Source organism: Triturus cristatus, chromosome 2_2 (genome assembly GCF_964204655.1).
Source record: "Triturus cristatus chromosome 2_2, aTriCri1.1, whole genome shotgun sequence".
NCBI classification, from domain to species: domain Eukaryota; kingdom Metazoa; phylum Chordata; class Amphibia; order Caudata; family Salamandridae; genus Triturus; species Triturus cristatus.
Window position 1 is genome coordinate 912,737,564 of NC_140582.1, and position 72,089 is coordinate 912,809,652.

A 72,089-nucleotide genomic window follows, 5' to 3' on the forward strand; every position below is an offset into this window, starting at 1 on the left:
GTGGTATTAAGTCCCGTTGAATCCTGAGGGCCCCTGGGGTCCAACTAGCCCACCAGGTACCTCTAGTAGGCACCACAGAGCTGCATTGCAGGGAGGTGTAAAAAGGGGCATTGCCTCAGACCACCTCTCTGAATCGCAGCCCTGTGGTGCTTACTGGAGGTACCTAGTGGGCCCCCAGGGACCCTCAGGATTGAAGGGGAATTAATTCCCCAACTTAAAACGTGCGATGGGGTGCGTTTGCACAGTGGTGCAGGGAGGGGGCGGGCCTTCAGTGAGTTGCAGGTTCCTTTTTTGGGGGTGAAGGGGCTGCATGGCCCCCCTTCCCTGGGCCACTTTTGGCCCCTGGGACCTCATCTCCCGGGGCCTGGCAGCCTTGTTTTTCTTATTATTATTATGCAGAGGGGGACCATGTAGACTCCCTCCAAAGGCCAATTATGGCCCCGGGGACCCCATCCCCGAGGCCGGCTGTCTGTTGTTTTGTGTTTTGTTTTATTTATTTTATTATGGGGAGGGGGCCGTGTGGCCCCCCTCCCAGGCCACTTCTGGCCATGGGTACCCAATTACCCAGGGCCTGGCTGCTCCGTTGTGGACCGTGGGGGGAGCCCTAATGCCCCCACAGTCCCGTCGGCTCCTCGCCTCCTGCGGGAGCCGGCATTGCTTTTGAGCAAGGGGAGCTGTTGACATGTAGGTAAATAATATATATATGTATATGTATATATCTATACAATTAGATGATATCATCGTGTATAAGAAGTGCTAACACCCATTTTTCCAAAGTTCAAATGCAACCAGTTTCAAACAATTTGCCAGTAATGACCCCATGCCATTATGCAAAATATGCAAACAGCACTTCGAAATTTTCTAAAGTGCAAACAATGTTAAACAAACAGATGTGATCATCCTATGAGTAAAGTGCTAATAGAAGTATCGAAAAATTGGCCAAGCATTTCCCAGGTGTTGTGAAAAATATGAAAACAGTACTCCAAATGTTCTGGAGTAGAAATGCAAAAAGAAAATCATCAATTTAAAAGGCAATGTGTTTTTCATAAAGTGTCAGTACAAGAGAGTTGTTCTCCCTATTGATATGAAATGCTGATCAAACTCCAGATCTCATTTATATAGATCTTTATACTCTACACCACAACTTAAGCCACTTGTACAGCATAAGCCCACAATACTACAATGTAACTGAAAGTGCTAGTGCAAGATGTTTAAAAGAATTTGCTAAAAATAAGGTTTCTGTAAAGTACATGTGTAGAACTGATGCCCTTACTTCTTGTATAAAGTAATGATACGCATTGCTGTTTACACAATATCAACTAGCAGTTGCATGAGTGGTCCATTTCAAGGCCCAATAACCTCCTATAATCTATCGAGGTGCTAATGCAGAGTGTAAAATTGTACATGCAAAAATGTAAAATTCAAGTGCTGCCTAATCATTCCAAATCATATTTACATGATAATATCACAGCAAACTACATTTGAGGGGCAGATTACAAGTGGACATGGAGTTCAGCGTCCACATTTACACCACAGCGGTTCAGAATTATCCATCTGGGCTATGATCTTCGTAGATCCAATTCTCTGTTGTCACCTCAGGGTTTTTTTTTTGTGCAACATTTAATATGCCATAGAATTTCATGTCCTTTGTTTTGCCATTCTGTAGTTCCCAGATATGCTTACTCATGGTGTACAGGAAGTCTTTGTTTTTAATCGCACATAGATTTTACAACAAGTGAAGTTTAAATATATAACTATTTCCACCTGTGCACTCAAGGCCATACTCCACAAATGTGGTCTCACAGCTTATCCACTCCCTGTTCCCATTAATTTTTCCAGACTGGGTTACAAAATCGGTTCTGTTTTGGCCATAAGTGCAGGGTATACACTTAAGATATTTCCAAAACCCTTGTTGGTTGCTAGATAATCAGTTGGCAACTCCTTCTCCCCCAGGATTCATGTAGTTCCTTGTCAGCAAATCACCCAATGATGCTGTTTTTTGATCAATTATATTTGGGTGTTCAGGCAACAGCTCTTTAAGAGTTTCATGGATTGAGAATATTCTAATTTTGATTCAGCAGCTCTTTTGTCTCATAATTGGACATATCTGAACCCACAAAATATCTTATGATTTCAGAATATTTTGAGTTCTTTGCAGCCTTTTGCTTAACCACCAGCAGATTTTCTCATTTCTTTTCTTTGACCGTTCTTTAAGCATCATCTAAAGCCTTATCGAGGTATCCTTTTACTTTGAATCTTTGCTACATTTCCTTATCCTGTCGATCAAATTCGTCCCCCTCCCAGCAATCCCATCTGGCTCAGGGAAGTTCCCCATAAGGGACACTCTATTTCAAGGCCTGTTGATGACCAATGTTTACATGTAGACTGTTATTACTACTTTTTATTTATAACGTCAATCCAAGTAGCTGATTTCTCTTTAACTAATCTCTTAAGTGAATATCAATCCATGCAGGTTTTAATGAATAATTTTATGATTCCCTCCAGGTTCTCTCATTCACCTTTCCATATAATAAACAGATCATCCATAAAACAAACCCATTAAATAATCTGTTCTTCTTTGTTATATTGTGTTTCTTCCATATGATCTACGCCTCTCACCAACCCATCATTCGGTTCGCATAGGTCGATGTAAAGGATGACCCCATTGCGGTTCCCTGTACTTTCAGAAAATAGCAGTTGTTGAATATGAAGACATTATGATGAAGGCAGAAATCCATCATCTCCAAAAGCATATTGGAGTGTTCTAATAAGAAAATTGATTGGGACCTGAGGAAATATACACATGCCTCAATCTCATCTGAGTGCTGGATGGAAAAACCAAACTGGGGTGGCAGAGTGGGCTAAAGAACGGTGATGGATTAAACCCAGATCAGTTGACTGGGGGTGAGTGCTTGCAATGTTCAACACTCCGTCCATCATTTCCTTTGGTTTTTGCTTTGTTCGCCATAAGTTGGCAGGGTATGCTCAGACGTGAGTCCCTTGCTCACTTTTCCAAGCAAGCCTGGCTGAAGACGGCTGAAATGCCAGAAACCGGTCCTAGGAAGCTTGTTTCCGGTCCAGGGAAGACATGGCTTGGTAGTTCGGGCTGGACTGTTCCCATGAGGCAAAGGGACAGACTGATTTGCATATGGCCAAGTCTGAACTGGGGTGGCAGAGTGGGATAAAGAATGGTGATGGATTAAACCCAGGTCAGTTGACTGGAGGTGAGTGCTTGCAATGTTCAACACTCCGTCCATCATTTCCTTTGGTTTTTGCTATATATATATATATATATATATATATATACAGCTCCAAAGTCTGCCAGTGCTCCCGCACTCTCTAGCGGTTGCACAGTACACGAGGACAGTCTTGTGTTCAATATTACGCTCCAAGCAATTCACCAGCACTCGTGGGGGGTTTAAATCCTCATCTGGATCATTGGTACTCTAGAAAAAACAAACGTGTTTCAGCTGTACACCTTCCTCAGTATTGGCGGCCACCCCGTTCGCCCCTCATTCATTCGAATAACATCATCACTTTCCATTATGGGTCAGGCAAATATGGTCACGCCTTCTTGAAGTGAATAAACATTTCACAAAGAACACAAATTATTGACTGCTCCCGCTGTGTGGGCGATTTGCAGTCTTCACTCTCTCTAATACATCCTATATATAAAATACCCATATCACCTTATAACCCTACCCACCCTTAAACCCTAAAACTCCCCACTACCCTATTTCCCTACTCATTCCTAAACCCTAAAATACCCTTACCCACCGCATACTCTTGCAACTCAATATCCTTATCCACCCCTAAGCATTAAAAATACCCTAACACCCAATACTCTTACTTTACCCTACGGCCTAAAAATACCTGTACCTCCCTGTACTCCTACCAACCCCCAAAATACCCATACCAGCCTATGCCCTTACCCATTCCTAAACTCTGAAATACCCTTGACACCCCATACCCTTAACCCACACCTAAACCCTAAAAATACCCTTACACCCAATACCCATACCCACTCTGAACCCTCAAAACACCCTTACAAGCCCATACACTTGCAAACCGATAAATCCTAAAAATACCCTTACAACCCAGCACCTTTACCGCCCCTAAACCCTAACAAATACCGATACCATCAGGTATTGCTACACACCCATAAACCCTGAAATAATTCTTTGCACACTATGCCCCTACCCACTCCTAAACCTTATAACAGCCTTACTACCCAAAATCCTCACCCACACCTATCACTTAAAAATACACTTACCACCCAATACGGTTACCCACCCCTAACCACTCCTAAAACGTAAACATTTCAATTGTTATCCAATACCCTTACCCAAATGCAAATCAAACCAAAGAGTTTTTAGCCAAAATAATAACTAATACCAAGCTCTTCTCCTCAGTCAGAGCAAGTGACATCCCTAATGTGATTTAAAAACAGAACTTATCTCAAAATGATAGCACAAATTGAAACTTGGAAAATCAACTATAAAAATGAGTAGGCAATAAAGATGGAAACCCATGTGGATGTAAATGACATGGGAGATAGAGAGGGAAATGGCAGAAGAAGACCAAGAGGATAGACTAGAAGAGCTCAGGTGAAAAAAGAGAGAAAAAGATCTAGATTTGTAAAAAGAGTACCACCACATCAGCCGATGTAAATATGGAGTTCTTCGGTCTCATTTAGTCCTCTAGGGATCTTAGTTCCAAGCAAGATTATATATTTTGACTCTTTCTGCCTCAGCTGTTTCTCCCTGTTGTCGTCTCTGGTACTCCTTTCGATCCCGTAATGCCAAAAAAATACAAGTAGATTAGCATCTTGATCATGTTCCTTGGCCCAATGTCTAGCAACAGGGTAGGCAACATCCAGGTTTTTTATCGCTCTATAGTGTCGCAGTCCCCTCTTTTTTTCTCTTTTCTACAGGGCCTATAGTGTTACCTACATACCTGAGTCCACAAGGGCATAACTGGACTATTACATGTCACAAATGTTTTAATCTTACACTCTTTACCAGTGTCACTATGGTAGGTTCTTACATTCTTGCTCTTGTTTTGTGTTCCAATGTAACTATGCACCACTGTATGCCATAAAGATTTAGGTTTACGGTAAGTGATTCGTAGATATGTAGGCATCTCTTTACCTATGATAGGGCCCCTCTTGACCAGGTGCCAGTATTTGGCAATCATTTTTCTCACTGTATGGCTCTCATTGTTGAATATGGTGATAAGCCGTACCATATTCTCTGTCTTCCCCTTCCGACTCTTTGTTAGGAGCGAATCCTGTGTTGTACTCTCTGCTTTCTTTCTGGTGGTCTCTAAGATTTTTCTAGGGTAACCTCTTGCCCTGAATCTCTCAAACATCCTATCTCTCTCTTTTGCATACCTTTTCTCTGTGTTGCAATTGCATTTGGCACGGATCAATTTCCCATACAGAATGCTCCAGGGACAATGCTGTTGCCTGGAGTTTTTTTATGATACAAACTGGAAGTAATTTTGTTTCCCTTGACTACTACCTTCACATCTTGGAAATCCATCTCAGTTGCGTGTATTTTATGTGTAATAGACAGATTCAGATCATTGTTTGAGAAATACATCAAGAAATCCTCTAGCGCATATTTTGGCTCTTTCTAGATTAAAAATAGCTTGTCAATATACCTCATCCAAAAAGCAATATATTTCGTCAATGTCTCATTCTCATCAATCCACACATGATTATCCTCCACTAACCCCGCATAATTATGTGAGAAGCAACATCCGATCGCTTTCCTGGAGATTTGGCGAAACCAAATGTCATTAAATAAGAAAAAAATGCATTAAGACAAAAACAGACCATTTCAAACAACATATTTGAATGATTATATTAGTTCACTGGTTTATCCCTGTAAAAATATTTGCATGCCTTTATGATAAAATCATGATTGATACATGTGTACAGAGCACCCACATCTAGTGTTACCAGAAGGTAATGAGCCTGCCAGGGGCTGTCTTGTATCTTAGTGAGGAAGTCAGTGCTGTCTCTACAATATGAAGGTAGTGTCACTACATATGGCAAAAGGAAAAAATCAAGGAATATAGATGTCGGTTCAAGGAAACTTGAAAAAGTATACTCTGAAAAAACCATAGGTTTCAGGGACGTTATAGTTAGGTGCACATTTCACTCGTACCAAACCATATCTATTGCACACACCGTCACGCTCCAAATACTGGCGGTAATTCATGGACAAGGACCACAGGAATCGCTTGTTGTTAATTTATTTAGCAGTCGCCATTACGCGTTTCAACTCACATGGAGTCTTGATCACATGACAATGCTGCGATAGTTTTCTTGCTATTTAAAGTGACAGTGCTTACACAGTGAATAACGTGCATTGACGAAAGTCATAGACATAGAAGATATCTTGCTTGTTGTAATGTCGTCTGAGTTTTAAGCCATTGAAACAGTTGGTATTTGCTCATGTTAAACTAAAATTGAGACAATATAAATGTGGAAATATGCACATAAATATATGAATTTCAATACATAACAGACAATTGTCAAAATTTAGCAGCAATTGAACCTGTATGATATAAAATATGTTTTATAAATATTGATAGTTTATCATCAAATACATAGGTGCCGATTACGATCCTGTAAAAAAATTCCCCGTACGACTCGTATCCTGTCTTTTTACCATACGAATCGTACAAGTGCCGTACAAACTGCCAATTACAATTCGCATGGGAAAAAGTCCATACGAATCGCATTGGGAATTATTCCCCACACGTCCTCGGGTCGGAAAATGTGTCCGACACGTCCACGGACGATTTACCGTACAAATGTGAAAAGTGAAGTCCGACCGCGGAATTACGATCCATCCCGTGCGTCCGATGTTACAACCGTATGGAAAAAACACCATCCGCACCGAACTCCCATAGCAACCATGGAGACATGTGCCCGTATACGCGCCCAACACTCCCCCCAGCCCTCCTATGTACGAGTTGAATCCCCACCCGTGTATGTACACCCGTGTATGTACGAGACGTACCCCCACCCGTGAATGTATGGAGCGTACCTCCACCCCAACCGTGAATGTACGACCCGTACCCTCACCCGCGTATGCATGGAGCGTACCCCCACCCCAACCGTGTATGTACGACCTGTACCCTCACCTGCGTACATATGGAGCGCACACCCACCCCCAACCGTGTATGTACGGACCGTACCCCCACCCCAACCGTGTATGTACGACCCATACCCTCACCCGCGTATGCATGGAGTGTACCCCCACCCCAACCATGTATGTACGGACCTTACCCTCACCCGCGTACGTATGGAGCGTACCCCCACCCCAACAGTGTATGTACGGACCGTACCCCCACCCCAACCGTGTATGTATGACCCGTACCCTCACCCGCGTACGTATGGAGCGTACCCCCACCCCAACAGTGTATGTACGACCCGTACCCTCACCCGCGTATGCATGGAGCGTACCCCCACCCCAACCGTGTTTGTACGGACCGTACCCCCACCCCAACCGTGTATGTACGACCCGTACCCTCACCCGCGTACTTATGGAGCGTACCCCCACCCCAACAGTGTATGTACGACCCGTACCCTCACCCGCGTATGCATGGAGCGTACCCCCAACCTAACCATGTATGTACGGACCGTACCCCCACCCCAACCGTGTATGTACGACACGTACCCCCACCCGCGTATGCATGGAGCGTACCCCCACCCCAACCGTGTATGTACGAACCGTACCCCCACCCCAACCGTGTATGTACGACACGTACCCTCACCCGCATACGTATGGAGCGTACCCCCACCCCAACAGTGTATGTACGACCCGTACCCTCACCCACGTATGCATGGAGCGTACCCCCACCCCAACCGTGTATGTACGGACCGTACCCCCACCCTAACCGTGTATGTATGACCCGTACCCTCACTTGCGTACTTATGGAGCGTACCCCCACCCCAACAGTGTATGTACGACCCGTACCCTCACCCGCGTATGCATGGAGCGTACCCCCACCCCAACCGTGTATGTACGGACCGTACCCCCACCCCAACCATGTATGTACGACCCGTACCCTCACCCGCGTACTTATGGAGCGTACCCCCACCCCAACAGTGTATGTACGACCCGTACCCTCACCCGCGTACGTATGGAGCGTACCCCCACCCCAACATTCTAAGTACGGAGCGCACCCCAGGCCCCAACACCAGCACCTTCACACAACATCGCGCATGTACGAGTCGTACCAAGCCAGACACAAGGACAGCACTGTACAACAAAATTCCCGAAGTACACACCGTACACACGCTAAAAACGCACGTACACAACCAGGACAAAGCAAAACAACACAAGAATACACCATTCGAATGGCACAAAGCCACAAAACATGTCCAAGAAGCACAAAAACAACACATTCACTGACCTGCAACTGCCAAAATCCCAAACAGAGGCCCAAAACACACCCACTCCTTATAACACACCCACCCAAACTTCAAACACAGCCACACCCACCAATGGACCAATAAAAAGGGCCCACAGACACAAACCATGAGCCTTTGCAACAGACTCACTGCTGCCAGACCCCACAGACAACCTACAGCACCATACTAGAACCATTACTACACCTTACACTTGCACACCTTCACACACACACCTTCACAAACACCCCCTCATCACATTCACACACACACCTGCACAACCACACCCACACACCCACAACCATCCACACACCCCCCCCACCATCCACACCCACACCCCTCACCATGCCCACTAACAAGAATCCAAAGTTCACTAGGCGAGAGTTGGAGGTCCTTGTCGACGAAATCCTCAGAGTCGAGCCACACCTCTTTGGAACATTGGTCAGACAGACCTGCATGTCTGAAAAAACAGCCATGTGGCAGAGGATTGTTGATGCTGTGAATGCTGTTGCAGCCACCAGAAGGACTAGGCATGAATGCTAAGCCAGGTGGTACGATCTGCGGAGGAGGGTCCGAGCCACAATGACCGACGACCACAACCAGGCTAACGTCACTGGAGGAGGTCCGCCCGCAGACCCATACACTACCATCCCTGGGAGGAGAGGGTGATGGCCATACTGCCGGTGGTGTCAGTGGACGGATTAGAAGGACTCCGAGACCCGGGTGAGTACACAAACAACTCACCTCACATGGGGGGAACGTCATCCACAACCAAACTCACAAACAGGCACGCAACCACCCCAAGCTATCGCATGACTCAACCACACTCCATGAACACGCACATGCCACTGGCGCCACCATGCCCCATGCACCCAGCTGGACAATGCAAAGTCATAGGCCACAGAAAACACCAACACAAAACACGGTAAGCCGGATGGCGGGAGTGTGGGCCACAAAAATCACATAGTGCAACTCAGAAGCAGACAACAATGCCCCCTGCCCATATGGCCTAGGTCACAGCCAGACAAACAGTGTGTCCCCACACAGGAAAGACTTGCCAGCAAATGGCGGACGCCTTGCATTAACACATGGGGGTGACGGCACGTTTTTGCACATGACAGCAGCTAATGAACAGCCAACACTGTGAAAGAGTGGCAGCACACACCACCACAGCAGCAGCGCAGACACAGACACTACACCCAGTGGGTGCCTGGAGATCAGAAACAAACTCACATCAACAAGCCAAGGGCCATTCAAAGATCTGCAAAAAGTGTGTGCTTAGGAAGCTGGGCTGAGGTGACAGAGGGTGACACACAGAGGGAGGGAGAGGGACAGAGAGAGGGAGGGAGACACAGGGAGATGGACAGAGGGAGGAGGCTGAAACACAGAGGGAGGGAGAGGGGGACAGAGAGGGAGTGAGAAAGGGACACACAGGGAGACCAATTCAGCCTTGGGGGGTCTGGGAATGTCTGCTCGTCAGCAGGTGGACTGCGTGCATGTAGACAAGGGTGGCCAGTGCCTGAATCCCCCCTCTTCTCCATGGCAAAACACTGGGCCATGTCTCAACCTGTGCACAAGCACAACTCCAGCTACCTGCATTATCGAAGTGTGTGGAACAACTCCATGTGCCCACGTACAGTGCAACACGGAAGGCGCCAATGCATGGCTCGCCACACCTGCTCACTCCACTGCTGACTGCAGTCACAATTGACGCAGCAAGTAAGACTGTGCCACACATAGGTAAAGTCGCAAAAGCTGTGGCCAAGGGACATACCCATGCACAAGTGCACTGTGAGTGGAATGCAAGACATATCCAAATTCCCAGAGGAAATGTGCCAACTTAGAAACGAATGAAACATGGATGTTGCATGGAACAAAATTAACATTGTCTCTCTCACACACAGGTCAACGTCGTGGATCACCCCCCAACACTGGGGGGGAAGACTCACAGGACCCGGCTCGGCGGGATGACGGACCCACCGGCAGCGACGACTCTCACCACTCTGTGGACGACCCCGACCAACCTGGCCCCTCTGGTGTCCAACCACCTGCAGCACCTGCGTCAGGTACAACTGGGCCAACCACCACCCCCACTCCTGCCACATCCCAGGAGACACCCAGGATCCCTGCCCCACCACCACAATGCAGCCAGGCTGGCCAGGAGGGACACGGTGTACCGGGCACCCAGGAGGAGGCAGGCGACAACGCCAATGCCACCCCTCAGGGGTACCGGAGACCCGATGTGCCCACAAGGGCAGGCCAGGTGCAAGTGGGCAGGGGTGGTGGGAGTGGAGGACGGCGGAGGCACGAGCCTGACCTGTTGGCTGCGGAACCGGTATATTCCCATGTCAGAAACATCCTGGACACATACCGGCAGGACACCACGGGCATGGCCCAGGTTGTGTCCATCCTCGAGGAGATCAAGACCCAGCAGGCCCAGCAACATGCGGAGCAACATGCCTGTCTACTGCGACACCAAGATCAGATGGAGGACAGACAGGCTGAGCTTGTGACGGTGTTCACGGGAATTCACAGTACACTCCGTCGGATAGCCGACAACATGGCCAACCCTCCCTGTGCCACCAGGCGTAGAACATCATCACCCACAGGGAGGGATGAGGAGGAGGAGGAGACATCCGACGGAGCATCCCAAACATCGTCACGGCCTGCTTCTGAGGGTCCCCGCAGGAGGGCGGGTCGTCCACGGAAAAGACCGTGAGGGTCAGCGCAACAGCACCATCTCCCAGGACACCTGGCCTGGCACCTGGCCCACTGGACCAACAGCAGCACAGCAGCAAAAGACATTCTCTGCCACATGGACTTGCTGGTCACTGTCTGACCAATGTTGACAAAGACTGTGGCATGGACTCTGAGGATTTCAAATGGCAAGGACACCAACTCCCCTAGTGAACTTTGGATTCCACACACCCGGAAAGCCCCTCATGTCATACCCCCCCCCCATACCCCAACCAAAATAAAAAGTTACACCATAAAGAGAAGATGCCTACATTTAGCATTATTACCTTACATGTGTCTTGTAAAGTCTAACCATGCCTGAGTTCTCATTTGACTTCAACCATCCACACCCTGGGGCCTGAGTCTGGCACAGGACACACATGGGTCACATTGTATTAGGCAAGACAGACATGGAGCACCATACACACCCGTGATGGGCCCAACCAGCTGAGGGGGTGGCCGCACAACCGTGCCGACAGACATATTGAGTACAGTGACAGCCATGCGCAGAGGTCAGGGATCATGTGGAGTGTCCTGTGGGGCACCCAGGTATGTGTGGACAGGTGGCAGAACCATGGCCTGCAAGATTGAGTCAGGTGGATGCAGAGAATGGTGGCCTGGCCAACGTTGGATGCATGGGGATGGCACATGTCACAATACCCACACAGTCATGGACATCATGCACAATACACAGTCTAATCCCACACAAACAGCTTGCATCTTGCTACTCTACACATAGACACATAGCCACTATCACGGAAAACCATGCCAGACATGCCGGATGCACCGTGGCAACACACCAGCATTGACTGAGAAGAGGCACCTTTGAGGCATAGGGACACCTTTATTAGTCATGTATTCGGGATTGCAGAGGCAACTCGGAGTACACGTGAACGGGTCATGTGGAGTAACTCGACAAATATTGATCAAGGTGTTGCTAATACCAGCTAAGTACGTAGTGTGTCCATAAATGTGTGTATGCGTGAGCAAGATTCCCATCACCCACAACAAGTGGCTCGCTTCATCATTTGGGTACTTAGCTGGTATTAGCAACACCTTGATCAATATTTGTCGAGTGGTTATGTTACAGTTACTAAACTTTCCTTTGACTCTCAGTTCTCTTTTTGTATACATGTGTTGAATTGGGGATTGTGAATTGTTTGAGTCTTTAAACTACATCCCTTGGACCCCCACTCTTTTAGAGATAATTTACTATAGTTGTTTGAGCGGCCTCGGCTGCGGGTCTCCTTTCTTTCCTAAGGGTTTCGTCCAGCTAGACGCCTATACCCTTCAACACTCTTAAAGGGAAAACGCGCACCTTTCCCAAGCAATGGCGGAATTCACAGGGCTGTCTTTCGATGAAGACATGCTGCAATCGATTCTGAGTACTAACCCTAGCATTCTAGAGAGTTTGCCAACAGTCACCAGTACCACACAAGATGACTGGCAAGTTCTACTTAATCTGAAAAAAGCACATTCCCGTACTTTTATACACGGAGCCATAATGACAGAATATCTGAGGAATAACAGTGCTCCAATGGGCTTGATAGTAACTAATGCTCCTCGTCTCTTCCTCACAGACAAGGTGTTCCTCAAAGATTGGTCAATGATCGCGTGGCGGTGCACCCGCGATTGGCTAATCCTAATTATTAGCACTGCTAAGAAAGCAGCAGATCTAATACTTGTAGAGATACAGACCTTAGAAGGTCAAATCAAGGCATCCATTACGAGTGCCTTATACAAGAGGAATTTGGAAGAAACCAACAAGTCCAATAAGGAACATAAAGATACTATCCTCTTGACCAAAATCGAGAAATTCAAGAAAGACCTGGCACGTTTCTCGTTTGAAAAAGTTTATCCCTACACAAGCGAGAGCTACACACCTCCGGAATTTAATAAGAAAGGGAAAAGGTATGGCTCTAATTACTCTACGTCAGGATCAGACAGTAACTCCACTGATTCAGATGGTTCCAACACATCAATACCATCTAACAGAACCTATAATCCTCATTCCCGCCCAAATCGCAGACGAGGAACACAAAATTACTATGCACAACAGAGCTCTTGGTGGCCTCCATCCCCATGGGGTTTCCAACCCTCACCCTTTGCACAACCTATGCCTCCTTTTCCGTATCAACCATCTTCACCCTTTGCCCAGCAACCTTTTTTAGGACAGGGCCGGGGACGCAACAGAGGCAGAAGAAGAGGAATGACAACACCACAGGTACACTGGCAGTTAGACCAAACCGCACAGAACAACCGCAACAGGAGGGGGGCCGCACCAGTAGTACAGAACACGGACATGACGACTTAGTAGTCAATCTAAGTCAGAGAACACTTACCACAACAGAACTGCAAGTCCTGAACAAAGGATTATGGTTTGTACCAACAAACAGTGGGGACCCGTTCCAGTTGAGACACAAACTTGAAAAGTTCTTTAGGAAAATACGGTTACACTTTTTCTTTAAAGACAAAGATCTTGCAGCTACCAATGCATCTGATGATACGCATTGTTCCAATACTGGCTTGAAACCTCCCTCGACTTTCAATCCGCCTGCTCATCTTACACCAGACCAGGTGAAGGTGTTTGAAAAAGCTGTCATACATGACATTGACTTGCTTGACTCTAAGAGCAACAGGGCATATCAAAATCTTTCAGGTACTGAAAAACGGGCTCTGAAAGAACTACAGAATGAAGATCAGATTACCATCAAGCCCGCCGATAAAGGCGGCGCCATAGTCATTATGGATACCTCCACTTATCGGCAGGAATGCCTCAGACAACTGAGTGACACCAAGTCATACCGGCCTCTTTCAGTAGATCCCACTCCAAGATTATCTATTGAGATTCACGATCTTGTCAGTGAAGCAAGGGAATCAGGATGGATTAGTATGCAGGAATCAGAATTCCTTATTACTAAGTTTCCGGTCATGCCGTATTTTTACATTTTGCTTAAAATACATAAACCAAAAAGACCTCCTCCTGGCCGCCCTATTATATCAGGGATCGGGTCTCTTTTAGAACCACTGTCCACGTTCGTTGACTTTTTCCTACGGCCGATGGTCAGAGAAATGCCTACTTTTCTCCAAGACACCAAAGATGTCTTGCGCCTTTTGCCAGAGATTGCATTTAACACCGAGACTGACCTTCTGGTCAGCTTTGATGTGGAATCCCTTTATACCTGCATTCCACAAGAGGAGACACTTGAAGCGATCAGGATCCTTCTAGACAATAGAGATTGGGACACCACAACACCAACACACTTCATTATGGAATGCGCCAGACTGGCGATGATGGAGAACTTTTTTCAATTTGAAGAGACTTTGTTCCTTCAAATCTCCGGAACATCTATGGGGAGTATTTTCGCTCCCAGTCTGGCGAATCTTTACGTCCATCTTTTCGAACAGAATTGTGTGTTAACCAATCAGAATCCCTTTCGTGCACAGATTGCATGCTGGAAGAGATACATAGATGATATTCTAGTGGTATGGCATGGCTCGGTAGCCACCTTGCTAGATTTCCATTCTTGGCTCAATGCTCAAAATAACTTCTTGAGATTTACAGTGACTCACGACAAAGCCAGACTCCCCTTCTTAGATATCATGATCTATCCGACATCAGGAGTGCTGGGAAGCGAACTGTATAAAAAACCTCAGACAAAAAATTATTTGCTCAGTTTCCAAAGTCATCACCCCAAGTCCCTCCGACACAATCTCCCAGTAGGTCAGTTCCTACGTATCCGTAGGAACTGTTCAGATTTGGATAACTTCCAACTCCATGCTGAGGCACTCTCAAGGCAATTGAAAGTCAGTAAATACCCCACACATTTAGTGAGACAGGCCTGGAAACGGGCGTCCAACAACAACAGGGACGCTCTCTTAGAACCCCCGGTGGTCAAGGCACCACTTACAAGAATGACTTTTGTTACCACCTTTAGTACACTATCAAATAGTGTCCAGAAGTCGGTGCGGAAACATTGGCGCATCCTTAATGTGGGGAATTCAAACATCCCACTACCTTTGTTCTCTTTCAAGAGAGGAACAAATTTGCGCGACAATCTTGTACATACAAGACCGAGGGTAAAAGAGAAAGGGAAAACACCAACATTATGGGACTTACCACCAGTACAGGGCCACTATCCATGTGGCTCGTGCACAGCTTGCCCACAGACACAGCCAACCAAATCTGTTGATTTAGGTCTAGAAAAACCTTGGATTCTACGGCGACACACTAATTGTAATTCAGAAAGGGTAATTTACCAGATCACATGCCCCTGTTCACTTAGATACATAGGGATGACCACACGTAAGATAAAGGTCCGTATCAGTGAACATAAAAGCACCATCAGGTGTAAAAAACAAGCCACAAGACTAACCAGTCATTTCCTGTCCCTCAACCACAGACCAGAAGATCTGCGTTGGGTTGTTTTAGAACAACCCTTTATTCCATCCCACATCACAGACATCCATAAATTCCTCTTCATAAAGGAACAAAAATGGGTGTTCAAAATGCATAGTGACTGTGGAGGTCTGAATGACCAAATACCATGGACCTCGCTCTAAATGACGGGTCGTACATAGGATCTTGCTTCAGCACCCTGCATGTGAATTTTCGATTTCCCTTAAATATTACACACACTGAGAGCGCCACTACTGTAATCAGACGGCATGATTTATATGCGGAAAAAGCCAAACAATCCGTATGCAAACCCTATGCAGAACACGCTAAACAAACTCTTTGCAGATAGACCAAATTGAGCAACTGGCCTTGATCATACTGCACCATAGGCATCAAGTTCTGTAGGGTAAGACTAAAAAACTACAACTCCCGATGCACAACGTATTCTACGTTAATACGCCACGGCGTCATCAGCCAGGGACATATTGTAGCGCAGACCACGCACATGACAGCCGTGACGCGCGGCGAATCCTTAAATAGGATTCTCTATCACCGATGTACACCTCCCATTCTCGCTCACACACCGCGAGAGGTACCGACGGAGAGGTAAGGTGTACACGCGGAAATTAATCTTCTAATCATCCCTAACGCTACAATGTTGCATTTGAAAGTGGTCACGGTGTCTCGAGGCTTACATAGGTTACTGGTTCCGACTAGAGGTTTTTCCTGTATGCTAACGAACACCGAATCGGCAATCTTCTACTAACAGAATGCCGTATTATTATAACCCCCTCTCTTGCGGCATTCACATCAGTCACTTGCTCTCACCCACGCAGTCTAGCGGTAGCAATTGTGCACTCCATAGACTTTGGTGACTGATAAAGAATATTGTTACAGCAAACTGCACATGCGGTCATGGCACTCCGGTTGCAAAAAAATGAGATACGATTGTAAACAATCTTTTCTCGACGTTCAGTCGACCGTGACTCTTCCGCTTTGTTTTTAAGGTTGCGCGCATGTTTAAGTGTTTTACATTTCGTAAGCATTGGTGATGTAATGTTTTACGCTTACACTTTTCCCTAGAGCGGTGCCTCCTATACCTGAGCAGTTGCCAGGTGGGGTGAGGCACATACCCAGAATTATTCGGGTGAGTTACAATTCCAACATTTTTCCACTTGAGGTGATGGATGTAGAGTTGTTTAGTACACTATATGGTAATTCTGATAAAACCGACATATCCAATGTGTTTGCGGCTTTTACTGTAACACCTTACCACTCTGCTTATTTGTTTGTATTGATCACTGTTGTTGTTTCTACAGGTATTTACCTGTACCAAGAACAAGGTCCAGGTTGTATGTTTTTTTGAGTTTCTTGTATTCACTACACCGTTATTATGCAGTAGCTTTCTGGTCCTGACGAAAGCTGGGATAGAATATATCCAAGAGCTGAAACATGTAGACCAGTCTTTTCGAACACAGTTATTTGTTTAAACTGTTATAGCACTGTTTGTTTTAATTTGGTATCAAGGTAGCACCAGAATAAACACATATTTGTACCTTGGCAACCAATTTTAAATCACCACTCATCTACCACTTGCACTGCATACATCACCCCCTATCATCATCTTTGTGGCTCCCTCGACTCAGAAAGATATCAACTGACACATTTGGGACATCCACTGAACCAATATCTACATCAATCTGGTAGAAGATGGTTCCTTGGTCAAGTTCCCAGGTTCCCAAATGATGAAGCGAGCCACTTGTTGTGGGTGATGGGAATCTTGCTCACGCATACACACATTTATGGACACACTACGTACTTAGCTGGTATTAGCAACACCTTGATCAATATTTGTCGAGTGGTTATGTTACAGTTACTAAACTTTCCTTTGACTCTCAGTTCTCTTTTTGTATACATGGATATACCCTGCCCATGTGATGTGAGCAGGGAGCAGTGCTGTGTGTCTGACGTGCAGAGCCAGCCCCACACCTGTGAGCCCCCCCGTCTAGTGGCACATGTGCAGAGTGAGTGAGGTTTGTCGCTGCATTTGGCAATGGCAGGTGAATGTCCTGTGCCTGTGTGTGTCTGTGTACTCTGCTGCAGTAGCGTCAGTGGCCTGTGGCATGTGACTGCTTAGAGGTGCTGCACATTATCCTGGTGTATTTACAAAAAATAATGGGGTGACCCGGTGTCCCTCAGAACCTGGGTATACGTATTATATGAATACAATGGTTCTGTCGGGGAAGTTTCAATTGCTTTTGGGTGTTCACAGTATAAATACATTACATGTAACACATATCCATAAGTAAATATAACAAAACACACCCAAGCTAAATTTTTCAATCAGTATTATTTTTAGAAAAAAGGAAATGACAAATAAACAAGGCTACAGTTATACAATTGACAGATTTGTGAAGAAAGAGTGACATGTAGTGGTAAGTACAGACGATACACTGTAGTATGATAGAGAAATCACAAAAAGGTTATTTTAGGGGGGATACAAATTTTGATTATGTCCATATGATTGATCACATATGCTTCATCATCATGTGTAAGTTAATTTTTGAACTGAAGCGTTGTGTAGACTCATAGTATGCGTCGACGTTTCGACCCTATGTAAAGCGCAATATTTAATACGCGTCACGCCGGGTCTTCCTCGGGACAGGGGGGTAGGTGTGTAGCCCTGAGCAGAGGGTCATGAATCACTGCGCATGCGTTGGGTTTCTTAGTCCAGCAAAAAACGATTTAGACCTCAAAAGATATAAGAATCTTGGAGGTCAGGGAATAATTTCCAAGGGTTAATCTTTATGAGCCAGTCGGATGATTTACACGATCTGGTGGATGCACGTCTCTTCCAGTTCTCAGTCTGATGCATTATCCTGGTGTAGCTTGTGATGCACAGTGTGAGCCTGGATCATTGATTGTGTCGTTGCCCTCATTCCACCTGTGTACTTTCAATGGCACGTACTGCTTTTGCCCTTCCCCAGAGGATCATGTCCCTATGACAAAGGTGCAATGTGTTGGATGCATACTATACCTTGTTGTAAACAGCAAATTTGTTCTAATATGTGTCTCTGTGATATGTGCCAGGTGTATTGATGTAGTGTCACTTGTTCATCCTCACAGGTAGGCGCCTCTGCCAAGAAGCAGATATGGATGAACGCCGTCAGTGCCGTGAGGAGGACGGAGGGTCGCAAGCGGCGCCTGGCCCAGGTGAGGAAACGCTGGCAGGATATCCGGTGCTGGACGCGGAGGATCGCACGGGTCCTGCTGGGGGACTCACCTGAGACCCATAAGAACCGCGGGCACCGCCGTCTGACCCACATCCACAAGCGTGTGCTGGCGGTGGTATTTCCAGACTTGGACAGGCGCTTACAGGAGAAGCAGCAGCAGGAAGGGGGTAGGTACATGTGTGTTTGTTGGGTGTCACCAGCATTTGTAAGTGCACAGTTGCATGGATACACTGCCAGGGTTTAAATGTGCTCTGCAGATCCAGTTACCCACAGTATAGCGGTGCTCTCCTGCCTCCCTTCCCCTCCTTGCAATGTGTTCCCTGGTCTGTGTGTAGTCACTCCTTCACAAGGTTATGTAGGCTGGGACTTTCTCCACGTGAACTATGCCTGTAGCATCATGTGTGGGGGTGGTGTGTTACAGGTTTTGGGACCTTGCCTGTGCCCTGTCCAGTTCAGTACTTGTGGGTTCCATGTCAGTTGGCACTGATGCTGAGTCCAGACATGGGAGTTAGTCTCTCAAGTGTCATGCCTTACAGCACGCATGTCCTATGTTGTGGCCTGTGACATGATGTGCATGAGTGTGCGATACGCATAGTGCAGGGATGGTGGCGTGTGTTGCAGTCATTCCCATTCAGGACCATTGAGTTGTGTGGCCACTACTGTCCCCTGGGGCATATTTTCCTAGGTGTCATGTGTGTCATCACAAAAGGTGGACACTCTCAGTGTCTACAGCATAGGTTGTGCTCTGTGCCATTGTCCCCTGGCACCATGTATATTGACGTAAAATGTAGTACAAGTGTCCACTGTATAGCCTGACCTGATTTTCCTTGTTCATACTCACGGTGGCCAGTGCCTGTGTGTCTTGTTACATTCATCTGATGGTGACCATTTGTACATGATTATTTGGACAGGCGCACCTTGGGTATTTTGTGTCCAATCTTGCATTTATCCAGCCCATGTGTATTTCACCCAGACTAAGAGATGTAAGTGCTTCCTGTGTCTCAACAAATTGTCTCATGTAGGGGGTGGTTGGTGCGGGCAAAGCCTACATGTCAAAACCTGACATCTCCTTGCTAGGTCTGGCCAGTGTGTGATGTTTGTCTGCACATACACTCAAGGTGCAGTGAGCCAGTCATGGTGGGCATGTTTTCAGTATTACCTATGCAGCATGTGCCTCAAGTTCATGGATATGGTCCCTGCTCATCCCTATTTTCGGCGACGCTGTGTGGTGCAGATGCAGTGCTGGATTGTCCCCAGGGCCTGGCTCCTCTGTCAAACTCCATTTCATGTCATTTGCTATTGTGTCATGCTCTCCATAGTTTTTCTGTGGCATGGTGGGTCAATCAACTGTGTGTTGCATGCCCTACATCTGTACCTTGTTTTGTAGATGTTACTGATCTTTCTTTTCAGGCTATGCACTGTAACCTATGAAGATTGGACTCATGTGACATATGTATACAGGTGTATGATTAATTCCTGTCTGTTCACCTTGCCCACAGCATCGTCGGGGGACACGGAGGGAGACATGAGCACAGACGGAGCGGAGGGACCGAGCACCAGTGCCAGCGGTGACATCGTGCCTGGCACATCAAGTGGAACTGAGGCGGAGGAGAGTGAGGCCGAGGACCTGTCCACTGGCACAACAGAATATGAATCTGACGGGTCCGAGGATGATCTCTCCGAGTGGGCGGAGGCTGCACCAGCAGCTGACAGCGGCACAACATCTCTCCCCGCCCCCTCCATTGCCATCAGCCACCTCCCACTTGCTCGTGTCCCTTCCCAGCGTGCCCGGTCACCACATGTCTCCTTCCTGCCAGGCACCGCTCCCCCTGCCCCTGTCTCCACTGCTGCCGCCAATGCCGAGTCTGTGGACATCCAGCGGCAGTTGCAGGTTGGTCAGGCTGCGATGCTTAATGTCCTCCATGGCCACAGCCAAGTGCTGAACAACATGGAGGCATACTTGGAGGGCATTTTATAATCGCAGGCTGACCAACGCAACTTGCTGAGGTCCATTGACTCGACACTGACTGCAGCAGTGGGTCTCCTGCAGCGCTACGTCCAACCCCCTACCCCTGACCCATCCACACTTCCCACTCCCATGCCTGTCCCACGTACACCCAGACGTCAGCATGCACCCACCACAACAGACACAGGCACCACACCAGCAGGGAAGGTCAAACGCACACCTTCTGGCACGCACACACAGGGTGAAGTAGGCACACCCACTGGGTCGGGGGGCAAACGTAAGCCACGCAGCCAGAGTGGGAGTCCACATTCCACCAAATCCACTCCCTCCAAATCCCCTCCCCTCAGCTCTCCTGGCCACATATCCGGCAAAGACTCCTTCATGGCCGCTCTGTCCCTGAGCCCCACAGTGACACCACCCCGCAAGCGGTCAAGGGAGTTCCCGGTCAGGGTGGTTGAGTCCCCCCCTGTCCACACCCTCCCCCAGTGGCGCTGCGACCCATCCCTCCGCCCCCCCCCCCCCTCCTTGGGGCCTGTGGTTCCTTCGGGTGCAGGGGAGTCACTGGAGGACCTTGTTAAGGTGTGCAGCGCCATCCTGGCCTCCGCCTTTGGACCTGCCCCACCCCCTGTGGTGGAGTCCTCCATCCCTGCACCCACGACGCCTACCCTTCGCCCTCATGTCCCTGCGGTGCCTGGTCCTTCCCCCCCACATGATGCCCTCCCCGCTCTGGAAGACGAAGGAGTCTAACTGTGCAGGCAAGCTAGGGGACACGCGTCCCACTGTGTCCCCCACCTGGATTTGAACTTTGGATTGCCCTATGGGCATTGTACATTTTGAACTTTCAAGGGACAAACAGAATTTTGGATGCTGATTAAAGCCATTTATTTTTCCTTAGTACACTACTGTCTGTCTGGTATTGCTGTTGGTCGACCTGCCCCATTATTTTGGGTGGTGATTATGTGTTGGGTGTGTGGGAATTGTCGTCTTGTGCTGGTCATAGGGTGGATCCTGGTGTCTGTGTGCCATCACAAGCTGTTGGCTACATAACTTTGTTCATGTAAGCAGTTACTGCATGGTGACATTGTCCCAAGGTGTGTTCCTTCCTCTGTGTAACCTGACTTCTTCCCTGCAGGGTCTTTCCAATATGTGGTGCTGAGCTGTGTCTACATTGGCTGGGTGTGTGACGGACTCATTAGACTTGGGCCATGCATGCTGAGCGATGTCTCCACCTGCATCATTCGTGGCGTCCTTGGTGGTCACTGTACTTGTGTATGTAGACTGTTGCCATGACTTCATGTGTACATGTTTTCTTTTTGGCGCTATGCATGTGTATACTCCCAGCCTCGCACACATGTGGTACATGTACTGCAGGATCGTTGTGCACCTGACTGACATTTGTGGGCATTGGATCTGTGGGTACTCCACCCTTTTCTTTGCAGGGGCACTGCTGTGAGTGTTAGGCACCCACCCCTCCTGTGTCTGGGCACTGCTGGGAGGACTCTGCACACACCCCTCTTGTGACTGGGCACTGCTGGGAGGACTCTGCACCCACCCCTCCTGTGTCTGGGCACTGCTGGGAGGACTCTGCACACACCCCTCCTGCGTCTGGGTGACTGCTGGGAGGACTCTGCACCCACCCCTCCTGTCTCTGGGCACTGCTGGGAGTGATAGGCACCCACCCCTCCTGTGTCTGGGCACTGCTGGGAGGACTCTACACCCACCCCTCCTGTCTCTGGGCACTGCTGGGAGGACTCTGCACCCACCCCTCCTGTCTCTGGGCACTGCTGGGAGGACTCTGCACACACCCCTCCTGTCTCTGGGCACTGCTGGGAGTAATAGGCACCCACCCCTCCTGTGTCTGGGCACTGCTGGGAGGACTCTGCACACACCCCTCCTGCGTCTGGGCACTGCTGGGAGGACTCTGCACCCACCCCTCCTGTCTCTGGGCACTGCTGGGAGGACTCTGCACCCACCCCTCCTGTCTCTGGGCACTGCTGGGGGGACTCTGCACCCACCCCTCCTGCGTCTGGGCACTGCTGGGAGGACTCTGCACCCACCCCTCCTGTGTCTGGGCACTGCTGGGAGGACTCTGCACCCACCCCTCCTGCGTCTGGGCACTGCTGGGAGGACTCTGCACCCACCCCTCCTGTCTCTGGGCACTGCTGGGAGTGATAGGCACCCACCCCTCCTGTGTCTGGGCACTGCTGGGAGGACTCTACACCCACCCCTCCTGTCTCTGGGCTCTGCTGGGAGTGATAGGCACCCACCCCTCCTGTGTCTGGGCACTGCTGGGAGGACTCTGCACACACCCCTCCTGTGTCTGGGCACTGCTGGGAGGACTCTGCACCCACCCCTCCTGTCTCTGGGCACTGCTGGGAGTGATATGCACCCACCCCTCCTGTGTCTGGGCACTGCTGGGAGGACTCTACACCCACCCCTCCTGTCTCTGGGCACTGCTGGGAGGACTCTGCACCCACCCCTCCTGTCTCTGGGCACTGCTGGGAGGACTCTGCACACACCCCTCCTGTCTCTGGGCACTGCTGGGAGTGATAGGCACCCACCCCTCCTGTGTCTGGGCACTGCTGGGAGGACTCTGCACACACCCCTCCTGTGTCTGGGCACTGCTGGGGGGACTCTGCACCCACCCCTCCTGTGTCTGGGCACTGCTGGGAGGACTCTGCACCCACCCCTCCTGTCTCTGGGCACTGCTGGGAGGACTCTGCACACACCCCTCCTATTTCAGGATATGTACGCTTAGAACATACACGGGTGTGGGTTCGCTCCATGCATACGAGGTGGGGGTACGGTCCGTACATACACGGTTGGGGTGGGGGTACGCTCCATACGTACGCGGGTGAGGGTACGGGTCGTACTTACACTGTTGGGGTGGGGGGTACGCTCCATACATACGCGGGTGAGGGTACGGGTCGTACTTACACTGTTGGGGTGGGGGGTACGCTCCATACGTACGCGGGTGAGGGTACGGGTCGTACTTACACTGTTGGGGTGGGGGTACGCTCCATACGTACGCGTGTGAGGGTACGGGTCGTACATACACGGTTGGGGTGGGGGTACGGTCCGTACATCCACTGTTGGGGTGGGTGTACGCTCCATACATACGCGGGTGAGGGTATGGGTCGTACTTACACTGTTGGGGTGGGGGGTATGCTCCATACGTACGCGTGTGAGGGTACGGGTCGTACATACAAGGTTGGGGTGGGGGTACGGTCCGTACATACACTGTTGGGGTGGGGGTACGCTCAATACGTACGCGGGTGAGGGTACGGGTCGTACTTACACTGTTGGGGTGGGGGGTACGCTCCATATGTACGCGTGTGAGGGTACGGGTCGTACATACAAGGTTGGGGTGGGGGTACGGTCCGTACATACACTGTTGGGGTGGGGGTACGCTCCATACGTACGCGGGTGAGGGTACGGGTCGTACTTACACTGTTGGGGGGGTACGCTCCATACGTACGCGTGTGAGGGTACGGGTCGTACATACACGGGTGGGGTGGGGGTACGCTCCATGCATACGGGGGTGGGGGCACGGTCCGTACATATCCGTCCCCACGCTATGTAATGCTTGTGCGGGCCGTACCCAGGCCTTTGCCACGTGGGTACAGCCGTCCCGCCATTGTTGGGGTGACGTAGGTGTGGGCGTGGTACGACTCATACCCACGCTCTTAAGGCGTGGGTAAGGGACGTACCTGTATTGTTGTGTTGCCGGTTCGCGTCGTCAAGCACTTCCGTTGTGACGGACGCTGGCTTTGCTGGACACGCCCCCACCCCCTCATAGTGACCAGGGCCTGGGGGTCAGGTATGTCCAGGGCATGTGTGCTGTGTGACTTTGGTGGGGGTTTTGTGGCCTGCCCCTGGTCCTGCCCCCCCCTTTCCCCCCTCCCTTTGTTGTTCTGACCTTCTGCGGCGTCTGCGTCGTAACCTGTAGAGGAGGTCGACTGCTATGAGGGCCGGGATGACACGTAGGTTCGGGTCCATGTCTGTCCATCGCGTGCAGGTACTCCTTGTTCGCGTCGTCCTGATTTCCCGACAGTTTTTGGCTGCCGGAAAATATTGTCCGTGCGGGATGACGTCGGTGCGAATCGTAATTCCTGGTTCGTGAATGGCAGGCTGCGTGCGTCCCGACGTCACGTCGGCGCTTTCCCGGATCACATTTGTATGTTTATTTTCGTCGGTCGGGGTTTTGTACGATTCGTACGGAAATGGTATTTCCGTGCGAATCGTACTTCCATGTTTGTATATTTTTTCGACCGGGTACGCGTCGGACGGAGAATATGCTCCGTCCGACGGTTCGTACCCGGTTTTTACCGGATCGTGATCGGCACCATAGTGGTTCTTGGATGCAAGTAGGTACTTAAATGTAGAATTGCTGACCAAGTTGATGAATATCCTCTTTTTAGTTTATATTTTGTAATTTCCAATATTTGTATCACAAAAATACTTATCTACCTGTAATTAAGTATTAATAAATATTTGTGAATTAGAATCTAAACAAAAATATATATCTGAATCACAGGTACAAAGTACCTTAAATTAATGGCTAAATATATTATTATCTTAAAAACTGTCATAAAATGAAACTTCTGTGCAAATGTGTTGTGCAAAAAAAGAAACAATATTATTTTACATACGAAATTAATTAATTTTTTATGTCTACCATATTGTAGTATGTCGTCACCAATAATATGAACTAAAAGATATAATTTAAGCTTCAGACACTGGAGAATGTTAGGTGTCAGGAAACAAAATGGGGAAATAAATTTATGCTTAATCTAAAAAGACATAAGCTTATTAGTTTTGACTATTCAAATGGAAAGGTCGACAATCAGACTAAATATTGATGCAATGATATGTCTAAGGAATGTAGGACGTGGGTGTGTCATCTTATGCTTCCAAAATTAAATTCAGAAAAGTTGTTGGCAAAATTTCTCATTGATATGGACAGTATATCAATCATCATGTGATAATTTAAATAAAATCAAGTAAAAACAGTCGTTCTTACACAATCTATGGATACAATCTTGTTCATCTAATAAATAAATAAATAAATAAATAAATACATATAAAATTTTTGATATAAATATGTAAATATATAAATAGTTAAATATAAGTCTGCATGTTACTAAAGATGTAAAAATGTGAAAAACTGTATAAGAAATGAGGAAAGATAGTTCGAGTCATCAAGCGTGGCAAATGATGTCCAAGAACATTTTCTTTTTTTCCTCTGTTTTTTAACATCTAATGCTGGTATCAAAGTTTTTCCTTGGAAACAACAGTTGATAGCTGATAGCTGTCATATGCAAGTATAAAGATCTTCAGTTACATTTAGTCCATTCGGCTGTTTGGAATTCATTAATAGAATGTATTTAGTTTCTAATCTGCATAATGCCTCTTCTCTGTTGCCACCTCTACAGTTGGCTGGCACAGAATCAATGAGGTAGTATTTCAAAAAGGCATTATTGGAGTCGTGTGAATCCATGAAATGTCTAGCTACAGGGTAAGTGTTGTCCAAATTGCTAATTGCTCGCAAATGTTGTAATATGCGTTTATGTGCCTGTAGTTTGGTACTTCCAATATATTGGAGGCCACATGGACACACAAGGACATACACTACAAATTCCGTTTTGCAGGTAAGAAGTTTGAAGACTTTAAACTGCCTAGGGCTAAAGGGAGTCACAAATGTTAGAGTATTTATTGCATGCTGGCAGGCTTTGCATGTCTTGCATCTAAAAAAACATTTGTGTGTTGATAGCCAATTGCAATTTTCAATCACATCCGAGTTAGTTTTAACTAGACTGTCTCTCATCGACTTGGCCCTACTGTAAGTAATTGTTAAATTGCCAAATCTGCTCCTATGATTGGATCATCTAGTATCAAAGGCCAGTTACGTTGTAAAATCTTACGAATTTCATTGTGTTGTTTATTGAACTCTAGAATTACTCTAAAGTTGGATTGTTTGGGCCTTAGAACAGTTGATCTTTGGGTTTCACAGTCATAGATTGGATTATTGCCACATAGCAGATCAGATCTTTCAACTGTCATTGATTTGGCAATGGCGCTATCAATAGTTTTCAAAGAATAGCCTCTTGCTAAAAATCTGACCTTACTTTCAGTTTGTGCTTGTTTGAGAGTCGCAGCATCACTGTTGACTCTTTTGAGTCTAAGCATTTCCCAGTAGGGAATGCTATTGATGGCGGGGATGTGCACTAGTAGCGTGCAAAGTAGCATTGCCTGCCGTTTCTTTGTGATACAATTTTGTTTCGATCTTATTATTTTTAATGTAGACTTGCATATCTAAGAAATTGACCGACTCAGCACTGATAGTTGCTGTCAATTGTATATTTAAAGAATTGTCATTCAAAGCTTTGACGAAATCAAGTGCAGACTGCTCAGACCCTGACCAAATGACAAAAAGATCATCGATATAACGCAGCCAAACAATAATGTTATTTTGACATGCCATCTGAAATTTTGTGTGGACCACCAGCTCCTCCCACCAGCCCATGTGCAGACATACGTAGCTGGGGGAGAAGCTGGCTCCCATTGCTACGCCCCTCATCTGCTTAAAAACATAAATATATTGTTGTTTAAACAGAAAGTTACCATGTCAATAAGCATTTGACTGTGTGGGGTCAATAAATCAGATCTTTTAGATAAAAAATATCGCAGTGCATTTAAACCATCTGTATGTTGTATACTGGTGTAAAGAGAAGTTACATCAAGGGTAATCAAAAGATAACTTTCTTGCCAATCACATTCTTTCAGTTTAGTCAAAAAGTCATTGGTATCTTGTACATATGAAGGTAACGATTGGACATGGCCTTGCAAATAATAGTCTACATACTGTGAAGTATTTTCCAAAATACCATTGCGAGCAGATATAATAAGTCTTCCCGGTGGATGTTCAGCATTCCTGTGTATCTTGGAGATAAAGTATATTGGATATTCTTTTCTTAGAAAGTTGTATTCATCTCTGGTTAGTAAATTGTCAGTTTTCCAAGAGTTGAGGTGGAGGTTGAAATTTTTGTGTAATTGTTTTAATTCTGTTCCACTGCTTTTAGCATAGCATGATCGATCTGATAGTTGTGACAAAGCTTCCTTAGTGTATTCATTTTTATCCCAAATTACTGTGTTTCCACCTTTATCTGCGCTTCTGATTACAATGGAATTGTCATGTTCTAATTTAGTAATTAATTTGTAATAGTTCATAGTATGTTGGTTGACTTTGTTTTGAGAATTCTCCACTTTGTGATGTAGTTTTTTTATTTGCGTTGTGACTTGTTCATTGAAAATATCAATGGAATCCCTACCCATGATAGGGTTGAAAGTCGATTTGCCACGAAAGGGAGCTGGATAGGGGGGCTCAATGTGGGCACTGATGTTGGCTTGAGTTGTTGTTATCTGTGTAGTTGCTGTATTGCCCTCACCCCATAGATCTTCATGGTCTGTAAGTAAATGTCTGTCAGTGTCGGGCGCAGGCGTTACTGTTTGAATTGGTTGACTTGGACCTTGTGAGGTGCTGTCTAGTTTTTTTGTTCAACATAAAATATTTCTTTAATTTCAACTTCCTGATACATCGATTTACATCCATTCTCGTTTTTACATAGTTGAAATTGCTTTCAGGACAGTATGAAAGGCCCAATTTGAGAATTTGTTCCTCTGCAAGAGTGAGATTAATTTTTGCCAAGTTAACAGTAGTTTTACTGTCAGTTTCAATGAGATGACTTCTTAGCGCCTGTTCCATCGACCCGTGGCCCTTCGTCTGGTTCTGAATGCGTTGCCTCTTCGCCTTTCTCCTCTGTCTGCGTTTAGAAGTTCTGTTTCCGAAATTTGTGTTTGTGGATTTTGTGGGCGTAGGGTTGTCCTGAGGTCCATTACTAAAAAATGAAGTTCCTCGCCAGGTGTTTTTTTATTTTGTGTAATCACTTGGTTGGGATCTCTTAACTCGGAATCTGATCCACTTTCCGGGGCAGAACTGAAATCAGAATTAGAGGTTGGCAAAGTCTGTTCATCTGTTCTAGATGTGCTGGGTGTTGGTTTGTCACTTTTCTTTGTGTTATTCTTCATATTGCGCCTTGCGTCATATCTCTTGGAGAATGTAAAGATTTGGCCGAGTTCATAATCTATTTTGTCACGTTGAAATTTATATGCTTTACGGTCTTTAATTTTGTCCTCTTCCTTTTTTAGACCGACAAGCATTTCTTTGTGCAGTTTTGCGCTTTCTTCACTCAGGCCAAGTCTCTGTATTTCCTCATTGATTTTGTCAATCTGTTCAAGTAAAGCTGTTCTATCTATATCTGCATATTAATTAGTATTAGAATTAATGTTCTCGATGACTCCAAATTACAATTAGCCCAATCCTGCATCATTAGCGGTTTGGGATTTTCATAGTTTGGAGCAATGAATATTCGTAATCCTCTGGGGACACGTCCCACATCAATATATCCCTGTAACGATTTTGATTCCCACCATTTGCTTTGTTCCTGGTGCATGCATTTCTCCAGCTGTTTACATTTTTATTTAATATTGCTGGTTACATTGGTTTGACTGTTTGCGGCTTTTTCAGTTGTTGCACGGGCTGTTGGTGAATCACTGAACAGTTGACTTGCCGCTGCTTCTGGATCGCGCATTGTATCTTGCGACATGCTGTACTTTTAATTAGGCCTGGGCAAAAATTTCGTTCCGTTCGCGGAAATTGCGATAATTTTACATTTTTGCGTTCCGCGGAGAGCGCGAAAATGTCAAAAATTCCGGTTTCCGCAGCTTGGCGATAATTTGTTTCTTGCTCGCGCTGTAAAATGATACATTCTCGCGCGCGCGCGATCGCCTTACCTGAATCCCTGCGTTCGCCGACAAGTTTTCTTGATCCGGTCGCGTTCTCCATGAGATGTTGTATTGTTTTTAGCCATTTGCGCTGTCTCGCGACAGTTCGCGCCCGCAGTGACGTCATGCGTCGCGCGATCACGTCTTTCTTCTCGCGATCATGCACCGCGAGAACAACTCAAAACAAGATGGCCGCGCCCGCAAGCAACCACATGGGTAAGTTGGCGACCCGCAACCATGCAGAAAATCTCGCGAACATGCCGGAAAAAAACTTCCGCATCTTCGCGATATTTCTGCTTGTTTGCGATAATTTTAAACATTCTCGCGATAATTTGCGAAGGTTAATTCCGCAAATTCCGCCCACCCCTACTTTTAATCCGGCGATTGACCCCTATGCCTCTTTGGTATGTTGTGCGAGGGAAGGAGTACTATGCCTTAAGCGAAGTGCCGTTCTCCCCAAATAATACCAAATGTTGCCTACCTGTACTCTTGCTGGCGTCTTCCGGATCCTCCGATTCGGCGTCGCCGGCTGAGATTCAGGCTTTACGGCCGTTGTTGGTGCTGCGGGGGGGCCGACGCACATAATCCTCCCGGATTGACGAAAGAATGATCCCAGTCGAAACCGGAGACCGTTGGTTTCTGTGTTTGTCGTCGGCCTCTTATAAATGCAACAGTGTTAGGAAAAAAGGAGTGCACTGCCAGCATCTGGGATAGATATCCACACATGAAAATGAATAGGAAAAGCCCTTCCTGGCGTCTCTAAGTAATAATAAGGTTATCCTTTGTTCTGCCCAATGCCCCTGTCCAGTGCCAGGTAGCAAATGTCTGCTAAATGATCAGGATTTAACACCACTCAATCCTTCCTGGGCTCAGAGGCCAGCCATTATCTTCTGAGCCAGGGTTTTTTGCTCTCCCAACCAAGGTTGCGTAATCCAGCTTCAGAGGTGTGATGAGAGGCACAACAGATTATAAACCAGTTCTGTCTCAAACAGCCTAATGCTCATTTTTATAAAGTATCACCGTTAGAGCAGATTTTGAAAACAAAGTTTGAAAATACTTTGCTAATACTTTCCTAGGTGGACATATGAAGTTAAATGATTTAGTGGTGCCTAGGTCTGTCTTATGGAACGTGTAAATGGTTTACACAGTAAAATAGCTTTTAGGCCTTTAGACACAATGAGGACACACTTTTGAAATATATTGTATGCCATTGTCTCATGTGTATTGCACTCTGCATTGCTGACTTCCAATATACTCTTAGGCATGACATTGATAAATGAAAAAAAGTTTTTTCTTCATGCCAAAAGCACGTTCTCTTGCCATGTGTTACTGAAATGTCCTTAGATTGCAGCCCAGCCAGATGTTCAGAACTGGGCGCTTATCTGTAATCTGGGCCCGGATCTTCCGCTGTTCGATGTACAGGAGACTATTTCTGGAAGCCAGAATGTGGTGCCCTCAAGAAGCTGCCACCTTTAGGAGAAAAAAACAAAGGAGTAAAAAAGCTTCCTTACTGGATGAATATTTCAAAGGGTTGAAGAAAACCATGAATCTGATTACGATGGCGGAATTCTTCAGGAGCGAGAAGTCAAGCTCAGAAAGTGGTGGAAGTGAGAAAAAAGGCAAAGAAAAATGAATTTGCTACAACGCACCCTCCAACAAGACTGATTCCCTTATATAGCAAAAAACTGGTAAAGGAAATAATATTAAGCTTCGCACAAAAGGAAACAAAAACGGATGGGGATGTCAGAAAGGAATGAAGGAAGAAATAGGAAGAACTGGAAAAGGAAATAATATTGGGCGCCTAGATGGCCTGAGACACAGCTGCAGTAACACCAGAACACAGTGGCACTCCAGGCATCAATATATTCTTGTTATATTTTCAGGTGGTGTAAGCACACTCTGAAGTACATATATGATCTTTAGCTCTCATGCCATTGGTTCATTTTCTATACCATCTGCTATGGCCTTACAGGAATATTTACTGGAACAATTGGGTGAAACCAATTTTACAAATACTATTTTAGAGCCGGAGCACAGAGACTGTGGCACTGATGAGCAGGGTGTCAGTGCACAGAATATTAACACAATAAAAAATAGCGCCTGAAAAATAGCGGTAACTATGAGTGACCATGCAGAAAAGGTATTTATTGCTCGGTAAATAGATAAATATTTCAGAAATAAAAATGTATTGCAGACAACATGGAACACTTTTAAATGGTCAAATAAATGGTCGTGTGACCCCCCCAAAAAATCCATGTTTTTAACAACTGTAACAGCAAATAAAATAAATTATTCTACAGGGAATGTTGGCAGGGAGAGCTGGCAAATGAGAGACCAGGGTTGGTATTAGAACACGGTCTGGAGCTCTCTGGGTAGATGCAGCTATTAAGAAGGCAGTGCTGATGTCACAAGTGTATTAATATCAATATTTGAATCACTGCCCGTCATAAGCACACAATATTCCAAGCTATTAGAAGCATATGAGACACTGAGCATCATGTACACATTATGTTAAAGAAATTGTACATTTCCAAACTATTGTCGAATCAACATTTCTCATGTGGAGCCGAAATCTTACAATGACATAACATGCCACCTGAAGGCACCAGGAACTAAGCACAGTTTAATGCTACCCGAACGTAAAATGAATTATCTTATTTCACAGACTTAGGGCTTCCTCCTTGGGCGTCTCTTCTTGCTCATAACCGATAGCTGGTGCTTCTCATAACCCTAGGCGAATCCTAAAACGATGGATATTTTGCAAGAAAAAAGCACATAACTGAAATCTGCATCGCTCAGACTACAATTCACATATGAAAAAAAAAATTGAAGAGAAATGAACCATAGCCACTGATACATTTAAAATGTGAACATGTGTCTGTATTATTCAAATGTGGCAATGATTAATTCATTGTATATTGATGCAAACATTCCTAACAGAGACCTCTGCGAGCTAATGCATTTTCTGCACGGCGCTTTTCCATTGATGTCACAAAATGGTTGCGGAAAGCGATTTTCATAATAGTAATAATAGGATTACAGAATCAGGCCACTTAAAGGAATGGAGCTGACTCTGCGAAAGCTGTGGCAGCAGCGCTGGAAGGAACGGGGAGATTAATCTACTTCAGCAAACTAAATACGAATCTCCCACTGGCCGCCATCCTGCTGCGCACTCCAAAACACCTGCCCTCTGCTTTTATGAAGAATATTTTAGAGTGACTCAGGCTTTCAGGCAGAAAAAGCCATACAAAGGAGTAGCTCTTTCCCTCAGAGGCAGGGACAGGAGAGAAATTCTGAACTCTGCTGCCAGCCTTTCACAACCTCATTACCGAGATGCCCCGTTGCATTATGGGGGTACTGAAATTACAGTCCAATAAATTGGCAATCCATTGGCAGGGTGCTGCGATATTTTCTTATCATGCACTTTCTAACTTCTATATGCTACTTTAATTTTTTTATGCTATTTGGCCGAAGCTATGTCATTTTGCTATATGAGGTTAGTTTTTATCGCTGTTTAGAGGAGTCTACCTTAAATACCTCTCTTCAGTCATACTGATTTTTAATTTAATTTTTAAAACAGAATCCTTGTTTGGAAGATCTTTATGCATTATATATTGCCTGTGCAAAGAAGATACGACTCCTCAGAATGATTTGTAGGTAGTGATTCACCTTCTATTTTACTTTATGTGTACTTTATTTCTAAATCTGACTTACCAGCTCATATTGTCCAAACTATTCTTTATGAAATATATATGTATATATAGGAAAAGAGGGGCTTAAAGGCAGCCCTTTTAAATCCATTGGTCTGTTCGACTGTCATTCACAATTTGGTTCCGCCCACACCAGCAGCCCACATTACGGTGCAAGGGAACAGCCCACTTCAGCCCTGGGCTCTCTTCACTGTGAGTGATGGTAGTTTGCGTGTGCACATGTGCACATCTGCCTAAAAAGAAGAGCACTTTGGTGCCGGAGCTAGTAGGCAATCACTGCTTTTATTTTCTGATTGAACCGGCCCATGGTGATGGGTTTCTGAGGGTCTTTAAAGGTTCAGGAAGGAAGGGACCGCTCAGCCCTCCTTCCTTTTCACAAGCTTGGTATCCCCGGATAATGTGGTCCCCAGGTCATTTTTAAGCATTTTTAAGGCTTGGGTAGGGAGTGGTGCGCCCCCTCCCCTTTAATTTACATTTTGGTCCTGTGAGAAGTACCTACGGCCTTACTAGGCTCAGGGAGAGGGGTGTGTGCCCTACATTAATTAATTAATTGACCCTAGTGTGGGGTCCCTGGGGACTTTCTAGGCTCAGAAAAGGGGGCCACGCACTCCCTTCCACTTATTTTCTATCTGTACTGCCACCCTTGGCCCTGGCCCACTCCAGGGGGTATTATTTGGAAAGGCAAAGCTGCCTGCACCTTTAAAAATATTTTGCCACTGATCCCCCACAAATTCATGGCAACATTTAACAGAAATAATTTTTGGCCCCAGTCAGGATACCTCTGGGACTCAACGCCAGGCTTAGGGGGTCAGAGTATCCGTACCTGGCCCCTATGTCATTTTTCTTAATTTTGTTTAGGACTTGGGACTGAGTCCTGAGTCCTTATATGACTGCCACCACTTCCTAGTTCATGGGGAGGCAGCCAAACAGTTGTCAGCAGGAGATCTGTCAGTTCCGCTGATCCTCCACGGTTGGTTGTATACAATTTGTTTAAACCTTACGTTTTTTCCAAATTACTGAACAGATTTACACCAAAACACAAAAAAACACTCTTTCTGGACCAAGATCTAGCTTTCTGCCAAATTTGGTGCAAATCTGTTCAGAGTTTTGGGCTGGAGCAGTGTCTAAAATTTCTATGTAAAAATGAATTGGGAAAATGTGTTTTGAGACTTCCCTTTTCTCTCGGCCCTCACTTGACAGTTTACCCTGAACTTTTGCATGTGCAAACTAGTCAAACAGTAGCACATTAAAAAAAGGTTTTGTGGAGGTTTGTCAAACAGCGCTAAATTATTAGCAACAGAAAAAAGGTATTTAATGTTGAAACACAATCCTAACTACACCTACCCAGTGAAAACCGCCAATGGGTACCACTGTCGGAAAATAATTCTGGACGCTCAGTTATTACTGCAAAAGAAGCTAAGCATTATCAATATTGTGCCCAACTATATTAATAAACAGAACATGTCAATGTATCACCTAAGGATGTTCCTTCAGATGAGTTATGATGGTGCAGTACTCAGAAAGGTGACTTGTTTAATACAAACAAATACTAATGACAAAAACACACAAGGGATTTCTGATATATATAGCAAACTAAATGATCAAAGGAAAACAGTTAACTCTATGTTTTTCCCATTTACAAACACGTTCAGTCAAACATTTGATCATATACGTGTTGACGTTTCAACCCCTTTGGTTATAAATTGAAGTCTGGTCTTTATCAGGACAAACACATGGGATATACTCTCACATACCTGCATGTTGCATCTTCAGGTAACAGGATTTAGTAAGAACACTTTATTTAGAATAGGACTTGCCGCTCTCCATTTGAGTTTCCTGGCGCAAGAGTATTGGGGAGGTTTCTGGACCCAGATACTTAAAAAGCAGTTTGACTTCATTTCTTTGGGTCTTAATCTGAATAAAGAGTTGACGCCTACTTGATCACATGCTTGATTGAGCACAGTTACAAATTGGCAAAACATTGAGTCAGTTCTTTGCCAACAGACATTGAGGTGCATATTTAAAAAGGTTTTGTGTCACCCATGAACCACGCAAAGGTTGAAAGGGAGACGCAAAACTTGAGTTTGATCTATTAAGATAAGTAAGGCCACGTTGCATAGCTTGATAAATCCAAACGCTGTGTTGAGTTTCTCTGCCCTAGTCACACATTCCATAGGTGGAGCGTGAGTGTTCCACGCATCCACTCATGGATTTTGATTCATTCCCATATTTGCCAACACTGGTATGTGAGGAAATTGCCTCTCAGGACAGTTGTTGTGCAAGAAGGTGTCCCTTCCTGCAAAAAAACAGTCCTGCTTACAACTCAGTCACCCTAGCACCAGGGCTCAAGGGTGCCTGAATTGGTGCTAGGCAGTCAAAAGTGCACCAACACTATGAAAGGACAGGAATGCTCCGTATAATGGTAAATAGGATGCATTCCTGCCCTTTCCCTTTCATGCAGCACAGCAAGGTGGCTTGCTGCATTGCATGTTGTGAAAACCTGATAAATATGGGCCTTAGTCTGCAATGTGTTTAGCTTATGATTAATTTTGTACTTAAACATTGGTGTGCTCTTTCCTTTTCCTGCTATTTTGCCACCAAGAGGACTATCCTTAGCCTCTGTTGCAGTAATAGGTCACTGTGCAGATTTATCTCCCCAGAGATTCATCACATGATTTATATATATATATATATATATATATATATAAAACTGAAGCCCAGATTCTGAGGGTTATCTGGTACAATTGTATGCCTGAACCCATGTTTTCCCTTGTCACACTAATGGATGGCATAATGAGAGCTGCAGTCCACAAGTGACATTCAGGTTTCGAGGCCCTGGGTGCATTTCCAGACCATGAACCATGGTTTTTAGGAAGGCTATTTACACCAAACAGGTATTCCTCAATTTTGTACACATTTTAAGTGTCTATCCACTAACACTGGACACCGGAAGGCAGTATGCCGAGTCTATAAAAAGCAATATATTGCTGCAAAAATGTGAATAACCACGCAGAAAGAGTAAGTTTTCCTGCACCATACAATCACATATATTCTTTAATGCAAAGCCCTAACTATTTCAGACAGGAGATTGTGCCAAAGGATTACGACTCTTTTGAGGTTTTAATTTTAGCCAAACTTACTCCACCTTGAGGTTTTTTTTACACCAATCTTTTTTTAACTGTGTGCTGTACTAGGCAGAACATATACAAAAGTGGCAAAAATGTAAAAGTAAGTTTAAGCGTAATATTTTGGACTGCACTTCTTAAAATGCAGGGCTTCACCATATTCACAGTATGGTGCAGCCCTGCATTTCTCCCTGTGCTGACGCTAAATTTGGCAGCCTAGCGCCAACACAGGCACCCTTGCATCATGGTGCAAGGGTGTCTGCATTGAGGGGAAGATTGTTTATGTGCAGAAAGGTGTCCAAATGTACTTTGGTGGCATTAAAAAAAATGTGCATTCATTTCTTCATTCAATAAACTTGTGCTGTTGCAGGTTTAAGTTGCATACTGCAGGTGCTGAGCATGTGGTATTCTGAGTGAAGAAATAAAAAGCATAAAATATTGGACTCAACATTTAGCACGCTAAAAACTTTCACAACTTCACATGAGGCTACATCATGACCACTATTTTTTGTCTCTCTGTGGTAAATTGCATAAATGCCATATAACAATGAGGAACCAATATAAAAGTCTTTCGTTAAGTGGCTGATATCCATCTCTTTTTCCCATTATTATATGGAATAAACTGATCTTAATGTGACCAGGAAAAACATTTCAAGGGAACTGTTAGATCTGGGGGTCTCTAGTTGGCAGGGTGGGTACCACTGTCCAAGTAGGGACCCTTGCTTCTAGTCAGGGAAAGGGGGATACACTGTTAAGATAACCCCTGCTCACCCTCTAGGTAGCTTGGCCTGAGCAGTCTAGGCTATCAAAGGCAATGTGTAAAGTATTTGTACCAACACTCACAGTAACACAGTGAAAACACCACAGATTTACTCCACACCAGTTTTAGAAAAATAAGGTATCTTTACTAAAAACTTCACAAGACCAAATACTACAGACAAACCAACATATAATTCAAAAAGGTTACTTTAAAGATAGTTCAAGAGTTTGCAGAAAGTACTCCAGGATGTAAAAGTCAGTGTCCTGCACAATGCGACTCTCAATGCACAAAATGCGACACTTTCGTGCCCAACAGTACCTGTAGTTGCGGTAAGGTTCCCAAAAGCTATAACAAGGAAGCTTGCAAAGGCGATGCGATACTCCTGAGATCCTGGGGAGGCTTTGCAGCAGCCCTGCTTCACGCAGCAGAGGTGGATGCGCCGGCTCCGATCTGTAAGGGGAGGATGCGATGACTTTGGCCTTCGTTGCGTAGGTTTCTTAGGGGGAAGCTTCACGCACAGGTTCGATGCGACACTCTTCGATGTGGTGCGATGCGTGGCGCAGCGTTGCCTTCCGGCGCCGCAATTCTCGATGCGCCCCCGAACGGGACTCTGCGTCGACGCACGCAGCGATTGGAGACTTTTCACGCACCGGCAGTGGTGCGGCCCGCAAACTGGTTCTGCGACAACCCTCGCAATGGCAGGAAGCTTCACGCTTCGGGACGATGCTCGACGCACTCGGCGATGCGGAGACCCTGCGTGTTGCGATGGTGCCGCGATGAAATTTTCCACGCACTCTCGTCTTGCGACACGCAATCGGATGATGCGTTGGGTACCAGTCACTCTTGTTCACGCTTCTGCTTCCCAGCTCCCAAACACAGCAAAACGACCTCCTGAAGCCCCAAGACTGGGCAAGCACTCCAAGGCAGGTCAGAACTCTCTCAGCAGAGTTCCAGGGGAGCTGGTGGTGAAGTCCTTTTGTTCCTGGGACTTCTTAACAGGGAGCCAGCTCTTCTCAGGCCCTTGGAGATCAGAATCAAAAGAAGGGGACACAGCAAAGTCCTTCCCCTCTCCTTGGCAGCAAAGCAAAACAGCAAGCAGGCAGTCTTCTCCTCTTCAGTTTCTTCCAGCTTTCTCCTTGGCAGAGGTTTCTTCTTAGTTCCAAAGTGATCTAAAATTTTAGGTGTCTGGGGTCCTCTTCTTATACCCCTCCAAGCCTTTGTCTCTCTTTGTTCCAGTGGGGGGATTCCCCTGCTCAAACCGGTTCCTGGGTGTGCTCTGCTCTGGAGCACCTGGTTCCTTTCAGAGTGAGGGGCAGGGTCGTTAGACGCTCAGCAGGAGGTGGAGCCTTCTTTGTGCCAGCAGAGGCAGAGTCCTCAGCCTGGCCAGCAGGGGGTGGAGCCAGCTTTGTGTTTGTCAGGGGCAGCCCTATTCAGACCCAGGGACTACTCCTCCCACCCATCTAAAGCAGATCTCCCTATTCACCCTGCTGCTGACTCATCCAGGCTCCTGGAGCCACCTAGCACATCACCTGACACCCGTCAGCCAACCAGCACACAGGCACACAGGAAGGTTAAACAGGAGAATAGCTACTTTCTAAAAAGTGCTATTCCCACACAGTGAATTTAAAAACCATCTTGCTAAAAAGATGTATAATTAAATTCTGAACACAGAGATACCAAACTTGGATTTTCTATCTTGCCCCTATGGGAAGATAGGCATGTAAACAGCCTTCCCCATTCTATCCTATGGGCAAGATAGCCTCTCAGCAGTGAAAAACGAAAATGGCTGTAATTCACTACCAGGGCATGTTACACACCTCAGTACATGCCCTACCTTTCAGATACACTGCACCCAGCCCAGGGGGGTACCTAGGGCCACCATAGGGATGCCTGACATGTACAGAAAGGGAAGGATAAGGCCTGGTCAGTGGGTGCACTGGCCAGGTCGACATGGCAGTCCTGGACTGCACATAGGCACTGCAAGCAGGCCTAAGACATCCTTTTAGCGCTACTCCTGTGGGTGGCACAATCAGTGCTGCAGCCCACTAGTAGCATTTGAATCACCAGCCCTGGCACACGCAGTGCACTTTACTAGGGGCTAACAGGTGAAACAAATATCCCAATCATGGATAACCAATCAATACAACAATTTACCAAGGGAGCACTTGCACTTTGACACTGATCAGCAGTGGCAAAGTGCCCAAAGCATCTAAACCAGCAAAATCGAAATCCAGCATAGCATCAAAAATACAGGAGGTAGAGGCAAAAAGTCAGGGGTAACCACGCCAAAGATGCCAGGTCTAACACGTGTCCCCTCCAGCTGAGAGTGGGGAGAACTACCCACCCTCTTGGGAGTTCTCATCGCTAAGGCGGAAAAACCTGGACAGATCATCAGCGTTGGCGTGTTCTGTACCGGGGCGGTGTTCCACCGTAAAGTCCATCCCCTGTAGGGAAATGGACCACCTCAACAGCTTAGGATTCTCACCCCTCATCTGCATCAACTATCTGAGGGGCCTGTGGTCCGTCTGAACCCGGAAGTGAGTCCCAAACAAGTAGGGTCTCAGCTTCTTCAGCGCCCAGACCACAGCAAAAGCTTCCCTTTCAATCGCACTCCACCTCTGTTCCCTGGGAAGTAGCCTCCTACTAATGAAAGCTACAGGTTGGTCCAAGTCCTCATCATTTAGTTGTGAGAGCACCGCTCCCACTCCATGCTCAGAAGCGTCTGTCTGCACTATGAACTCCTTGGAGAAGTCAGGCGCCTTGAGTACAGGTGCTGTACACATGGCATCCTTCAGGGCATCAAAAGCTTCTTGGCAGGCACTGGTCCAAATCACTTTCTTCGGTAACTTCTTGGAAGTTAGTTCTGTCAAGGGAGCCACAATGGTGCCATACCCCTTGACAAAACGGCGATAGTACCCGGTGAGTCCTAAGAAGGCTCTCACCGCTGTCTGGGTTTTGGGGGGTTCCCAAGCCCGGATGGTATCTATCTTGGCTTGTAGGGGCGCCACCTGGCCGCTTCCTACCTGGTGTCCCAAATACACCACCGAACCCTGCCCTATCTGGCACTTACTGGCCTTGATAGTGAGGCCTGCACTATGCAGAGCCTTCAACACTGCGCAGAGGTGTTGCAAGTGTTCTTCCCAAGTGGAGCTGAACACAGCAATGTCATCCAGATATGCGGCGCTGAATTGTTCCAGCCCGGACAGTACCTGGTTGACCAGTCTCTGGAATGTGGCAGGGGCGTTCTTCAACCCAAAGGGCATGACACGGAACTGGAAGTGCCCCTCTGGCGTTGAAAACGCAGACCTCTCCTTGGCCCCATCAGTTAAGGCAATCTGCCAGTACCCAGAAGTTAAATCAAACGTACTGAGGTAGTTGGCAGCTCCCAACCGATCCACGAGCTCATCAGCTCTGGGGATGGGGTGTGCGTCAGTCTTCGTGACAGCATTGAGCCCACGGTAGTCCACACAAAACCTAAGTTCTGGAGTGGCACCTGGTGCAGCAGCTTTCGGTACAAGTACCACTGGGCTAGCCCAGGGGCTGCTGGAGGGCTCAATCACCCCTAGCTCCAACATCTTAGAAACCTCCTTCTTGATGCTGGCCCTGACCTTGTCAGCCACCCGGTAAAACTTCTGTTTCACAGGCATGCTATCTCCCGTGTCCACGTCATGGACACACCAGTTGGTGATACCGGGGGTCAGGGAGAACAGAGATGCAAACTGACCCAACACATGGCGACAGTCCCTCTGCTGTTCTGGGGTCCGGGTGGGCGAGAGGACCACTCCATCCACTGACCCATCTTGCTCCTTAGCTGCCAGGAGGTCAGGAAGAGGATCACTATCCTCCTCCATACCTGCATCTGTAGCAAGTAGCATTGTTATTTCAGACCTCTCAAAATGGGGTTTGAGGCGGTTCACGTGTAGGACCCTCATGGGGTTCCTGGGAGATCGCAAGTTGACCAGGTAGGTCACCTCACTCTTGCGCTCCACCACCTCATATGGCCCAGTCCACTTGTCCTGGAGCGCGCAAGGCTCCACTGGCGCCATCACCCACACCATCTGCCCAGGTTGAAATTCCATCAGAGTGGTATGCTGGTCATACCACCTCTTCATCTCATCCTGGCTGGCTTCCAGGTTCGCCTGAGCGAGGGCCCGGAAGCGCTGTGTCTGGTTGCGGATGGCCAGCACATAGCTGAACACATCCTGAGGGATTTTCCCCGGGGATTTCTCCCAACCCTCCTTCACCAGACTGAGAGGTCCTCTAACAGGGTGCCCGTACAAAAGCTCAAAGGGACTGAATCCTAGAGACTTTTGTGGTACCTCCCTGTAGGCAAATAATAGGCATGGCAAAAAGACGTCCCACTTCCGTCTCATGGGCTCTGTCAGCCCCATGATCATGCCTTTCAGGGTCCGGTTGAACCTTTCAACCAACCCATTTCCTTGAGGGTGGTAAGGAGTGGTGAACTTATAAGTTACCCCACACTCCTCCCACAGAGACTTCATATACCTGGAGATGAAGTTGGTACCCCGGTCAGATACCACCTCTTTGGGGAAACCCACACGGGAAAAGATCCCCATCAACGCACGGCCCACCACCGGGGCTGTGGTTGTCCTGAGAGGGATAGCCTCCGGGTACCGGGTGGCATGATCCACCAGGACCAGGATGAACCTGTTGCCTAAGGCGGTCCTGGGGTCCAGTGGCCCCACAATATCTATTCCCACCCGCTCGAAAGGGGTGCTCACTACCGGAAAAGGCTGGAGAGGGCCTTTGCATTTTCCTCCAGCCTTGCCACTTGCCTGGCAAGTCTGGCATGATTTACAAAAGGAAGCGACGTCCGTCTTCATCCCGGGCCAGTAAAAGTGGGTGGCAAGCCTTTGTCGGGTCTTGTCCTGCCCGAGATGCCCTGCAAGCGGCACGTCGTGAGCCAGACCCTGCGGGTACCACCAGGGTACGTGATCCACTGGGCTCAGCAAACCTAGGCTCACTGTACAACAAGTCATTCTCCCAGTAGAGAAAAAAGTTCTTCGGATCAGCACCTGCTGCCTGGTCTGCAGCCTGGTGCCGCAGACCTTCAAGAGTAGGGCATGTCTTCTGCGCACGGCAGAACTCCTCTCTGGAGGGACCACCCTCTTGCTGCCAATGGGTCAGCTCAGGTATGTCTCCCAGCTCAGCAACCTGTTCCCCTGTAGGCTCCAGGGCATCCCCCGTAGGTTCTGCTCCTTCCTGGACCGTGGGAACAGCGGGGGTGGACGCACCACGCCCCTTGCCCTTCCTCTTTCTGGCAGGGACCTGGGCCACTGTTTCAGGCTCCAGGTCTGCTTCACAACCCTGTCTGGCTGCCATGGACCGGGTGGTCACACAGACCCACTCAAGCAAACCCAACATCTCCAAATGAGCCTGGCGTTCCACCTCCTTCCACGGGGAACTCTCCAGGTCATTACCTAGCAGACAGTCAACTGGCATGGATGGACTCACAACAACTTTGAGAGGACCTGAGACCCCCCCCCCACTCAAAGGGAACATGTGCTACCTTGCAAAGGCGCACAGAGTTGTCAGCTGACACTACTGGGTGAAGTACGTCTGGAATGATCAGCTCCTCAGGGACCCACTGACACCTGACCGTAGTCACACTGGCTCCAGTGTCCCTGAGAGCCTCCACCCTCCTCCCATTGATGGTCACCCACTGCCTGTACTTCTTAGTGTTATCAGGGACAGGGGTTTCCTGGACCATCTCTGTGTCTCCTAAAGAGACAAGGGACATAACTGCTAAACCCTCCAAATCACTAGAAATTAAATCCCCCCCAAAAGCTACACTAGCTATACCCGGTGTTGGAGCACCAGTGGGTGCCTGGGATTTCTTGGGACACACAGGAGACTTGTGACCCAATTCCTGACAGTGATAACACTTAATGGGACCCTTGGTATCCGACCTGCCCTTAGGGGGCCAGGTTGGTTTGGGTTTTGACTTGGGGGGCTGGGACTGGTTACCCTGGGAACTATTTTGGGGCCCTTGTGAGAACTCCTTTTGGTTACCCTTGTCCCCCCCACTCTTCTGCTGGGGACCCTGCCCACCTTTGGCAATGGTACCCACAATTCCTCTGTGGACCCTGGTACTGGTCCAGCGGTCCGCCTCCTTAGCAAGCTCAATGGGGTCCGTCAACTTGCTATCTAAAAGATGCTGGCGCAGCTCTGGAACACATAGACTACTCAAGTGCTCCCAACTAATTAAATGTAACAACCCCTTATAATCAGTTACCTTGCTGCCCTTCATCCAACCTTCCAGTGCCCGCGAGTACAGATTCACACACTCCATCCAAGTCTCAGACTCTTTCTTCTTGGAATTTCTAAACTGCAGTCTATACTGCTCTGGAGTAAGTCCAAACCTGAGACATATTGGGGTAGGTCATGGCACCTGCTAATTCTAAGGGCTCTAGAGCACTCCTCCCAGAAGCCTCAAAATGTTTCCACAGGCCCGCCCCCCAATGCTGTTCAGGCACCCCATTCATCCTCAATGCAATTTCATACGATGTGAACCAGGCATAGATATCCTCACTCCTATTGTAATTCTGTACTAAATCCTTGGGGATATATACTTTACCCCCCTGCACTGGCTGTGCGCTGCCACCATTTGAACCGGACTCCACCTGCTTGGCCTTGATGTCCAGTTCTCTCATGCTCACTTCATGAGCCAGAAGCAATTTCTTCTCTTCCAAGGCACGGGCATTCTTGCTCTCCTCCGCCGCCTTGTCCTTCTCTACTTCCAATTGCTTCATTTTCATTTTCATCATTTCCATTTCATGGTTTCTCACCCTTTGATTCTCCTCCAACTCCTCTGGAGTGAGCCCCCTACTGGAATGGGAGCTGCCAGCCCTTGAGACTGGTCTGCCCACAGGCAGATCTTGGGGAACAAAACCATCCTCTTCATTTGCATCACTTTCCTCTCGGGCCTCCCACCAGGCCTTCAAGACTCTTTGTAGCACATCCTTTCTAGCTCCGCTTTTCACAGGGCAACCAAGGTCTTTGCAGAATTGCCTGAGCTCCTCAGCCTTGTATGAATACAGATCCGCAATGGAAAACTCCAATTCTGCCCTCTCACTTGTTGCCACTTGAGACATGATGCTCTTGAAGAGTTACTCAAAAATAGAATCAAAAATATAGTATGTGGTTGTCTATTGGTCTGCACTTAAACTAGTGATGTACACCAATTACTGTGGGTCAAGTACAAATACAAGTTCAATCCTCACCGCTGACCACCAATGTTAGACCTGGGGGTCTCTAGTTGGCAGGGTAGGTACCACTGTCCAAGTAGGGACCCTTGCTTCTAGTCAGGGAAAGGGGGATACACTGTTAAGATAACCCCTGCTCACCCTCTAGATAGCTTGGCCTGAGCAGTCTAGGCTATCAAAGGCAATGTGTAAAGTATTTGTACCAACACTCACAGTAACACAGTGAAAACACCACAGATTTACTCCACACCAGTTTTAGAAAAATAAGGTATCTTTACTAAAAACTTCACAAGACCAAATACTACAGACAAACCAACATATAATTCAAAAAGGTTACTTTAAAGATAGTTCAAGAGTTTGCAGAAAGTACTCCAGGATGTAAAAGTCAGTGTCCTGCACAATGCGACTCTCAATGCACAAAATGCGACACTTTCGTGCCCAACAGTACCTGTAGTTGCGGTAAAGTTCCCAAAAGCTATAACAAGGAAGCTTGCAAAGGCGATGCGATACTCCTGAGATCCTGGGGAGGCTTTGCAGCAGCCCTGCTTCACGCAGCAGAGGTGGATGCGCCGGCTCCGATCTGTAAGGGGAGGATGCGATGACTTTGGCCTTCGTTGCGTAGGTTTCTTAGGGGGAAGCTTCACGCACAGGTTCGATGCGACACTCTTCGATGTGGTGCGATGCGTGGCGCAGCGTTGCCTTCCGGCGCCGCAATTCTCGATGCGCCACGGAACGGGACTCTGCGTCGACGCACGCAGCGATTGGAGACTTTTCACGCACCGGCAGTGGTGCGGCCCGCAAACTGGTTCTGCGACAACCCTCGCAATGGCAGGAAGCTTCACGCTTCGGGACGATGCTCGACGCACTCGGCGATGCGGAGACCCTGCGTGTTGCGATGGTGCCGCGATGAAATTTTCCACGCACTCTTGTCTTGCGACACACAATCGGATGATGCGTTGGGTACCAGTCCTCTTGTTCACGCTTCTGCTTCCCAGCTCCCAAACACAGCAAAACGACCTCCTGAAGCCCCAAGACTGGGCAAGCACTCCAAGGCAGGTCAGAACTCTCTCAGCAGAGTTCCAGGGGAGCTGGTGGTGAAGTCCTTTTGTTCCTGGGACTTCTTAACAGGGAGCCAGCTCTTCTCAGGCCCTTGGAGATCAGAATCAAAAGAAGGGGACACAGCAAAGTCCTTCCCCTCTCCTTGGCAGCAAAGCAAAACAGCAAGCAGGCAGTCTTCTCCTCTTCAGTTTCTTCCAGCTTTCTCCTTGGCAGAGGTTTCTTCTTAGTTCCAAAGTGATCTAAAATTTTAGGTGTCTGGGGTCCTCTTCTTATACCCCTCCAAGCCTTTGTCTCTCTTTGTTCCAGTGGGGGGATTCCCCTGCTCAAACCGGTTCCTGGGTGTGCTCTGCTCTGGAGCACCTGGTTCCTTTCAGAGTGAGGGGCAGGGTCGTTAGACGCTCAGCAGGAGGTGGAGCCTTCTTTGTGCCAGCAGAGGCAGAGTCCTCAGCCTGGCCAGCAGGGGGTGGAGCCAGCTTTGTGTTTGTCAGGGGCAGCCCTATTCAGACCCAGGGACTACTCCTCCCACCCATCTAAAGCAGATCTCCCTATTCACCCTGCTGCTGACTCATCCAGGCTCCTGGAGCCACCTAGCACATCACCTGACACCCGTCAGCCAACCAGCACACAGGCACACAGGAAGGTTAAACAGGAGAATAGCTACTTTCTAAAAAGTGCTATTCCCACACAGTGAATTTAAAAACCATCTTGCTAAAAAGATGTATAATTAAATTCTGAACACAGAGATACCAAACTTGGATTTTCTATCTTGCCCCTATGGGAAGATAGGCATGTAAACAGCCTTCCCCATTCTATCCTATGGGCAAGATAGCCTCTCAGCAGTGAAAAACGAAAATGGCTGTAATTCACTACCAGGGCATGTTACACACCTCAGTACATGCCCTACCTTTCAGATACACTGCACCCAGCCCAGGGGGGTACCTAGGGCCACCATAGGGATGCCTGACATGTACAGAAAGGGAAGGATAAGGCCTGGTCAGTGGGTGCACTGGCTAGGTCGACATGGCAGTCCTGGACTGCACATAGGCACTGCAAGCAGGCCTAAGACATCCTTTTAGCGCTACTCCTGTGGGTGGCACAATCAGTGCTGCAGCCCACTAGTAGCATTTGAATCACCAGCCCTGGCACACGCAGTGCACTTTACTAGGGGCTAACAGGTGAAACAAATATCCCAATCATGGATAACCAATCAATACAACAATTTACCAAGGGAGCACTTGCACTTTGACACTGATCAGCAGTGGCAAAGTGCCCAAAGCATCTAAACCAGCAAAATCGAAATCCAGCATAGCATCAAAAATACAGGAGGTAGAGGCAAAAAGTCAGGGGTAACCACGCCAAAGATGCCAGGTCTAACAGGAACCCTTTCCTTATATAAATGTATTCCTCACCTGAACATCACAGTTATTTGTTCATTTATTTTGTAGATTTATTTCTATAGCATGGATGCAATGCATTGGGATGAAGCTCCATTGAAAGTAATAGCCCAAAAATGTATCTCCCTTATAATTCAGCCACAATACTAGATTAACACTTCATCCCATATGCCCTGTCATACATCTTCCATTTTCTCAGTGATAACTGTGTGTTTGTGGGACATCATAAATAATATAATGGTGCCAGACTGATTCTATGCACCCACTCAGGATATGTTGGCCTATGGTTTTGCTAACTCACAGTGCCTCCATAAGTAACCCTAAACCTAAAACAAGTCAACCCTGACTCCCAAAGGAATCGTGATAACAGATCTAGAACCTTTTCGCTCAGTAACTTGAGAACATCCAGAGAGACATACAAGAAATACACAAAGGGGCATTTCAATATTTATTGAACCACTGTGATTCTTGTATAATATATATGTGCTGCAATGATTGATAGACAGAAGCAGATATAAGTGATTAGCAATATGAGAATGGTGAAAAGGATTAATAATTCCACCATATAGTTTATATAAGCTGGCCTATAGGTACTGTGTATAGTGTACTCCTACTAGGCGCTCCCTAATCTAGTTGCCTAAGGCGAGTGATCTGCCAAAATCCTCCAATGGATTATCTAACTCCCCATTACCTGAGGGTGAAACTGTTTAGGTGCCCTTCTTGATCACAAGTTGGACATCCTTCCTCACAAAGGGTAAACAGGAATCAGCTGGTGAAACTCAGTCAACAGCAACCTCGCAGTGACAGCAGAGTGTCCCTCTGATATGAACACCGAAATGTTTGTGTGTGTGTGTATATATAATCTGTGCTTCCATGTAGTGGCTTCAGTCAGGCTGTCATTGTTTTTCCTGTTGTGATAGCTATGTCGCCTTATGGATAAATAACAAACAACAACATTTACACAATGTATGATATGATCAGGCCTTGTACTAAATGTTCAAGGAGTTGTGATAGTGTACCTACGAAGTGGAAATGTAAGCAATGATTTCCAGAGAAGCTAATCTTGCACTATCATGCAGGCAAATGTGTTTCAAAAGTCATAGGGGTCTAGTATAATAGAGGGCTGATCGCCACCGCCCGTATGGTGTGGCGATACGCCTGCCATTTTCCACTGCCCGCATGCAATTTACCCCCGCCTGATCATGTTGGTGGGGGTACGGCGGCGGATGGGAAGACCGTCCGCCGCTTTTCCAGCTGGTCAATGAGTCAACCGGGCAGAAAAGTTTTGAATATGGTGGCGTGTCTGTTAGACACCGCCATCCATATTACTATGCATGCGGGGATCAGCCTTTCCGTGGCGGCAAGGCATGCGGATTTCACAGTTGAGGGCCCATTGCGGGCCCCCAGGATGTTGGGAGGTTGGGAGGGCACATGGGATGTACCTATGGTAACCCCCTGCATTTGCATGCACAACGTGGCAGGCACCGCGCGGTGCCTGCCACGCTGTGCATGCAAATGCACTGTGTGCAGCCACAGCATTGTGGCGGGCGGTGCTCTGTGCACCACCCGCCACAATGATGTGGATGGGGGTTGCCACAACCACCGTGGCATCCTAATTGCCGGTGCAGGACCACCACACCACTGGCGGCCGGTCCCAGCACCGCAAGGGTCGTCTTGCCGCCATCCTAATAGGCCCCATAGTGTAGAAAAGAAGTCAACTTCAGAAACATGTGCATGTAAAATGGTAGTTTCTTCCCGGGCCTCACTTAGCCATATGACAGCCCCATCATGTAAAACGTGGTACTGAGTTTTAGTACTGAAGCCAGGCTACAGAGCCTAGAAATGCCATGTGGAAAAAAAGTCCACCATCACACAGAAATCTGGAGCATGTGACTGCTGGTAGTCTCTAGGAAATCCATTGATAAAGTCTGAACTTACCTGGATTATTAATTGGGGACTGTTAGAAAGACCCCACTCCCACACCGGAAAGGGTGGTGGAAACGGGATTTCTCCAGACATACACAGTGGTAGCTTGGCTCGAGTGGTCAGGGGTCAGGCACCGTGTTAAGCATACGTTATACCCACACAATAACCATGCGTGCATCCGTTCCAAAAACGACACTACACCTTAAAAATTATACTGAAAATATATCTCTTTATCTTCTTTTCTCTTAGTTGCTGATTAAATAAATAATAATACAATCACAGTACACAAGGCTTTTCCTTAAAAAGTGCAGGTCAAATAAATAATAACACTTTACAGGTGCAATAAATAGGATCAGGTCAAATAAATACTGTGAGGCAATAAATACTGTGCAGGAATAAGTTAGCTCAGGACAATAAATACATCACAGGAATAACTTAGATAAATACAATAAATACAGTGCTCTCAATAAATAATAAAAGCCAACAGTGACACTTGTAAATCAGTTCACATTCCTGAGGTACTATGGGATGACTTGACCCAATCCCAGCTTGTAGAGATTTGGATGGCCTGAGGGGTATACTCCCTGGCTTGGACAAGGCTGAGGCCTAAACTGAGGTAGGTCAAGGGGGAATCTAGAGATCTGGCTCTCCCACACTACACAACCCATCTGTATTAGTCTCAGCTCACCCCTGGCACAATCAAGCTGGTTCCAGCACCCTAGGTTAGTCTCTCAGGGCTCCACAGGGCCTTAGGCGCCCTCTATTCCACTTACTGCCCTTTTTATGAAGCTCCGACGCCGCTGGAGTCGTGTCGACGCCGTGAGGCGGCTCCGGTTCGATGTCGGCGGCCTCGGCGCAATGTCAGTTCTTGACGACGTCGATAGGCGGCTCCGGTTTGATGTCGGCGGCCTCGGTTCGATGTCGATCTCCGATTCGATGACGTCGGGCAGTCTTGGCTCGATGACGACTTCGAGCGGCTCCGGTTCGATGACGTCGGCCGGCCTTGGCTCGATGTCGACTTCAGTCGGCTCCGGAGTGCGATCTCCACTCCCGACCTCCGGTGCTCCTCTCCTCGGGTTCCGGCGACTCCGGAGTGCGACCTCCACTCCCGACCTCCGGCACGATTCTCTTCAGGTTCCGGCGACTCCGGAGTGCGATCTCCACTCCCGACCTCCGGCACACTTCACCTCGGTCTCCGGCGACTCCGGAGGGCGGACTTCACTCCCCCGTCGACGCCGATCACTTGACCTCAGGTGTCTTCCTCCTCGACCTCTGGTACTCTCCACGACCTCCGTCGGCGCCCTCTCTCGACCTCTGGCGGCTCCGGGTACGATGTCTGCTTTCCAGTCAGCGCCGCTTCTCCACCTCGGGCTCCAGGTCTCAGGCTTCTCGACGTCGGACTCCAGGGAAACCAATAAACAGGTCAGATTCTTGCTTTTCTTTACTTCTAAGGCCTGTTCCTGCTGTCCAGGTCCTTAAGATGGTTTTTCTTGCTTTTTCCCACACAGGGCTCCAGGCTGGGCTCAGTCAGTAGGGACTAGTATCAAGGGTGGGTTTATGGACCCCACTCCAGGCACAAGTTTCCACCCCTGCTGCCTCACTCCTTCCTCCTTCAGGTTTCTGCTGCTCTCCCTTCACCAGTCAGGTGCCAACTGCCAGCTCCAACTGTCAACTCTGGCTTAGCTTCCCAACATTCCAAACCGCCTCCAACTGTCACAGGGTTCCAGAATGTTGCAGAAGGTTCTAGTAGGTTCCAGTGGGTTCTGATGATGTCACAGGTGGCCACCATTTTGTGCTCCAGGCCCTCAGACAGAAGTTCCAGGGGTAGATAAAATGGCTCCCTGAATCTGCATCAATACTAAAAAGTCTGGTGGCTCCCAAAAAGGAAAAATACTAACAGGGTTTGAGGCAAAAGTGAACAAAATAAATAATGATGAGGAGGGACCACCCAAAGGGCTGACAGGTCTAACACGCGTCCCCCCCAGCTGAAAGTGGGGAGAGCTACCCAACCCCTTGGGAGTTCTCATCACTAAGGCGGAAATACCTTGAGAGACCGTCTGCATTGGCGTGGTCCACTCCAGGCCGATGTTCCACCTGAAAGTCCATTCCCTGTAGGGAAATAGACCACCTCAACAACTTGGGATTCCCCTGAGCCAACTCCAGAAGGAAGGCTCGATAACGTTGAGGAACTACCAAGGCTCGTGACGATCCATGTCGGGGTGCCTTGGGTTCACTGTAGAGGAGGCCATCCTCCCAGTAAACACTGTAGTTCCCTTCAACGTTCCCTGCTGCCTGGGCTGCGGCCTGACGCCTCAGCCCCTCAAGGGTAGGGCACTCCCTCTGGCCCTGGCAGAATTCCTCCCTGGACGGGCCTCCCTCCACGTGCCACTCGGCCGGGATGGGTAGGTCCTCCAGTTCGGTGACATCCCCCACCGCAGACTCCTGGTCCACCACCTCCGGTGGCCTATCCGTCCTACGGGGTGTGGACGCCGAGGCAGGCTCCTCCTGTCCTCGGTTCTTCCCTTGACTGGCAGCTGGCTGGGCCTTTGTTCCAGGCTCCAGCCGAAACGAACTCCCTCTCCGGGTAGTCGCGGACCCTGTGCTCACACAGGCCCAGTCAGGTGTACCCAGCATCTCAGTATGAGTCCGGTATTCCACCTCCTTCCAAGCATTGTGCTCCATGTCATTCCCCAGTAGACAATCGACTGGCACGGCAGGGCTTACGGCAACTCGAAGTGAACCTGCAACCCCCTCCCATTCAAAGGGAACCTCGGCCACTGGATAGTGGCCTGTTCTGCCGTCAGCCATCGCGGCTGGGTGGAGTACATCGGGAATTACCTGCTCTGGAGACACCAGTTGGCTACGCACCATAGTCATACTGGCTCCTGTGTCTCTCAGAGCCTCCCCTCTTTGGCCGTTGATGGTGACCCACTGCCCATACTTTACGGTATTTGCGGGCACCTGGATCTTAGGAACCATCTCCCGTTCTCCCAGGGACACTAAAGTGACACCCGCCCACTCCCTTCCCTTAATTAAAGGCATCTCCTCCCCGAGCACTACACTAGCTACTCCGGGGGTCTTTCCTCCAATGGGAGGGGGTGGTCGTTTTGGGCACTTCGCATCTCCCTTGTAGTGTCCAACGCCACCGCACTCGTAGCAATGGACAACCCTTGGCTGCTGACTCTGGCCAGGATTAGGGTTTCTGGGTGGGTTAGCCCTAGGGGTGAATCCTGTTCCCTTCCCTTGGAAGTTATTTTGGGGGCCTTTGGAGAACTCCTTTTTCTTTTCCCCTCCCTCTTTCTTCTGGGGGGCACCCTGTCCGTCCTTTTGAGTATCCCCTCCAGTCCCCCTTGTGGACACCCGGGTACTAGCCCAAATGTCCGCCTCCTCAGCAAGCTTCCGGGGATTGGTCAGCTTGCTATCCACCAGGTGTTGACGCAGTTCAGGGAACATTTTTTCGAGCAGGTGTTCCTTCAGTACTAAATCAAACAACCCCTCGTAGTTCCTCACTTCACTGCCCTGAATCCAACCCTCTAGTGCCTTCTTTGCATAGTCCAGGAAGTCCACCCAATTCTGTGTGCCCAGTTTGTGACTACCCCAGAACTTCTGTCTGTACTTTTCGGGTGTTAGTCCAAACTTTCTTATGAGCGCCACCTTCATGGTGGGGTAGTGGGTCTGCTCATCCTCCCCTAGGGCCAATAAAGCATCCCTACCAGCTGGAGGCATGTACCTGTACAATCCCCCTCCCCAGTACTTCTCTGGAACCCCATGGGCCCTTAATGAGACCTCATAGGCCGCTAGCCACTTGGCAATATCGTCGCCCACTCCATAGCTAGCTACTATGTCCTTTGGCAGGTAGGGTTTGGGTTCCCTAGTGAACTCTCTTTCTTGGTCTTTGCTGCCACCATTAGGAACAGTGTGTGCCCCGACTCTTAGGATCTGAAGATCTATCTCTTTCAGCCTTAGCTCATGAGCCATCCTCTGTTCCTCCTTCTCTTTCTCCAGCCTTGCTAAGTCCCATGTGAGCTGTCTTTTCTCCCTCCGGTCTGTTAACTCCACTTCAGATAAGCCACCGCTAGAGACAGTGCTGCCCTTCCTGGAAATGGTTCTGGGCCCCGCTACTAGGTTCCCCACCTCAGGTTGGTACAACCCAGCCCCCTCGCTGTCGGGCTCTCTATCCCTGTCCTCCTCCTCAGCCTTGCTTTCTCGTCGTGCCTCCCCCCAAGCCCTTAAGCTGGTTTGGAGTGCACCCTTCTTTGCTCCTGGGGGACAATACACCCCCTCCCGCTGACAAAACTCCCTGAGTTGGGCCACAGTATAGGTTTCCAGGTCTTCTAGCACAAACTCCATTTTGCCCACACAGGTCAGGGGACAGTTATTTGCAGAAGCTATGCAGGGGGGTACCTTATATAATACCTCCTCCCACCACCAGAGTAAATTTGGAAAAACAAAAACTCACAATTAGGAAGGCCGCTTTTAGAAAACTTCAGGTGTAGGCCTATGGACTACCCACAGTTATTGTCGAGTATACGTAGGCACAGCTCAATCCCGCTGCTGAACACCAATCATGTTAGAAAGACCCCACTCCCACACCGGAAAGGGGGGTGGAAACGGGATTTCTCCAGACATACACAGTGGTAGCTTGGCTCGAGTGGTCAGGGGTCAGGCACCGTGTTAAGCATACGTTATACCCACACAATAACCATGCGTGCATCCGTTCCAAAAACGACACTACACCTTAAAAATTATACTGAAAATATATCTCTTTATCTTCTTTTCTCTTAGTTGCTGATTAAATAAATAATAATACAATCACAGTACACAAGGCTTTTCCTTAAAAAGTGCAGGTCAAATAAATAATAACACTTTACAGGTGCAATAAATAGGATCAGGTCAAATAAATACTGTGAGGCAATAAATACTGTGCAGGAATAAGTTAGCTCAGGACAATAAATACATCACAGGAATAACTTAGATAAATACAATAAATACAGTGCTCTCAATAAATAATAAAAGCCAACAGTGACACTTGTAAATCAGTTCACATTCCTGAGGTACTATGGGATGACTTGACCCAATCCCAGCTTGTAGAGATTTGGATGGCCTGAGGGGTATACTCCCTGGCTTGGACAAGGCTGAGGCCTAAACTGAGGTAGGTCAAGGGGGAATCTAGAGATCTGGCTCTCCCACACTACACAACCCCTCTGTATTAGTCTCAGCTCACCCCTGGCACAATCAAGCTGATTCCAGCACCCTAGGTTAGTCTCTCAGGGCTCCACAGGGCCTTAGGCGGCCTCTATTCCACTTACTGCCCTTTTTATGAAGCTCCGACGCCGCTGGAGTCGTGTCGACGTCGATAGGCGGCTCCGGTTCGATGTCGGCGGCCTCGGCTCGATGTCGATCTCCGATTCGATGACGTCGGGCAGTCTTGGCTCGATGACGACTTCGAGCGGCTCCGGTTCGCTGACGTCGGCCGGCCTTGGCTCGATGTCGACTTCCGTCGGCTCCGGAGTGCGATCTCCACTCCCGACCTCCGGTGCTCCTCTCCTCGGGTTCCGGCGACTCCGGAGTGCGACCTCCACTCCCGACCTCCGGCACGATTCTCTTCAGGTTCCGGCGACTCCGGAGTGCGATCTCCACTCCCGACCTCCGGCACACTTCACCTCGGTCTCCGGCGACTCCGGAGGGCGGACTTCACTCCCCCGTCGACGCCGATCACTTGACCTCAGGTGTCTTCCTCCTCGACCTCTGGTACTCTCCACGACCTCCGTCGGCGCCCTCTCTCGACCTCTGGCGGCTCCGGGTACGATGTCTGCTTTCCAGTCATCGCCGCTTCTCCACCTCGGGCTCCAGGTCTCAGGCTTCTCGACGTCGGACTCCAGGGAAACCAATAAACAGGTCAGATTCTTGCTTTTCTTTACTTCTAAGGCCTGTTCCTGCTGTCCAGGTCCTTAAGATGGTTTTTCTTGCTTTTTCCCACACAGGGCTCCAGGCTGGGCTCAGTCAGTAGGGACTAGTATCAAGGGTGGGTTTATGGACCCCACTCCAGGCACAAGTTTCCACCCCTGCTGCCTCACTCCTTCCTCCTTCAGGTTTCTGCTGCTCTCCCTTCACCAGTCAGGTGCCAACTGCCAGCTCCAACTGTCAACTCTGGCTTAGCTTCCCAACATTCCAAACCGCCTCCAACTGTCACAGGGTTCCAGAATGTTGCAGAAGGTTCTAGTAGGTTCCAGTGGGTTCTGATGATGTCACAGGTGGCCACCATTTTGTGCTCCAGGCCCTCAGACAGAAGTTCCAGGGGTAGATAAAATGGCTCCCTGAATCTGCATCAATACTAAAAAGTCTGGTGGCTCCCAAAAAGGAAAAATACTAACAGGGTGTGAGGCAAAAGTGGGACAAAATAAATAATGATGAGGAGGGACCACCCAAAGGGCTGACAGGTCTAACAGGGACGATGTGAGTTCTTCCTAAGTAATAAGTCCCAAAGTCCTGTCTGGTTAAACAAACAGTTTCAAAAATAAATTAAAACCTAGGTTTAGCCTCTGGTAACTATGACCGGAACCCACAAGTTTGTGTAAAATTTTCAAGAGTAAACAATTAAATAGTCACAACAGCACAACTATTGGGGGATATTATTATGTGACTTTTTAAAAGTTTTATGGCAAAAGCACCAATAAAAAAAAATCACCAATCAAATTCACTGTTTGCAGTTTATTGGCCAACTGCAATGGACAGAGGTCAGATACACTTTTACCTGTTAGTTTAGTCTGATATTTGGAAGTCAAAATCTTCCAGCAGGGTAAGGTAGAAGGCTCTGTTCAACAATATCCTCTCAAAATCGGATACCCATTGATAAAGGTCCTGCAGAAGTTGTTGGTTTTTGCAGGATAATACCTCTGAGTGGAAACATTCAAATTTGACAGCCCTAAGTCCACTCATTGGCCAGAAACACTATGCATTTTTGCCTAGTCAATATTTCTATCTTTGGTCTCAGTCTTTCTTTGGAGCTTGAACATTTTCAGTGGGGCAAATCTGGACACTGTATCTGTCAAAGTACTCTCATAATCAAATATCTTTGCAGCAAGCTTCCGCTGAAGCTCAGGAGGGCTAAAAAGCTTTTTAAAAATGTACTTTTTCAAACTTTATAGAGTAACTCCTACTAGTCACTTCTAAGGCTCTGAGGACCGCAGTACTTGGGGGCTAGGACCCACTCTAGTAGGTGCACTGACAGAGTACAGTCTATATATGAAAAAGAGTGCCATGCAGCTTTTGATTTTGTTCTTTTGGCATTTTATATTGTGCAAACCAGACCCAAAGGCATCAGGGCACTTTACATGAGCACCAGTTGCATCACAGACAACCAAATTCATTTTTTGTTAGGCACAGAGAGATTAAGTGATTTTCCCACAATCACAGGATGGTGAATGCCCCTGCGAGACTCAAACCCGGTTACCCAGCTTCGAGGTGGTCGACCACTCTAGCTGTTAGGCCACATCCTCTATTTTAATATAATGTCCCTGTATCCACACAGGATGTCAGTCAACTGACCTTTAGAGTCCACTTCTTTGTTCTCACTACAATTAAAAGAAAGTGCAGTCCTTCAGGCCTCCACAGAGGTGACAGCGCGGCTGGAGTGTTCCCTAGTATCACCCTTCTTCCTTAGCTCTCAATTTACAGTTAACTATGGATGGGCAGGTTTCACCCTCATCTCTTTCAAGTTAATTAAACCACCTTCCTCACATACATTTCTTCCTCACAAAAGGCCCAAGACTTTGCAGTTCACACACCTCATCAAGGAGAATTCATGGACAGGGGCAGCTACTAGTGTGCTATCGCTAATTATCCAACTGGAGCTTTAGGTAAGAAAAGTATATCTCCAGGAATGATTATGTTTGGATTACATACAGATTACCATTTTAATGAACCGGTATCCAAATGTATCTTCTATGTGATCATCCTGGCAAGACGAGAGATATGTAGAGCCTGGAAGAACATAAATGCCCCAACTTTTATAGAGTGTCTGAAATATATAATCTATACTAGTGAATCCGATATGGCATGTGACAGTAATAGTTACGGAAAAGTCTGGGCAGCCTTGGTTGCATGGCGGAACAGATAAAGAATATTCCAATGATTTCACCTGGGCACTGCTTGTCTGGTCCCTTCAAAATGGCGCCGGGTCATCTGTTGCGCGAAAAGGAGTGGACATTGGAAGCGGTGATTGCTGGAGGGTTTGAGCCGCTCTCTTTCCGCATCGGTCTTAAATATCAGGGCTGGTATAGGATGTTCGATGAGGAGAGGTTATGACCTCCCATCAGGAATGCCCTTTTTGGTATATGAGGAAAATTAAAAAAAAAAAAAAAAAAGTATACCTTGCTAAAAGCTACTTTTCCTATATACATATCAAAAACCCAACTACTCCAATGAATCAGATTCCTACTAAATATTTAAAAAAGTCATTTTGGTAGCTTATTCAATACCATACATAGTAAAATAGTATTTATTCCACTCTAGTTTTCCTGATGGGATCAGCTACAGTCTTGTACAATGAAAATAGCTTTATAGCCTGAAGTCTGATGTTGTCTGTGCTGTCATGTGCTGTAATCCAAGAGAAATGGTGAGCTTGTCTGCAAGATAACTGGGGTTGCTGGTCAATATTAGCTTTGTAAGAAGATGATATGGGCTGACAAGGGGAACCAATGATTTCTATCAGGATGGAGGTATAATGATCATATTCCTCCAGGCTCATTATGGGATGTGCTGAAGCATGTAGGATGCCCCTATGGGGTCTCATTGTTGAATCTTGGATGCTATGGAGTAAGGCTTTACCACTTGACAAATGCAAAAGTGCGAGGGCTTGATCTTCACTCTTGAAGTTGAATAATAAAAGAAATTATTTGACTTTCTTTAGAAGAGAAGGGGCATATCAGACTTGGTATTCCATGGAAGATGAGGTTTGAAGCCATCAAGGTTTATGTCATGAATTCCTGTACTGTATCTTGTTTATTGTTCGCAGTAGAAATCTGTAACTCCCTCTTGGTTGGCTTGAGCTTCAGGGGCTGGATATTCAGGTCTGGGTGTTGTACAAGCAGTGTTTGAGGTACTGAATATCTGATGAATATTGGTGAATAGTTGTCTGTAAGTAGAGCACCTAGTGGCTCCATGTGTAGGGTGAAGATGACAGAAGACAGTATGGCACCCTGAGGGACTTTATAAGTGATACGGATCTTTCATGACTTGCAGGCACCCGTGTTAACAGATTGGTTCGTTAGCAGGAGGACAAGTAGATGTTGTTGCTGGTGAATCCCATTCAAGAGTCGACCCTGGGATGCATATGAGGGTGTGATGGCTAACTGTGTCAAAGGCATCTGAGAAGTCCAAAAATATCAGAAGCCATGGGTCATCTTCATCTGTTGTCTACAATTGTGTAAAATAGCAGTCTCTATTCTACAGCATGATCTGAAGCCAGACAGTTTTTCATGCAGATGGTTAGCATTGATGGGTTATATTATAGAACCCTGCAGGCATTTACGCCGATGCCTTTAAAACACAGTCAGTACCCTATGTGGAACGTTACCATGCATTACTTTAGCACGAAAGTTGTTACACCGACTTGCTTTACGGGGGCACTAGACTTTGGAATAGTACCAACTACTATTCCAACTCCAGTCTACGCAACAGTAGAGAAAGTGTTGGGCTTAAAAATCCAACCCCAGTCCAATATTGCCCCCCACAGCAAGTCATTGGAATGACTTGTGTGGTAAAGTAATGCATGGTAACATCGCATACAGGGTACCAACCTCATTGTAAAGGATAGCTGTTGTAAAGACTGCATGATAAACATTGTTTCCTGCATTGATGTGGTCTTGGAGTTGAACATACACTGCTTTTTCAATGAACTTGCAATGAATAGTAGGTGAGTGATGGGCCAGTAGTTGACAAGCTCACAAGTCTCTAGTGTCAGTTTCTTGAGTGAAGAGAGAATCGGGCCTGTCTTGAGAGCTTCTGTGAAAATCTTTCAAGTGAGGGAGGCATTTACAATGGTAAGTAGGTGTTAGACCTGTCAGCCTTAGGCTGGTCTTCTACCAAACTGTTTGCATGCTTACCTCCTCTTTTTTCTGATTCTTTTTGTTAACTGTAGAACTCTGGGCACTTTGGAACTGCTGCCCACTGCTAAAGTGCATTTGCTTCTCCCCTAAACATGGTAACATTGGTGTTTACACAAGTGGCATATTTAATTTACTGTGTAAGGTGGTATACCACATATCCCAGGGCCTGTAGATCAAATGATACTAGTGGACCTGCAGCACTAATTGTGCCACCCACATAAGTAGCCCTTTAAACCTATCTTAGGCCTGCCACTGCAGAGCTTGGGTGTGCAGTTGCCACTACAACTCAGCATTTACAACCCTTTGACAAACCTAAAACACCCCTTTCATTACAATAAGTCCCCCCTTAGGTAGGCCCTATGTAGCCCATATGGGCGGGTACTATTAGAGTAAAAGGTAGAGCATGCACTTTTAAGTTTTGCATGCCCTGGTAATAAAAAACAATTCATCTTTTATTACTCTGAGGCCTACGTTTCTCATAGGCTCACATTATGAATTCCTTAATACACTTTGAAAACAATTCGTTCTTGATTAGAAAGGAGAAGCTATATCATATTTTATATCTTTGGAATGGTAATGATAAATCCTCCAAGGGCTTGTTGGCTTGTCTCCTGTTTCTTGAGACTCAGGGCTACTAAACTCTCTACCCTTACTCCTGTGCCTATTTCACTGGAAGCAGACATAGATACTTGCACTAGAGAATTCAACGCATCACCAGCCTGCATGTAGCAGAACGGGTGAATTGACTCTGTTGCAGGAGTAGAATTGGTGCATCGCACTGGGAACCACCTCACCACATGCAGAACCTCCACTTTGGAACCAGTGCATCACCTGTGTGGAGAAGATAGATGCATCGCCCCTCCAGTGTGGATGAACCCGGCACATCATCTTCAGAGCCGCTGCACTAGGTACCAGTGCATTGCTCAACGTACCCGACCCATCGCCGCTACTGTGTCAAGAAAATTGATGCATCACCTCAACTGCGAGCTCGAGATTGAATCATCGCTCGTCTAGACCTTGCATCTTGCTTTTGGGACCCAGGATCATGGTAATATGTTTAACAAGCCTGCTTGACTCCATCCCTGGCCAGCGCTCCATCACGGTCTGCTTAATGCTTCTAAGTGCTATAAACACTTTTATTCTTTAAAAATGTATATCTTGTTGTCTTGGTCTTGATTTATTAAAAAAAATTATTCTTTATTTCTCTTATCTTTTGTAAAGTCCTTTTGTGGTATTTTCATTGTGTTATTGTGTGTATATGTTGCACAAATACTTTACACATTGCCTCTTCAGATAAATCTGACTGCTCTGTGCCAAGCTACCAGGTTATCTTTTAGTATGTATCTAGCTTACTCTAACTAGAGTGGTTGTCCCTACTTGGACAGGGTGCATTCTTCTGCCAGCTAGATACCCCATTTCTAACACAAGTGATAACAGAGCATCCACAGTAAGAGCCTTGTGCAGGACAGTGGTAAGATATCATCTTCATAAGAAGTGGCTTTGAGGGAGTTGAATATGTCAGTGAGATCTGGCATACATGAAGGCTAACAATTGTGATATTCTGTAGGAAGAGGTGAGTGTAAGAAATGAAGAAGGTTTGGTGCTGGTGATGTGCTGTCAGATCCTCTGTATTTCTTTTATTGAAGAAAAGGTTGACGGCATTGCATTTTTCTGTGGAATGAGCAATAGGTGGTTTCAACAGTGGTTTGATGCAGCGACTGATTATCTTGAACAGCATTCTGATTCTGTTGGTGGCTTCATTGATAGTGTTGAAGTTTGCTTTGGCTTAGCAGAGGGACTCCATTATCAAGAGGTCCTCTGGAGTTCTGGTTTTCATCCATATGTTTTTCTGTCAGAGGATTTATGTTTTTATTGGTCTTTAGAGTACCAGGGTGCAGAATGCTTGGCCTTCACTTACATATTATGGTTGTAGCATGGATCGGTTCACATAGCTTTCCAAAACATTATTGAAGGTTTTTGAAGGTTCTTAAGGTTTGGTATTTTTTTGCTTTTTTATTTTAGGATGCTAAATATGGAAATAGGGATTGCAAAGTGTTCAGTCCAGTCCAGGGGAATGAGTGGATTATATAGGATTGTTAGTGAGTTTTGGGCGTGGCCCTCTAGGTAGGGTCTCTCCCAAATGTTTTCTTTCACCCCTCCTCTTTTCTGAATCCATTTTCATTGGCTTTAGGACTATACCACTGATAACACATGCTAAAATGCTTGTTCTATCTCTTTTAAAATGGTAAAATTGGCTTACACCCAAATGGCACTTTTACATTCCTAGTAAAATGGTACTACATGCGAAGAGGACCTGTAAAATAATTAAATGCCACTAGTAGGCCTGCAGCGCTTACTTTAAATTAACTTAAGTAGCCTTTTTAAACATTTCTCAGGTGTGCCATTCAGCCTGTGTGTGCAGTTGTAAACTGCCATTTCAACCTGGAAAAATCAAACTTTTGCCAGGCTTAAAATTTTTTTTTAATTTCACCTATGTCATCCCTAGGGTAGGCAGGGTGTATTGTATTTAAACAGATGGACATACAACTTTTAGATTTACATGTCCCAGAAGTGAAAAACTCTTAAATTAATTTTTCACTACTGTGAGGCCCACCTCTGCCATAGAATAACCTTGGGTTACCTTATTACATTAAATAAGTGATAACTTTTGATTGGGAGCCGGTAAGAAAGTAACGTTTTTTGTCTGAGGAATTATAACTTAAAACCCTTTTTATTAGTAAGTTGGATCACTTTAGAAAGTTGGAATTTTTCTTGCCCTAATAATTTGATACCTGCAGCCTGTTCCTGGGTCACATGACTAGGTGTAGTTAGCCGTTGGCCTTTGTGTATTTCTCCTAAATAGTATCACAAAGGAGGGTCTGGGTGTTGGCAGGATGGGCCATCTCTGACTTGATAGGCGGTGAAGTGATCCCCTACCACAATTGCACTTCAAAGGCACTGTCTCAGCTCACACACAGAGGACTTCACAATAGCCTATTGTGCCCCCTGACAGACTGGAATCAGGGCAGAAAGGCAGAAAATTCCAGACACCTCTGTAGGGGAAAACTCCTATAGCTTCTCCCACTTCAAAGTGGGTACCAGGTATAACAAGCATTGGCATTGCCAATAGGTCTCGCCTTTGGGACCTTATAAGTATTTAGCCATGCAACAGTTGATGATCTTGCCCCAAGGATATTGTGCTGCATAACTAAATACTTATAAGGTTCCCAAAGCGAGACCTATTGGCAATGCCAATGCTTGTTGAAATAGGATACATAAATGAATGGGGTAATGCTACAACCCGGTGCTCTTTTGAACAGGGGTAAAATAACCCACGTAAGTGATGTGTTCAGCCTTCATCACAGCTGTATATTTCACATTAGTCACGAGGATTCACTGCACAGTCCCCATGTGCGACTTGTGAGGGGCAGGCTCCAGCCTGGATGCTGCAGAACTACTTTTGCAAACGTATTTTCCGCCACCGACCGCGCGCTCTGATAACTCGGGAATCTGAAGGATGCAGGCAGCGCTAGCGTTCCCGAGGAGCTAAGGCAGGAAGGAGGGGGCGGGGTCGTTCTAAATGGGATCCTGTCCCGGCATAAAACGTGGGCGGCCGTGGTTTAGACAACATAGGCCCTGCTGCGTTATCCACGGTTCGGTGTGAGTCAATGAAAGGAGTGGAGCTACTCTTGTGACGGAGCGGTGAAAGGACAACTAAAAGAGTCAGGACTGACAGGAAGTGAAGTACTAAACCAAACGTTAGCTAAACCAATAGAAACAAAGAATTAAGAAATAAACTGCAGAGAACGAGAGGGAAAAGAAAAGAGAAGCCTCGGATGGAAGCTAAGTGTCCAGGAAAAGAGGCGAACTAAAGTGGAAAGTTTGCAAGAAGGAAAGGGTGCATACAAATAATTGAACGCGAGGCTCAGAGAACAGAGGGTGTAAGAAAGATGGCAAAATGAGTGTGATAGGAACAAGCAGAAAGACAGACAAAGAAAGATCTGAGGGAGAGAAAGAGGAAAGGAGGAAACGGGTGACAGGGATATGAAGGCAGCGTAAAGAGCAAGCAATAGTTCACTTAAACAAAATATCAAAGGAAATAAATAAAAATAAATATTAAAAAAAGAAAGAGAGCAAAAGCATCACGAGACAGGAGGAGAGAAGCGGGAGTTGTGTGTGCGCGTGCGTCATCGCGATCGCTCTGAAAGCGAAAGTGATCGTGATGACGCACACGAGTTTTCAAAGTGCTGCTGGAGGACGGCTGCGCACGTGCACGATCGCGTGAACGCAAGCGTTAGGCCAGCCAGCAGTACTTTGAAAATCCCACATACAAAATGTCTCTTTGAGCCAGCGCAAGCGCTGGGGCTCAGCGAGACCTAAAAAGGGGACCGTCTGACACACTCTTCATTACCCTTTTGGCCAGTGAATACTACAGAAGGACCCCCTGCTGCTCTTCTGCTTGTGGCCTGCCCTGCTTGCTGAAAAGGAAGGCTGGACCTGCACCCTTAATCCCAGGTTGAAGTGACTTCAAGGGCCCAGATGACCTGCTGCACTGTACCTGCCTGGACCTACAGCTGTACCTGCCTGTATCCTGCTTGCCTATGCTGGAGTGATTTCCTGATCCCCAAGAGACGCTCCTCAGGTGTTGGACCCTTGGTGTGTCATCAGTGGAATTCCACCTTAAAGAAAAGGAGAAATCCTGAAGTTTGGGATTTTTCATAACTGCAAAAGGGTCGATCCGTGCCAAGATCTTGCCACCCATGCAGACCATCAACACAAAGCTCTGGTGAAACCGACACTTCGCATTACAGCGACCCCTAGCAATGACCAGCAAAATGAGATCTGTACTTTGCACTATGGGATCTACAGCCTGCAATGAAAATCCACATAAATCTCTAGCAACAATAGTCTGCGACACAACTGAAAGGCTCTATGTGCTACAGGGAAGCCCATCCACGATGCTTGCCCTGCTTCTCGGTGGCTTCCTCCACTCTGAATGGAAATCTTTATGCTGGACTTTGGAAAGTAACTTTCTCAGCAGGACTACCTTGCACGATCAGATATCCTCCAGTGGCGCTTTGTGTTTTTAAACCAAATCTTGTCAGCCTTTTGAGATATGGTTTGTATTTACCTATGCTCTCACATTGCCCTTGTGCACTGTAGGGTCTGTGCTTATAGGCACTATACTTTCCTTAAGTCTTGCCTATCTTATTATATTCTACTGATTGTATTTTTGTCCTTTTAGTATCAAGTAATTTATTAAAGTGTACTCTATATTTCTAAATTAGTATGGGATTTTTGTTTTGTTGTGTTTTCACAATATTACTGTTTGTATGTCACATTTAGGGGTCAGAGTACATTCACTGGAGACTGGGCAGCAGTACACCAGTGTGTAAAGTTTAAAACCAGCAGCATCAGCCCAGGAAAAATCGAGTGAATAAACAAAAAGGGGTACCTTCTCTCACTGCTCCTGTGACACAAAAAGTAGAAGGACTGATGCCTGAAAAAGGGTGCTGGTGAACACATGTAAATGCACCCTGCAGGAGCCCTAGCTGAAGATAGATCTGGCACCTAGAAACTTCCCCCAAGGACCTGTGAGCTACAGCCATTACCAGAAAGAATATTTAAAGCAGTTGGAGAAAAGTACAAACTCATCATTTTTTCAACCTTTGGGGGACCAGAACAAGGCGTTGAAACTTGGCGAAGAAGATTACATCATAAGCGGGCAAGAAAATGTGGTTCATTCTTCCAAAGCTTTTTGCTGCATTGTTAGTGGGATAGCAATGGAAATGTATTCGTCTTTGAGGGACCCTCATTAGCTTTAGCCTTAGATCTTGTCTCTCAGGAAGACTTTGTCCACTAAAAAGAGCTCCATCATGTTTTGCCTGAAATCATACCTATGTCCTGGTCAACCTCAAACTGAAACTTTACATTGATACTTTAGTTTTTGTAGGCATGTTTCCCCTGAAAACATAAAAAGAAATCATCTTTATTGTACCACTTATGTATTTTAAATAATTTTAGGGGCTTTTTGTGCATTCTATTTTTCTCTATTTTTTTAAAGTGGTGTTGAAATGTTATTGTATTTTTTCCGCACACAGTTGTCTGTGGATTTCCTGCTACCTGTGCCATAGCTACCAGTGGTTGAGCAGAGTGTGACTAAGACTTGTGTTGAGACCTAACTAAGCTGTAATATTAGGTTGGTAGGGGTTCACGCTTCCCAAATTAATCAGCTACATTTCTCATTTTTGATAAAGCCTTGTGACTTGACTATATAAATCTGTTAAAAATAGAAAACTATTGCTAGACAGTATTCAATTATGTCAATAAGCATATTTGTGGAGAAAAATGTAATGGCCTAGCTTTAAAAAAATGTATGCATACCATGATTCTCTACTTGCATTTAATATTCAAATACAAGACCCTTAAATCTAAAGTCATTAATTGAAAATCCTTTTGCCATAGAATGCAATTAATATGCTTCAAGAGATCACAGCTATCTCTGATACAGGAGAAGCGCAAAATGCTCTTTGCAATAGCATTAATACTAAAACCTATAGGGTACCTCATTCTGGAAAACCCAAATACATTTAGAAATACATAACATCCTAAACAGACTATACAATATACGTTTTGTTATGCAGAAGTATCAAAGAGTATATTGGCGGTCCGATTCATCCGGTCAAAAAGCAATTTATGGAACATACGCATACTGTTATGCACGATGATACCCATTATCACGTCACTTCAATGAAACTCATAATAGTAGAGGTGACCTACTAAGGCTCTATGCCGTTGGCAGCATTTTACCGAAGAAGAGAGGTGGCAACTGTGGGTTGATAATCAGATGTATAATATTGTTGTATATTATGATCTAGAAATCGGATTCTGAAGGTCTTAATACATAAGAGGAATTAAATGTCCATTTAGGATAGTCTTGGCGTATCTGCTACCAAATGCAGTGCTGATTTAATCCTATTGTGAAGGGGTGCTAGTTCTTGGGTGTGCCAGTCCTTAGTTAGTGAGGATATCTGTGTTGCCACTTGTCCTTAGTAAATGGGGAACCCCTAACCCAGTGGTCTTCCAACTTTAAAAATGTCGCCCCCGCCTACCTCCCGTGGGAAAAAAAAAATCATTGGGCGCCCCCTCAGAATTTTTCTCAATTATTCTATTAAATTGTATCTTTTAAAAGTATCCACAGTGTTTGGCTGAGAGTGTTGAATAATAATTTGAGTCCTTCCCTTTTGACACATACTCTCAGCTAGGATATAAATGACAAAAGATGTTAGTGATGGCCCATTACAGAGCATAATGCTTCCTTTGGCCAGGGCCTAGAGCCCCCAGGATCACCTGAGGGCCCCCTACCTCCCCCCACCCCAGTTTGAAGACCCCCGCCCTAACCCACTGAGTCCAAGGGTATATATAGAAACAAGTACAGGTAAATATTCTTGAAATATTCCTTCAAATCTGGATAAAGGACTAGTGGCGTCTCAAGTTTTATTGTAGTAGTGTCTTTATTTCCAAAAGTCAGTGCTCCAAGGTGATTATCTAAAATTAGAATCAATGATTCCAAAGATACAGCCAACACGTGTCTCACCCCCTTCATGGCGCACGGGCCTGGGGCTTTTTCAAGGATGATAATGTATAAGGAGACAGTAAATAAAGAATGGATAGTCACCATGTATGAACAACATAAAAAAATAGAGAAAGACCCAGAAAGAAGGCAAAAAGAAAAAACAACCAAGACCATTTTGTCAAAATTCAAGCGGAAAAAATCAAAGCACTGCATTGTTCATTGCAAAAGCTAAAGTATTAAATGCATAGATATGAATAAATATATACATTGACATTTGAAAAAGTTCAATGATAATAAATCTATCAGTAAATGTGTCACAAATTCATAAAATGTGATTATAAAAACACAAAGATTGTCCTCAATTAACAATATGATGCAACAGCTGAAAGAGGAGCAAACCCCAAAGAATATGTTCATATGTATCAGATGTCAAAATTATGTTCATACACATCATAAAAATAACCTGAATCAGCATCGCGAAATACAAAGGGTATCGTAGGAAAAAAAACAGCAGTAGGTCCCAAAATACAGATTAAATGACCGTTGGATACTGTCCCACACACCATTAGATTCAAACGTCAAAGAAAACCATAATGGAAAGAAAAGAGAAAAGATTCCATGTCTATGGTCGTAAGAAGTCCAAAACCATATTAAAGAATCCATACTAGGAATAGTAAATCATAATAAGGTCCACATATAATATGTCCATAATACCAATCGATGAGATGTTGTTATATATGAAAGTATCAAAATGGCTTACAAATAACAAATAAAAATATCGAGAGATTCATGCCACATTCCATCAATTTCCATATATTAGAGAAACAAGAATAGAATTAATAAATATAGTAGAAGAGTCAAATAAATTTGTCAATCAAATTAAGAAAAAAAAAAAAAAAATTTACATTGGGATGTCCATTGGTAAGTGTAGACATAATGGCGGAATATATTAAGGAGAAAGAAAAAATTAATAATCGATGGGGTAATATTGAGACCCTATGGAAGACATGCAGTCCCGGTGCATGGAAGTTAAGTCAAAGAGGCTGGACCCGATGTATCATATCATCAATCCACGTGTAGGAGTGAAAGAGGAAGGGCAAGACCAGCCAGATGGAATTTCCTCCATCTTCACTGTTAAAAGAAGGGAGGTCAGAATAAAAGGGGCAAACCAAATGTTAGTAAGCACTAATTATATCCCTTTTAGTGTTAAATGGCCAGGCGTGGATAATGTAAATACAATGGAAGGCTCTTACTGTTATTCAGCAACTTGTAAGTCAGATGGTTGCTAATTGACTTAAAGGTCTGGAAATAGAAAAATAAAGCCATGAGCTTCAAAATATGAAAGTTGAAAGAAACCCATTAGTGCAATTCATAGGTGTCCGGTTACCTGTGATTGATATGGCATGTAAGTATCCAAGAACCGTGTTGGGCAATTATTGTGTGGACTTCATAGAATGGCTGTGGAACATGAACAATCATGATTCAGAAGAAGAATTAATAAGAAGCCAGTAAATGTCTGTAATCTAAAAAAAATTCTTCCATACCTGTTGGTTCAAAGAGTCTGAATCACTTGCAGTCCAGATTAGCGTCAGGCGTATAAGGAATGAGAGACAGAGATCGAGCACTTCCGAGGTGGAAGTGAAACAGGACACCACCCTACTCTAGCTAGCCTGAAGCAGACACCATATTGGGCGTGTATGTAAATACGTTATTGTATACGGAAAAAACAAGTCTTAATGAAAAACCAGGATAACAAAGGGAGGGATTCCTAAGATCTGGAACCTTTACGTATGCTGTAGGTCTAAAGAGTGTTTAGGTCCTCTAGTGGACATAAATCAGGTACTATGAATAAGTAAGAATTCATAGGAGGGAGAGGCAAGCAAGACAGGAAATGACAAAGTCAAAAATACTGAACCCTCATGAAGGGGTGCTAGTCATAAATATCTAACTCATGAAAGGGTTTCAGATGAGTTTGTCTTGGGTGGGGGAATGTATGGTAATACCTGTAATGTGCAACACAATATTACACCCTATTGGAAGCAATTTAGGGTAATAAAACCAGAAGATTATGTTGATGTAGTAACTGGATTGCTGGCAAAATCAGTGCAAAGGTATGGTATATACATTAGAATTAGAATATGGTTGCTTCAGTTTACGCATCAATGGAAGGAGAATGTGACTGGATGTTAGTTTATGATTGTTAAAGATATAGAATAAGGTTCTCCAAAAGTTAAAGTAGTATACTAGGTGCATTACTAATGAGTAACACTACTTGTAATATATATCATGTGAGTGGCTATGTGACTGTATGTATCCTTGTGTATATGGGTGTGTGAGTGGGTGTAGCAGTGGGTGTGTGAGTAGCTGTGTAGGTGAGTGAGATGTCATTTGAGTGGCTGTATTGGTGAGTGAGTGGGTGTGTCAGTGGCTGTATGGGAGGGTGAGTGGCAGTATAAGTGGCTCTATAGGTAAGTAAGTGGGGGTCTAGTGACTGTATGGGTGAGGAAATGGGTATCTGAATGGCTGTATGAGTGAGTGACTGGGTGTATAAGAGGCTTTATGGGTGAATGAGTGGCTGTTAGAGTGGGTGTTTCAGTAAGTGAGTTTGTCTATTAGTGGCTGTATTGGAGAATGAGTGTCTGTGTGAATGGCTGTATGTGTGAGTCTGGATATGTGCGAGTGCTTGTATGGAAGTGTGAATGAGTATGACAATGGTTGTGTGAGGGAGGGCTTTTATGGGTTAGTGAGTGGCTGTGTTGAGAGGCTGATTGGGTGAGTGAGTGGGTGTGTGAGTGAGTTACTTTGTAAGTAAATAAGTGGGTATAAGAGTAGCTGTATGGGCGAGTATGTGGTTATGTGAGTGGCTGTATGGGTGAGTAACTGGCTGTATGAGTGAATGAGTGGGTGTGTGAGTGGCTCAATGGAGTAGTGAGTGGGTATGTGAGTACTGGTATAGGTCTGTGAATATGTATATTAGTGGTTGTGGTGGTGTATGAGTGGACGTACAAGAGGTTGTATGAGGGTGTGAGTAGGTGTGAGTGGTTCTGTGGATGATTTCATCAGTGATGTCATTTGAGATGTCATTAGTGATGTCGCTGACCATGTCATGAGTAATGTAATGTGTGAGGTCATAAGCAGTGCATTGTGGGGGCATAAGTTATAGTTAGCTCAGGTAATAATAACTGCTGAATTTCACTGGTTAGGTACAAGTGAAATCTGAGCCTAACTATAACATTCCTGTAACCTTTGGTTGTTTCAGTATATTTTCAAGGTTTTTTGTTCCCATTTGCTAACATTTACGACCCAGTAATCTTTGTTTTTTTAAGTGAATTTCTAAGGTTTTTCAAAATCTATTTCCTAACTATAACGTCCCTGTGACCTTTGGTTTTTTACATGAATTACAATGGTTTTTGTTTTACTAGTAGTCATATTTGCAGAGTGGTGGACAAAAGGGGCAGGCCCTCTGACCAGCATTCAGGAATCCTGCTTGATCGAACTTACTGGAGGTAACCAGAGGGGTTCTGGACCCCCAAGACCCCTCAGCATCCAAATGGACTTCATCCCCTAACCAGCAGTGCACCAGAAGGAGAATTGGCAGAGTGGTGGACAAAGGGGACTTGGCCACTGAGGTCCTCTCGGCCATTGCGCTCTGTGGGACTTATTGGTGGTAACAGGAAGGCTTGTTGCCCCCCAAGGACCCTATCCAAGGGGACTTCCTGACCCCACCAGCACTACCCCGAGAGGTGTGTTTGCAGCGTGGTGGAAAAAGGGAGCATGGCCTTCAAACACTTCTCAGCAATCCCACTGTGTGGGACTTACTTGAGGTAACAGGAGAGTTTGTTGGTCCCCAAGGATCTTCAGCAGCCAAGGGGTGGCCCCCCTTCCCTGGTTATTACAGCCCCCAGGACCCCATCCCCAGGGTCCCAGCTTGTCTTTTAAATAAAACAAATGAATATAGGAAGGGTGGCTGCATGGCCCTCCTCCCCTGGGCCAATTTTGGCCCCGGGAGCCTGGCCTCTAGCTTGTCTGCTCTGGTCCCGCCCAGGGCACCCATTCTTTTTCGTTGGGGATCCTGGGGGGAGCCTGAAGGCCCCCACAGCCTCTGCCAGGTCCCATAGGCTCCGCATGTCCTCCGGGAGCCGGCATTACCTTTGAACAGAGGGAGCTGCTGAATATGCAGCTCCCTATGTCCAAAAGCAATTCTGTTCCGATTTCAGTAAGCAAGAGCATTTTGAATGCTCTAGCTTGCTGAAAGTGGAGCAATGGTTACTATGGCTTGGTGGGAGTGGTAATGCTCCTGCCAAGCCCCAGCAAACTGCACTGTCCCAGGGGTGGGCACCCTGGGACATTGCTGGTGCTGGCCCTGGTATGTGGTAGTCAACAGGGCAGTCTACAGCTCCATGAGGGGGCCACATGGCTCCCCTCCACTGTTTGATTGAGCCCCAGGAAGGTGGTGGTCACTGGGGGTGCAGGGAGCCATGCGGCCCCCTTTAATTATACCCCTTGTCCTATGGAGGTGGCTGCCCTAGGGGACATGAGCCCCCCCACATTAATATTTCATTTATTCCTGGTGAGGTGGCTGTCCCCGGGGCTGTGGGGGCGCATGGCCCCCTGCATTTGTCATATTTGGCCCCACAGAGGTGAGAAGCCCCCCGCATCAATATAATATTTGCCCTGGGAAGGTGGCGGTCCCCAGGGAAACCTGTGCATATATTGATCAATATGCCCCGGGGAGGTGGCAGTCCCAAGAACTTTAAGGATCCTTGGAGGAGGGGCCCCATGCACCCCTCCTACATATTATATACATGCCCCGGAGACCTGACCCACCTAGGGGTGATTAAAAATTCGCCGGGATCCATGGCCCAGCACGACTTCCGCCTAAATGTTTTTAAAAAAGCTTTCTGGGCCCTTTGGGGTCCTTGTGGGAGCCCCCAAGAGGCTTAGGGTGTCATTAGTTTTCTACCATGCTCCCTTTTCTTTTTTATTCCTGTGACTCATAAGATGGCTGCCAACACTTCCTGATTTGAATTGTTTACAGCCAATCAGATTTCTGCACGAGAACGAAAGGGGTTGTGGATCATCCACGTCCATATATATACAACTCAGCAATTACTGAACACATTTTTACACAATTTAACAAAAAGGGTGCAGCTACTTTTCTGCCTAATTTGGTGTAATTCAGTCACCAGGTTGGGCTGTAGCCTATGGAAATTAACTTTTTCTCAGCCCCTGCTTGACGGAGCACCATGAAACTTTCAGGATAGTAGCTGAAGTGAGCGGTGAAGTAGTGTTGAAACTTTTGCACAGCTTCGGCAAACTATGGCAAAATATATATGTATATATATATAAATATATATATAATCACTGAAATAAACAAAGTTTACAGGGATTTTATAGTTAGGAAATATAATTTAAAAAACCTTAGAAATGCACTGAAAAAACTAAAGGTTACAGAGACGTTATACGTTTTAGTTAGGCTCAAGTTTCACTCATACAAAACCAGTGAACTTCAGCAGTTATAGTAAGCTTAGCTAACTATAACTCACACCCCTACAATGCACTGCTTATGACCTCACATATTACATCACTCATGACATG